Source organism: Entelurus aequoreus, linkage group LG05, assembly GCF_033978785.1.
Source record: "Entelurus aequoreus isolate RoL-2023_Sb linkage group LG05, RoL_Eaeq_v1.1, whole genome shotgun sequence".
Taxonomy (NCBI): domain Eukaryota; kingdom Metazoa; phylum Chordata; class Actinopteri; order Syngnathiformes; family Syngnathidae; genus Entelurus; species Entelurus aequoreus.
Genome location: NC_084735.1, coordinates 85,243,049 through 85,302,117, shown reverse-complemented (window position 1 = coordinate 85,302,117; position 59,069 = coordinate 85,243,049). Strand labels below are relative to the sequence as shown.

The 59,069-nt window shown below is 38.9% G+C and overlaps 3 protein-coding genes and 1 long non-coding RNA gene across 5 annotated transcripts; 2 read left to right on the top strand and 2 right to left on the bottom strand.

Annotated features, from left to right (window-relative positions):
* Positions 1-13,361: 13,361 nt before the first annotated feature.
* Positions 13,362-20,606, bottom strand: trarg1b (trafficking regulator of GLUT4 (SLC2A4) 1b). Its single transcript, XM_062046576.1, has 3 exons — positions 20,050-20,606; positions 19,839-19,965; positions 13,362-13,554 (listed from the first exon to the last, which is right to left on the bottom strand). Exons 1-3 carry the CDS (start codon positions 20,434-20,436, stop codon positions 13,541-13,543), a joined length of 528 nt encoding a protein of 175 aa, XP_061902560.1. The 5' UTR covers positions 20,437-20,606; the 3' UTR covers positions 13,362-13,540.
* A 10,996-nt stretch (positions 20,607-31,602) lies between these two features.
* liat1 (ligand of ATE1) lies at positions 31,603-39,908 on the top strand. 2 transcript variants are annotated; one of them, XR_009826386.1, is made up of 3 exons: positions 31,603-32,325; positions 35,143-35,594; positions 39,617-39,908. XR_009826386.1 is itself a non-coding variant. In XM_062049169.1 (2 exons), exons 1-2 carry the CDS (start codon positions 32,211-32,213, stop codon positions 35,508-35,510), a joined length of 483 nt encoding a protein of 160 aa, XP_061905153.1. In that variant the 5' UTR covers positions 31,604-32,210; the 3' UTR covers positions 35,511-38,058. The 2 variants fall into 2 exon arrangements, 1 of the variants encoding a protein (XP_061905153.1); XM_062049169.1 differs by lacking the exon at positions 39,617-39,908 and having other exon boundaries at positions 31,604-32,325; positions 35,143-38,058.
* Positions 39,681-57,546, bottom strand: aifm5 (apoptosis inducing factor mitochondria associated 5). The gene is made up of 18 exons (XM_062049168.1): positions 57,491-57,546; positions 57,312-57,421; positions 57,102-57,211; positions 55,958-56,002; positions 55,775-55,856; positions 51,579-51,691; positions 51,397-51,483; positions 51,220-51,311; positions 50,975-51,105; positions 42,201-42,316; positions 42,056-42,127; positions 41,916-41,979; positions 41,776-41,852; positions 41,578-41,695; positions 40,263-40,361; positions 40,003-40,078; positions 39,782-39,886; positions 39,681-39,714 (listed from the first exon to the last, which is right to left on the bottom strand). Exons 2-18 carry the CDS (start codon positions 57,418-57,420, stop codon positions 39,681-39,683), a joined length of 1,530 nt encoding a protein of 509 aa, XP_061905152.1. The 5' UTR covers position 57,421; positions 57,491-57,546.
* On the top strand, positions 45,620-58,423 carry LOC133651178 (uncharacterized). The gene is made up of 4 exons (XR_009826387.1): positions 45,620-46,624; positions 51,226-51,324; positions 57,505-57,578; positions 57,891-58,423. It is a non-coding gene; the product is annotated as an uncharacterized LOC133651178 (long non-coding RNA).
* The last annotated feature ends 646 nt before the right edge of the window (positions 58,424-59,069 follow it).

Here is a 59,069-nt window from a genome sequence, read left to right as displayed (position 1 = left end):
ATTTCTTTATTTTCTAAATAAATGGAAGGTAAAGTCATCAACATGTAAACACAAAGGTGTACTCTAAGCAGGGCCGGCCCGTGGCATAGGCCGTATAGGCAAATGCTAAGGGCGCCGTCCATCAGGGGGCGCCACGCCAGTGCCACAAATGTTGGAGAAAAAAAAAAAAAGTTGGTACTATTATTTCTAAATACAAAAAATAATCCCACGTTTATTTAAATGCAAAGTAAAGCCCAACCCCCCCACCCCCCCCCCCACCCCCCCCCTGCACGGTGCGCTTTTTGGACGTCACCACATCAAAAAATCAACACAAGATGTCAAAACGGCCAAAACTGTCAGGTGCCCAGGGAAGAAAAAAGAGAAAGGAAGAGGAGAAACGAGAAAAAGACAGAGGTAGCAGGTAGGTAACGTTAGCCTACATGAAATTATTTGTCTGTTACAGAATGTGATAGTAACCTGGCTTTTTAGCATTAAGCTGATGTCACATGATTCGGCAATTGCCAATCAATAAATAGCTAGTTCTGTTTTAACGTCGGGTTAATATTGTGGAGGGGGCTAAATTGTTATGGAAAATAATAATGTGACGTTAGGTAATTACAGTACTCCCACCTTACATTCCTCAGGGACATTTGTATTAGATCTTTTAAGCAGGTGTTTTTTGTTGACATTGTCATTGCCTTCTGGTTAGCTAATGTTTGCCCTGCAGGTAATAGTCACTTTTCCACCCCTTTATATATTAGGTATAGTTGTAAGCCTAGTTGTTAAAGAGCACATCATTAATGTTAATTAAGCAATATCACATGAGAGGGAAGGCTGTTTTTTAATTTGAGCACTGCTGTGATTCGGTTAAAGATAATCATAACATAACATTCTCATATAATATATCATACTGTTACTTTGCATTCTGCTATTCAGCATTTCACTGTAATGATGACAATAAATTGATTGTTAGATATTCATCTTTTATTTTTTGTATTCATTTATTTATTCATGTTTTTTTTTATCTTGTTAACTATTCTGATTGTTAATTTGCTTTCTTTAAGTAAAAAAAAAGGTCAAAGACAAAGCTATTCGGTTTTTTTGTGAGTATATACACTTCACTGCCGATGTGGGGGGGGGGGGCCCTCCTAAAATCTTGCCTAGGGCGCCAGATTGGTTAGGGCCGGGCCTGACTCTAAGTTTGTACGGTACTAGTACCGCAATACTAATGAATAAAAAAACGGTACTATCCTGCTTCTGAAAAATACCGGTACTATTTTGTCACGTCGTGACATTGCTGGAAAAAAAGAGCAGAGGCGCTTGTTAGGCGACGCATACGCACAAAGTACTTGCAAGCAGAAACAGTGTGGAGAGAGAAAAGGGGAAATGGACGCGTTTTGGCTTAAAAACTAACGATAAAGTTGAAGCTATAAACACTGAAACGCCGAGGTGCTTAGCTTTTGCTCTTGTTAGTTGTTTGCTAGCTCATGGCTAACGGCTAAGGTCCATCCGCAGTCTGCAGTGTTTTAGCTACTTCTAAATCACTAATCCTCGCCGCAATGGCGACAAAAAAGCTAAGTTTCTTACAAGTATCATCCGTGGAGGACCAGGAATAGCTAAACATGCTTCACTACACACCCTGGAAGGATACAGTAGCTAACCGCTAACAGCAAGCTAGCGCTTCTGAATGTAAACAAACCAAACCATTGGTGGATCTACACAGACATCGTCCAACACCAATTACAAGAGCCGTACATAGTCGATACTACAATGATTGTTTCGATATTTTTACTATCACAAAATCTTTTGTCTTTTTCATTGTTTATAAAGTCTGGGCAGTGTTTCCCATAAACTGCCAAGATACCTGTGGCGGTGGGGGCGTGGCTATGGGCGTGGTCACCATGACATCAAGTAATTTGGATAATTTACTACAATGATATGAATTTCTCTAAAAAGGTTCAAAAAATGTATACTTACTTATTAATAATAACAGTTTTGTTTTAAACGTCCATCCATCCATTTTACAATATAATTACAACACTTTATGTACATATTTATATACAGATTTGAACAATAAGTTATTCACTGAAATATATTTATTAATTGTGGTTCTTACATAAAATATATCTTATAAAAATATAAAAGCTAAAATGTCTCTTAAAGCTCTGCCCCTTTAATTAGTGCATACTAAATAATTTAACTTTAGCCTACTACTACAAGCATATTATTTACCAGCAACATAAAGTGAAACAGAGGCAGAGGTGTCCTGCCACAGTCAGTAACAAATAAACAGAAAACAGTAGTGGTCAAATACAAATAAGGCAACAAGAGAAGTATCCTACACTTCTCTTTTGTAAAGTAAACCTGAACAGCCGATACGGGCATCTACATCAACAATATGATTTGCCTGAGAAGCTGGACAGGACAAAAATTTTTTTTAAAACATTTAAAAAATCTATTTGTGGCAGCCTTAATTATTTTGTGGCGGGCTGCCACAAATAAATGAATGTGTGGGAAACACTGGAGTAGTAGATAATAGTTTTTGCTTTTGTTTTCCTCAAACAACTGGAACTAGTTAAACATTGTGTTAATATCGTTAAAAGGGAACTCCACTTGTTTGGAATGTTGCCTATCGTTCACAATCATTAGAGACAAGATCAGACTCCTTTTGAAATTTTTTAGGATTTTAAAGATGATAAAAAACGCTTGAAAGATGCGGTTAATTAGAGTCATTGTTGTAGCCTTCAAAGTCCTCTAAAACAGCTTCAAAACCTTACATCAACATTTTATATGCAGAGGCGAAAGCGACTTTGACGCTATAAATGTGGACTTTGGAGCCAAGCTATTTCGACATAAATGGAGCACTTACCCAAATAAACCGGGAAAAAAAACCGTCCCTGGCCAGGTGGACTAAATGCACAACGGTCCATCGAGTGAGCCAAACTTTAATATTAATCACGATACATGCACCACGTCATGCGTGTTAGTACAACTACAGTACGTACGCTGTCTGGCTAGCTGTGTACAAACAAAACATGAAATAATACTTTACAGATACTGTAATATGATTGCTCATGTTTTTCAGTCAGTACAGATTGGTGTCCTATCGCATTGTGTTGTGTATTACAAACCCAAACGCATTTCGTGCTGACGTAGAAGCTAGCTTATTTCTTGCTGTAGCTAGCTTTTATGGCTAACACCGCAACAACCCTAGAAAATAGTTCCTCAGTGTTCACTCTTTCAATAACTATGTCGCTACAGTTTGGTTATTACACAGGTTACGGAACATAAATTAGGTTTTGTTGACATTTTTTGAATGCATTTTTCAAATGATTTAGCGGTAGAATCGATTGCTCCCATTAGCTGCATCGCCGAAATTAGAAAAAATTTACGATTCTGGGAAGATCGGAATGTTAATTCCGTTTCCCATCAATGCTGTAGACTCCATGCTATAGAGTTTTTACTGTAATGAAATCAAACATTAACATTGTTTTTTGATGATAACATTTTGGCAATTTGGTTGTTTTTTTTAATTTAAAAAATGTGTACAGTTTTGTCATTTACATTAATGCACCATAAAGCATACAGTTAGCCATCTATCCATCCATTTCCTACCGCTTGTCCCTTTTAGGGTAAAAAACTGGCAATTTAGTTGCCAGAATTTTACCATAAAAAAGTAGTTTTATATTTACAGTAAAAGAAAATTTTAAAAACCCATAAATTGTACAGTAAAATTCTGGCAATTGACCTTTTTTAATGTAAAAAACTGCAGAACTGTTTTTTTTTTTATTTACAGTAATATCGTGTTAAAACTACCGTCAATTTTACGGTAAAATTATTGCGACAGAAAAAAATACATGCAATCGCATATTTTGTTTACGTAAATATTATTTAATAATGCATTGTACACTGTAAAAATGACAATAGATTTGACGGTAAAATTGTGAAATTTACTGTTCTTTTCACAGCATTTTACTGTAAATGAAAAAAAAACCAGTACTATTGTTTTTTTTGACGATAGAATTCTGGCAAAAAATATTTTTTTACTGTAAAAAACTGGTAGCGCTTTGCCATTTAGAGTAAGACACCGTAAAATCTACAGTATTTAGGGTAAGAAACTGGCAGCTCAGTTGCCAGAATTTTACTGTAAAAAAGCAGTCTTCTATGCAAGCGCATATTTTCAAACTGAAATATTATCTAATAATACAACAAAGATATTATTAAATTTTCAAGCCATTTTTTTTTTATTAAAATACTAATAAATACTTGCTTGACTACACTGTAAAAATGACAATACACTTTATAGTAAAATTGTGAAATTTACTGGGGGGTTTTCCAGCATCTTCCTGTAAAAAAAATAAACAGTACCATTGCTTTATGACGATAAAATTCTGGCAAAAATGTATTTTGTACTGTAAAAATATGTGGAATTGTTATGCCATTTAAAGTAATACACCATTTTTGGTATTCTTTACTGAAGCTCAGCTAAAACACACTTCCCACGGCTTCTCCTTTGTTATTTTATTCATCCCGGTGGGCTGACTGGGCATGGAAACCAGGAACCGAAAGTAGAAAAAATGTACGATTTTCACAAGATCGGAATGTCAATTCCGGTTCCCATCGATGCTGGAGACTTCATTCTATAGAGCTGGGTGATAGGGCGGAAAACTAAAATATAAGAGTTTTACATCGGTCGATATCGATGATTATTAGGGATGTCATTTATCGGATGGCCGATAAATGCGTTAAAATGTAATATCGGAAATTATTGGTATCGGTTTTTTATTATCGGTATAGTTTTTTTTTGTTTTTTGTTTTTTTTTAATTAAATCAACATAAAAAAACACAAGATACACTTACAATTAATGCACCAACCCAAAAAACCTCCCTCCTCTTTCACACAAAAGGGTTGTTTCTTTCTGTTATTAATATTCTGCTTCCTACATTATATATCAATATATATCAATACAGTCTGCAAGGGATACAGTCCGTAAGCACACATGATTGTGCGTGCTGCTGCTCCACTAATAGTACTAACCTTTAACAGTTAATGTTACTCATTTTCATTAATTACTAGTTTCTATGTAACTGTTTTTATATTGTTTTACTTTCTTTTTTATTCAAGAAAATGTTTTTAATTTATTTATCTTATTTTATTTTTATTTTATTTTTTTAAAGTACCTTATCTTCACCATACCTGGTTGTCCAAATTAGACATAATAATGTGTTAATTCCACGACTGTATATATCGGTTGATATCGGTATCGGTTGATATCGGTATCGGTAATTAAAGAGTTGGACAATATCGGATATCGGCAAAAAGCCATTATCGGACATCCCTAATGATTATTGACATATTTTATGATCTATGAAGAACAAGTACCAGGGAAAAAATACATGAAATGTAAACATTTTGATTTAAACTGCAACTTTCCTCTGATTATAATCATTTGTTAAGGCGGAAAGGAAAGGAAACGTCAACACAAGCATGGAAAACACTAAATGTAAACAAATTTGTAAAATCACGTTGAACACTTAATAATAAGATCTTAAAATGAAGGTGCAAAAATATGTAAGAAATGCTTCATAAAGTGGAAGAAAATTGCGCTAAGTGTGTAAATGTAAACAAAGAGAAAACTGAGAAGAACTATTTTCTGCAGGTTTAGTGCCAGGAAGTTACAGCTGTGCTCTAAAGGGTGAGCGCGGCTAAGGTGGTATGGTATTAGCGGTCTTGGTGGGGACTTGGAAAAAAAAACTGCCGTGCTGTCCACATGACTTTTCCTCTTTAATCCACAATTTCTTAATTTTTACTTTCTCTTCTCAAACTGTGCAAAGAATCAAGCGCCGGACAACCAAACTTGATAGATGATACTGTTACCTGATTGGCTGATCACTTCCTGCGTTGCTCGGTTACCTCAGAGCGAGTGCCTTTGTCCATGCAACCAGCCTTGCTTTTCAGCTTCCGGTTTCTTCTGACATTAAAGAAAAAGGAAAAAAAAAGTTCTATCGAACGCATTTTTCATTGATAATGAGTATGTGTCTATGGCAGGGGTCACCAACCTTTTTGAAAGCAAGAGCTACTTCTTGGGTAGTGATTAATGTGAAGGGCTACCAGTTTGATACACACTTAAATAAATTGACAGAAATAGCCAATTTGCTCAATTTACCTTTAACTCTATGTTATTATTAATAATTAATGATATTCACACTTAATTGAACGGTTTAAAAGAGGAGAAAACACGAAAAAAATGACAATTAAATTTTGAAGCATAGTTTATCTTCAATTTCGACTCTTTAAAATTCAAAATTCAACTGAAAAAAAGAAGAGAAAAACTAGCTAATTTTAATCTTTTTGAAAAAATTTAAAAAATAATTTATGGAACATCATTAGTAATTTTTCCTGATTAAGATTAATTTTAGAATTTTGATGACATGTTTTAAATAGGTTAAAATCCAATCTACACTTTGTTAGAATATATAACAAATTGGACCAAGCTATATTTCTAACAAAGACAAATCATTATTTCTTCTAGATTTTCCAGAACAAAAATTAAAAAAAAAAATTCAAAAGACTTTGAAATAAGATTTAAATTTGATTCTACAGATTTTCTAGATTTGCCAGAATAATTTCTTTTAATTTTAATCATAATAAGTTTGAAGAAATATTTCACAAATATTCTTTGTTGAAAAAACAGAAGCTAAAATGAAGAATTAATTAAAATGTATTTATTATTCTTTACAATGAAAAAAATAAATTTACTTGAACATTGATTTAAATTGTCAGGAAAGAAGAGGAAGGAATTTAAAAGGTAAAAAGGTATATGTGTTTAAAAATCCTAAAATCATTTTTAAGGTTGTATTTTTTCTCTAAAATTGTCTTTCTGAAAGTTATAAGAAGCAAAGTAAAAAAAATTCATGAATTTATTTAAACAAGTGAAGACCAAGTCTTTAAAATATTTTCTTGGATTTTCAAATTCTATTTGAGTTTTGTCTCTCTTAGAATTAAAAATGTCGGGCAAAGCGAGACCAGCTTGCTAGTAAATAAATACAATTTAAAAAATAGAGGCAGCTCACTGGTAAGTGCTGCTATTTGAGCTATTTTTAGAACAGGCCAGCGGGCTACTCATCTGGTCCTTACGGGCTACCTGGTGCCCGCGGGCACCGCGTTGGTGACCCCTGATCTATGGCCATCGTTTTATCACCCGGCCCTACTCTATGCCCGACTCCATTAAAGACCTTTGAGGAGAAGCTATCGCCTTACGGTCATTCTATGACTCGGCTACGTTGAGTGTGTGTGTGTGTGTGTGTGAGTGTGTGTGTGTGTGTGTTCTTGTATTTCTACCCTTCTTCTTCCATATGAGGAGGTGTGAACAAGTGATGACATAAATCATGGTCCCAGTACAGAAAAGCATTGCATCTAATAGAGAATGTCTCATTAGCACCCCTGGTGGTGAAATTGATCAAAATGAGGGTGGTCCCAAAAAGGAGGGATTTTTCAAATTGACTGTGTGTCAGTTTTAAAAGTGCTCCCCCTCTGGTCAACATATGACATAACAAGTGTGTGTGAAAATGTTAAGTGCTCCCCCTCTGGCCAACATATGTAATAACAAGTGTGTGTAAGAAATTGAAATGCGCCCCCTTTGCCCAAAATGAACAAAAACCATAAAATATGTATATAGAGACATACTGTAATAACAAAGTAAATAATCAATATTAAAAACCAAATACAAACAAAAAATTCAAAAAAGAAAAAATTAACTAAAAGCTTTCCTTTTTTATATTTGCATAATATGTATACATTATTAATGTTGTAAATACAAATCTTTATATATCTAGAAAGGGTGGTCCTAAAGAGTTAGGCATTTTTCAGAGGTCTCAAGAAGGTAACAAATACATGAATGTGTGTGTGGGGGGGTTTTTGTATGTCTACCCTTCTTGAGACATCAACAAGGAAAAGTAGCTTCCATATGAGGAGGTGTGAACAAGTTAGGACATAAATCATGGTCCCAATACAGAAAACCATTGCATCTAATAGAGAATGTCTCATAAGCACCCCTGGTGGTGAAATCTATCAAAATGAGGGATTTTTTAAATTGACTGTGTGTCTGTTTTAAAAGTGCTCCCTCTCTGGCCAACATATGAAATAACAAGTGTGTGTAAGAAATTGAAATGTGACCCCTTTGGCCAAAATTTATTAAAAAAAATTTTTTTAAATATGTATATAGAGACATCCTGTAATAACTTGCAGTAAATAATGATTAAAAACCAATTATAAAATTAAAAATAACCTAAAAGCCTACCTTTTTTTATATTTGCATAGTATGTATATATTATTAATGTTGTAAATACAAATCTTTATATATCTAGAAAGGGTGGTCCAAAAGAAGTAGGCATCATTCGGAGGTCTCAAGAAGGTAACAAATACAAGAATGTGTGTGTGTGTGTGTGTGTGTGTGTGTGTGTGTGTGTGTGTTTGTGTGTGTGTGTGTGTGTGTGTGTGTGTGTGTGTGTGTGTGTGTGTGTGTGTGTGTGTGTGTGTGTGTGTGTGTGTTTGTGTGTGTGTGCATGATTGCCCACTTCTTCCAACCGTTTCTTGTGCAGTAACAAAACGTGCAAGTCACCTGACACCCGACTCTTTGGTGTTGCAGAGTTAAAGTTGCGTCAAGTGGTCATGTGACACGGCGGACAAAGTCAGGCCGAGACAGTATCGCTAATATCGCCCGTGTGATGAAAGCGTTCCACTGGGACAAGGACGAGCGAGATGCTTCCTCGTGGAGGAGGAAGGGTGGCCGGAGAGAAGAAGGCCATGTTGGGAAGGAGGGAGGGGCGCAAGGATGGATGGAAGGAGGCAAGGAGGTAGGATGCGAGCGTAAAACATTATTGATTTTGAAGTCTTGTCTGGAAAGTGCTGCTCTCTTTTCTTCCTCGTTGACAAACAAGCTCGCTGGGATCATTTCATCGTGTTTGAGTCTTTTATTGGACTTATTTTATTCTGCTTCTGTCACATGTGGACTTGTTATGTAGCATGTCTATATTTTTAGTGTTACATCTATCTAATAAAACACAACAACGGTTCATTTCACAGGTGTCAAACTCAAGGCCACATCTTTTCAAGTGGCCAATAAAGTACTTGATCTTTTTCTACAAAATGTATTCCTTTATTCCGTTTTGATAGAAAAACAACATTTCCAATCGCATGTTTTTGAACTGAAATATTATCTAGTAATGCAACAGGAATATTTTATATATAATTATATATTATATTTTTTGACTGTAAAATTCTGGCAAAAAATATTTTTAAACTGTAAAAACGGGTAACGTTTTTGTCATTAACAGTAATACACCGTAAAAAAATGTTTTCTATTTACAGTTAAAAAATTACAGTCTACAGTAAAATTCTGGCAATTGACCCGCCAGTTTTTTCCATTTACAGTAATATGCTGTAAAAACCACAGTAAAATTTACAGTAAAATATTTTTTTTTAACTTTAGATTATCTAGTAATGCAACATAAATATTTGTGTGTATATATATATATATATATATATATATATATATATATATATATATATATATATATATATATATATATATATATATATATATATATATATATATATATATATATATATACAAATATTTATGTTGCATTACTAGATAATCTTGTTATATTTTTTTACTGTAAAATTCTGGCAAAAAATATTTTTTTTACTGTAAAAACGGGTTGCGTTTTTGTCATTACAGTAATACACCGCAAAAAAAATTATATTTAAAGAAAAAAAATAATTACGTTTTACAGTAAAATTCTGGCAATTGACCCGCCAGTTTTTTCCATTTACAGTAATATTTTGTGTGTGACAATCATTGGCACTTTAACTTTAACTTAAAAACCACCGTAAAATTTACAGTAAAATATTCTTTTTAACTTTAGATTATCTAGTAATGCAACAGAAATATTTGTATATATATTTATATATTATATTTTTTGACAGTAAAATTCCGGCAAAAAAATATTTTTTTACTGTAAAAATGGGTGGCATTTTTGTCATTAACATTAATACACCGTAAAAGATTTTCTATTTAAGGTAAAGAAAAGGAAAATACATTTTACAGTAAAATTCTGGCAATTGACACACAATTTTTTTCCATTAACAGTAATATGCTGTAAAAACCACCGTCAAATTTAGAGTAAAAATTATTTTTAACTTTAGATTATCTAGTAATGCAACATAAATATTTGTGTGGATATATATATATATATATATATATATATATATATATATATATATATATATATATATATATATATATATATATATATATATATATATATATATATATATATATATGTATATATTTTTTTTTTTCTACTTTTTGACTGTAAAATTCTGGCAAAAAATATTTTTTTTACTGTAAAAATGGGTAGCTTTTTTGTCATTAACAGTAATACACCGTAAAATATTTTTTTCTATTTAAAGTTTAAAATAATTACGTTTTACAGTAAAATTCTGGCAATTGACCCGCCAGTTTTTTCCATTTACAGTAATATGCTATGTGTGTGACAATAATTGCCACTTTAACTTTACCTTAAAAACCACCGTTTTGTCATTTAGAGTAGTACACCGTAAAATCTACAGTTGTTTTTAGGGTAATTTACTGTTTTTTACAGCATTTTAATGTAAATTTAATTAAACAGTACTATTGTTTTTTTGATGATAAAATTCTGTCAAATTTTTTACTGTAAAAACGGGTATAGTTTTGTCATTTACAGTAATACACCGTAAAGTCTACAGTTAGTCATTTATCCATCCATTTTCTACCGCTTGTCCCTTTTAGGGTAAAAAAAATGAATTTTACCAAAAGTAGTTTTCTATTTACAGTTAAAAAACAAAAACATACATTTTACAGTAAAATTCTGGCAATTGACCAATTCTGGCAATTTTATACCGTAAAAAACTGCACAACTGTTTTTTCATTTACAGTAATATAGTGTTAATACCACCGTACATTTTACGGTAAAATTATTGCGACAGAAAAAAATACATGCAATTGCATATTTTTTTTACTTAAATATTATTTAATAATGCATTGTACACTGTAAAAATGACAATACATTTTACGGTAAAATTGTGAAATTTACTGTGGTTTTTACACCGTTTTACAGTAAATGGAAAAAAAACAGTACCATTGTTTTTTTTTGTTTATAACATTCTGACAAAAAATGTTTTTTTACTGTAAAAAACTGGTAGCACTTTGCCATTTACAGTAATACACAGTAAAACCTACCTGCTCAGTTGCCTGAATTTTACCATAAAAATGCAGTCTTATATGCAATCGCATATTTTTAAACTTAAATATTATCTAATAATACAACAGATATATTATTAAACCTTAAAGCCATTTTTTATTGAAATATAAATAAATACTTGCTTGACGACACTGCAATGACATTTTATGGTAAAATTGTGACATTTACTGTGGTTTTTACAGCATCTTCCTGTAAAAAAACAAAACAGTACCATTGCTTTTTGACGATAACATTCTGGCAAAAATGTATTTTGTACTGTAAACATCTGTGGTAGTGTTATGCCATTTAAAGTAATATACCATACAATCTACAGTTGTTTTTAGGGTAAAAAAAACTGACAGCTCAGTTGCCAAATTCATTTTTGAATGTAAAGAACCGTGGTAGTGTTGTGCCATTTTCAAAAACGGGCAGCTCAGCTACCAGAATTTTACTGTGAAAAAGCTGTTTTCTATTTACAGTAAAAACAACAACAACAACATTCATTCTACATTAAAATGCTGGCAATTGAACTGCCAGTTTACCGTAAATAGAAAACTGCCGTATTGTTTTTCCGTGTATAGTAATATGCTGTAAAAACCATCATGCATTTTACGGTAAAATTATTACGAGAGAAGAAAATACATGAAATTGTATATTTTCTAAGCTTAAATAATTTTTAGTAATGCATCGCACACTGTAAAAATGACAATAGATTTGATGGTAAAATAGTAAAATATACTGTGGTTTTTACAGCATTTTATTGTAAATGGAAACAAACTGTACCATTGTTGGGGTTTTTTTTTATGATAAAATTCTGGCAAAAACAACATTTTTTACTGTAAAAATATGTGGTAGTGTTATGCCATTTACAATAATACACCGTAAAAGCTAGTTGTTTTAGGGTCAAAACTGAATTCTGGCAATTGAACTGCCAGTTTTTTACCGTAAATAAAAAACTGCAATACTGTTTTTCCATGTATATTAATATGCTGTAAAAACCATCATAAATTTTACGGTGAAATTATTGCGACAGAAGAAAGTACATGCAATTTTCTAAGCTTAAATATTATTTAGTAATGCATTGTACTCTGAAAATTTTTAGATTTTACGGTACAATTGTGAAATTGACTGTGTTTTTTTTTTTTTTTACAGCATTTTACTGTAAATGGAAAACGACAGTGGCATTGTTTTGTTTTTTTGGACGACAAAATTCTGGTAAAAAAGTATTTTTTTTACTATGAAAACTGTTTTAGTGTTTTGCCATTTACAGCAATACACCGTAAACGCTACAGTTGGTTGTACGGTAAATAAAAAAGTCCCCGGAATTTTAACGTAAAACAAGCATTTTTAAAAATATTTACAGTAAAAACAAAAAAACTTACATTACAGTAAAATTACAGTTGTTTTTTTACCGTAAAAAAATGCCGTACTGTTTTTCCATTTACACTAATATGCTATAAATTTTAAAAAAAACACTAAATTTTACAGTAAAATTATTATATCACCTTGAAATTGAAAGATTTAGGATTTTTTTTTACATTGTATACGTAAAAAAAGTCATCAAATGCATAAAGGAAACTGTAATAATATCGTTCACTGAGGTCAAAGATAACTGCGACGAAGACAAGTTTGACAGCCCTTATTCCCCGTCGCCATGGCAACAAGAGGCAGCATCCGTACCTGACATGTGACATAGTTTCGGGACAGACGTTGTCGAGATGAGGCTCATCATGCTCATTCAACTTTATTTGTCATGCGAACAGACGTATGGCACGGTCAACCAGTCATACAGTACAAACATAGAAAGGTCAAAGGGCATCATTGTCTCGCAGTACAGTTTCGGTAGCCGGGGGTACGGTTCCGTGCAGTCCGCACCAGAACCCGGCCAGTCTTTTTTGGCGGTCACAAAAAAAAAAAAAAAAAGTATAAATAAAGAAAATAACACAATTTCACGTTGCGGTCCGCGGCCATTTTTTTTTTTTTTTTTTTTTTTTTTGTCTTTTGGAGGGAAAGAAAAACTTGCAGGAAGTCCTCAAAAGAAGTCACACCTGTCAGAACCCAGCTGTCCTCGTGTGTGTGTGTGTGTGTGTGTGTGTGTGTGTGTGTGTGTGTGTGTGTGTGTGTGTGTGCATCATTGACATGAGTGAGTGCAGCCCCTAACCCCTCTGTTTCGGGTCCAGACAGAACCTCACCGACGTGTTTTTTTTCCCCACTTTGTGCTTTTCCGTGTCTTCCTCCTCGGCTTGTGCAATGTAGTCCACAGGCTGCTGTGACGTCACTGCTGGAGCTCTGCACACACACACACACACACACACACGCACACACACACACACACACACACACACACACACACACACACACACACACACACACACACACACACACACACAGACACATTCTTGTAATTGTTACCTTCTTGAGACCTCTGAAAAATGCCTACCTCTTTAGGACCACCCTTCTCTAGATATATAAAGATTTGTATTTTTCTTTTTTTTCCCCATTTATTTATTTATTTATTTCAGGCAATGACATAAAAAAAAAAGTAGGGATGTCCGATAAATACGTTAAAATGTAATATCGGAAATTATCGGTATCGGTTTTTTTATTACCTGTATCGGGTTTTTTTTAATTAAATTTTTATTAAATCAACATAAAAAACACAAGATACACTTACAATTAGTGCACCAACCCAAAAAAAAGTCCCTCCCCCCATTTCTTTCTGTTATCAATATTCTGGTTCCTACATTATATATCAATATTAGGGATGTCCAATAAGGGCTTTTTGCCGATATCCGATATTCCGATATTGTCCAACTCTTTAATTATCGATACCGATATCAACCGATACCGATATCAACCGATATATGCAGTCGTGGAATTAACACATTATTATGCCTAATTTGGACAACCATGTATGGTGAAGATAAGGTACTTTTTAAAAAAAATTATAAAATAACATAACTAAATTTAAAAAAATATTCTTGAATAAAAAAAGAAAGTAAAACAATATAAAAACAGTTACATAGAAACTAGTAATGAATGAAAATGAGTCAAATTAACTGTTAAAGGTTAGTACTATTAGTGGACCAGCAGCACGCACACTCATGTGTGCTTACGGACTGTATCCCTTGCAGACTGTATTGATATATATTGATATATAATGTAGGAACCAGAATATTGATAACAAAAAGAAATGGGGGGAGGGAGGTTTTTTGGGTTGGTGCACTAATTGTAATTGTATCTTGTGTTTTTTATGTTGATTTAATTTTAAAAAAAAAACAAACAAACAAAAAAACAACAACAACGATACAGATAATAAAAAAACGATACCGATAATTTCCAATATTACATTTTAACGCATCCCTAATCAATATATATCAATACAGTCTGCAAGGGATACAGTCCGTAAGCACACATGATTGTGCGTGCTGCTGCTCCACTAATAGTACTAACCTTTAACAGTTAATTTGACTCATTTTCATTCATTACTAGTTTCTATGTAACTGTTTTTATATTGTTTTACTTTCTTTTTTTATTCAAGAAAATGTTTTTAATTTAGTTATCTAATTTTTTTTTTATTTTTAAAAAGGACCTTATCTTCACCATACATGGTTGTCCAAATTAGGCATAATAATGTGTTAATTCCATGACTGCATATATCGGTTGATATCGGTATCGGTTGATATCGGTATCGGTAATTAAAGAGTTGGACAATATCGGAATATCGGATATCGGCAAAAAGCCATTATCGGACATCCCTAAAAAAAAGTACAAAGTTGACAACACATAATAATATAAATTAATATAGTGCAAAAGGTAATGTACAGTATGTAAGCATGATTGTCCAGTTTTGCCTGAAAGGGAGTGGTAAGAAGGTAATTGATTTAATCCAACCCCCAGTTCTCCATTCAGTGATTATTCCATTGAGTTTCACTGTTACTTTGTTTAAGGATTAGAATAAAAATGTTGTATTTACAACATTAATAATTAGGGATGTCCGATAATGGCTTTTTTGCTGATATCCGATATTGTCCAACTCTTAATTACCGATACCGATATCAACCGATACCGATATATACAGTCGTGGAACTAACACATTATTATGCCTAATTTGGACAACCAGGTATGGTGAAGATAAGGTCCTTTTTAAAAAAAATCATAAAATAAAATAACATAAATAAATTAAAAACATTTTCTTGAATAAAAAAGAAAGTAAAACAATATAAAAACAGTTACATAGAAACTAGTAATTAAAAAATCGAGTAAAATCAACTGTTAAAGGTTAGTACTATTAGTGGAGCAGCAGCACGCACAATCATGTGTGCTTACGGACTGTATCCCTTGCAGACTGTATTGATATATATTGATATATAATGTAGGAAGCAGAATATTAATAACAGAAAGAAACAACCCTTTTGTGTGAATGAGTGTAAATGGGGGAGGGAGGTTTTTTGGGTTGGTGCACTAATTGTAAGTGTATCTTGTGTTTTTTATGTTGATTTAATAAAAATAAAAAAAATTAATAAAAACGATACCGATAATAAAAAATCCGATACCGATAATTTCTGATATTACATTTTAAAGCATTTATCGGACTGCCGATATTATCGGACATCTCTATTAATAATACTATACTATATATATATATACACATACTATGCAAATATAAAAAAGGTAAGCTTTTTGTAAATTGTATTTACTTCTATTTTTTTTGTAATTGGTTTTTAATGTTCATTATTTACTTCAAGTTATTACAGTATGTCTCTTCAAACTTTTTTTTTTTTTTTTTTTTTGTAATTTTGGTCAAAGGGGGCGCATTTCAATTTCTTACACACACTTGTTATTTCATATGTTGACCAGAGGAGGAGCACTTTTAAAACCGACACACGGTCAATTTGAAAAATCCCTCCTTTTTGGGACCACCTTAATTTTGATGGATTCCACCACCAGGGGTGCAAATGGTTTTGCGAATTGGGACCATGATTTCGGTCCTAACTTGTTCACCCGTCCGTATACATACAATGCAAATATAAAAAAGGTAAGCTTTTTGTCTTTTTTTTTTTTTTGGTAATTGGTTTTTAATGTTCATTATTTACTCCAAGTTATTACAGTATGTCTCTTCATACTTTTTTTAAAATTAATTTTGGTCAAAAGGGGCGCATTTCAATTTCTTACACACACTTGTTATTTCATATGTTGACCAGAGGGGAAGCACTTCAATTTTTTACACCACTTGTTATTTCATATGTTGACCAGAGGAGGAGCACTTTTAAAACCGACACACGGTCAATGTGAAAAATCCCTCCTTTTTGGGACCACCCTAATTTTGATGGATTTCACCACCGAAGTGCAAATGGTTTTCCGAATTGGGACCATGATTTTGGTCTTAACTTGTTCACCCGTCCGTATACATAAAATGCAAATATAAAAAAGGTAAGCTTTTTGTAAAAAAAAAAATTTTGTAATTGGTTTTTAATGTTCATTATTTACTTCAAGTTATTACAGTATGTCTCTTCATACTTTTTTTTTTTTTTTTTTTTTGTAATTTTGTTCAAAGGGGGCGCATTTCAATTTCTTACACACACTTGTTATTTTATATGTTGGCCAGAGGGGAAGCACTTCAATTTTTTACACCACTTGTTGTTTCATATGTTGACCAGAGGGGGAGCCCTTTTAAAACCGACAAAGTCAATGTGAAAAATCCCTCCTTTTTGGGACCACCCTAATTTTGATGGATTTCACCACCAGGGGTGCAAGTGGTTTTCCGAATTGGGACCATGATTTCGGTCCTAACTTGTTCACCCGTCCGTATACATACTATGCAAATATGAAAAAGGTAAGCTTTTTGTAATTTTTTTTTTTTGGTAATTGGTTTTTAATGTTCATTATTTACTTCAAGTTATTACAGTATGTCTCTTCAGATTATTATTTTTTTTTTAAATTAATTTTGGTCAAAGGGGGCGCATTTCAATTTCTTACACACACTTGTTATTTCATATGTTGGCCAGAGGGGAAGCATTTCAAATTTTTACACCACTTGTTATTGCATATGTTGACCAGAGGGGGAGCCCTTTTAAAACCGACAAAGTCAATGTGAAAAATCCCTCCTTTTTGGGACCACCCTAATTTTGATGGATTTCACCACCAGGGGTGCAAGTGGTTTTCCGAATTGGGACCATGATTTTGGTCCTAACTTGTTCACCCGTCCGTATACATACAATGCAAATATAAAAAAGGTAAGCTTTTTGTAATTTTTTTTTTTTGGTAATTGGTTTTTAATGTTCATTATTTACTTCAAGTTATTACAGTATGTCTCTTCATATTATTTTATTTTTTTAAATTAATTTTGGTCAAAGGGGGCGCATTTCAATTTCTTACACACACTTGTTATTTCATATGTTGGCCAGAGGGGAAGCACTTCAATTTTTTACACCACTTGTTATTGCATATGTTGACCAGAGGGGGAGCCCTTTTAAAACTGACAAAGTCAATGTGAAAAATCCCTCCTTTTTGGGACCACCCTAATTTTGATGGATTTCACCACCAGGGGTGCAAGTGGTTTTCCGAATTGGGACCATGATTTCGGTCCTAACTTGTTCACCCGTCCGTATACATACTATGCAAATATGAAAAAGGTAAGCTTTTTGTAAATTTTTATTTTTTTGTAATTGGTTTTTAATGTTCATTATTTACTTCAAGTTATTTCAGTATGTCTCTTCATACTTTTTTTTTTTTTTTTTTTTGTAATTTTGGTCAAAGGGGGCGCATTTCAATTTCTTACACACACTTGTTATTTCATATGTTGGCCAGAGGGGAAGCACTTCAATTTTTTACACCACTTGTTATTGCATATGTTGACCAGAGGGGGAGCCCTTTTAAAACCGACAAAGTCAATGTGAAAAATCCCTCCTTTTTGGGACCCCCCTAATTTTGATGGATTTCACCACCAGGGGTGCAAGTGGTTTTCCGAATTGGGACCATGATTTCGGTCCTAACTTGTTCACCCGTCCGTATACATACTATGCAAATATAAAAAAGGTAAGCTTTTTGTAATTTTTTTTTGTTGGTAATTTGTTTTTAATCTTCATTATTTACTTCAAGTTATTACAGTATGTCTCTTCATATTATTATTTTTTTTTTTAATTAATTTTGGTGAAAGGGGGCGCATTTCAATTTCTTACACACACTTGTTATTTCATATGTTGGCCAGAGGGGAAGCACTTCAATTTTTTACACCACTTGTTATTTCATATGTTGACCAGAGGGGGAGCCCTTTTAAAACCGACAAAGTCAATGTGAAAAATCCCTCCTTTTTGGGACCACCCTAATTTTGATGGATTTCACCACCAAAGTGCAAATGGTTTTCCGAATTGGGACCATGATTTCGGTCCTAACTTGTTCACCCATCCGTATACATACTATGCAAATATAAAAAAGGTAAGATTTTTGTAAAAAAAAAAAATTTTTGGTAATTGGTTTTTAATGTTCATTATTTACTCCAAGTTATTACAGTATGTCTCTTTATACTTTTTTTTGTTATTTTTTTGTAATTTTGGTCAAAAGGGGCGCATTTCAATTTCTTACACACACTTGTTATTTCATATGTTGGCCAGAGGGGAAGCACTTCAAATTTTTACACCACTTGTTATTGCATATGTTGACCAGAGGGGGAACACTTTTAAAACCGACACAGTCAATGTAAAAAAATCCCTCCTTTTTGGGACCACCCTAATTTTGATGGATTTCACCACCAGGGGTGCAAGTGGTTTTCCGAATTGGGACCATGATTTCGGTCCTAACTTGTTCACCCGTCTCTTCATATTATTTTTTTTTTTTAAATTAATTTTGGTCAAAGGGGGCGCATTTCAATTTCGTACACACACTTGTTATTTCATATGTTGGCCAGAGGGGAAGCACTTCAATTTTTTACACCACTTGTTGTTTCATATGTTGACCAGAGGGGGAGCCCTTTTAAAACCGACAAAGTCAATGTGAAAAATCCCTCCTTTTTGGGACCCCCCTAATTTTGATGGATTTCACCACCAGGGGTGCAAGTGGTTTTCTGAATTGGGACCATGATTTCGGTCCTAACTTGTTCACCCGTCCGTATACATACAATGCAAATATAAAAAAGGTAAGCTTTTTGTAATTATTTTTTTTTTTGGTAATTGGTTTTTAATGTTCATTATTTACTTCAAGTTATTACAGTATGTCTCTTCATACTTTTTTTTGTTTGTTTTTGTTGTAATTTTGGTCAAAGGGGGCGCATTTCAATTTCTTACACACACTTGTTATTTCATATGTTGGTCAGAGGGGGAGCCCTTTTAAAACCGACAAAGTCAATGTGAAAAATCCCTCCTTTTTGGGACCACCCTCATTTTGATGGATTTCACCACCAGGGGTGCAAATGGTTTTCCGAATTGGGACCATGATTTCGGTCCTAACTTGTTCACCGGTCCTCATATGGAAGGTACTTTTCCTTGTTGATGTCTCAAGAAGGGTGGAAAATACAAGAACACACACACACACGCACACACAAGTTAGGTCAGCCGCCCCCCCACGCGAGTACCTACCTATGGTGAAGACGATGAAGGCGATGACGGCCACGCCCAGCAGCATGGCCAAGCAGCTGAGCAGCAGCGACACGCGTCCGTACTTCCGGGCCGCCTGCAGGTCGCCGTCCTTAAGCATCGATCTCGACTGGCGGCAAAAAAAACAAAAAAAAATAGGGCGAGAGCAGGCGTGAGTGCCCGGCGCGGAACGGGTAGAAAGGTGCGAACTCACCACGCTGGCGTACCACAGCGCGTACACGTTGAGCGGCACGCCGGGGCAGAGGCACGACAGCACGGCCAGCCACAGGTAGCTGGGCGGCACCGAGCCGGGCGGCAGGGGCGAGGCCAGGCTGAGGCGGGACAGGGACCTGGGCGCGGCCGCCAGATGGCCCACCGAGCCGGACTTGAGCGGGGACCGGTGGCCGTTCTGCTCCGCGTCCAGGGAGCGGACGCTGCCGCGCAGGTCGAGCGAGTCGGACGTCTTGACGTTGCTTTGGCCGCCCGGCTCGGCCGCACCGGCGCTCAGCAGCTTCTCCGTGTCCTGGAAGTCGCTCGGGTTGGACGCGTCCCTCTGGACCAGAGCGCCGCTGTCGAAGGAAGCGTCGGTGTTGATGGCCATGGTGGCTTAAAAAAAACAACAACAACAACTACAACAAAAAGTTGTGTTTTGGGGTGGACGCGATCGAGGTTGTTGGGTTCTGAGGAGGCTCCCTCAGAAGTTGTCCATCAGCGGGGGTGTCATCCAGGTCCAGGCGTCCTCCAGTCCAGACGTTCGAACGCGGAGTGAGCAATCAGCCCATCCCCGTGCGCGCGGCGGCGGCGGCGTGCACGCGGGCAGCGCGGTGCGTAAAAGCTTTCCATTTACGCCGCGCGGCTGCACGCGCGCACGCGCTCTGCTGACTCAGGCGTGCCCGCCCGAGTCCGAAAGTGCAGAGCTCAGTCGAACCAGAACCTCTTCCTAATGGCCTGGATGATTACCTCCGCCAAGGAAGACATTTATTGTTTCTCATTAGTCAGCTCCACTTTATTGTTTACTTTCAGGACAAGCGCGTCAACTTTTCGACCGTGACGTCATGTTTTCCACCAATATCAGCGATTGTTCGATAATTGCATCGATGCCAGTGGCAGGAACTACTCCCTTACCTGGCCAAACTGCATGCTCACCTGTGCGCAGGGGAGAAAACTAACTCACTTTGTAGGAAGTGTGGCGCCATCAAGTGGCCATTGTGAGTCGTTGCACCATGACCTTTGCTCCAGTGCTCAAACGTGTCCACTAAACCAGGGGTCCCCAACCTTTTTGTGCACCGAGGACCAGTTTAATGTAGGCGTTATTTTCAGGGACCGGCTTTCCACGTGTGGCGGATAAATACATGTATAGCAAATAAGTGCACGAAAAATGAATATCGTATTTTTCGGAGTATAAGTCGCACCGGCCGAAAATGCACAATAAAGAAGGGAAAAAACATACACTACCGTTCAAAAGTTTGGGGTCACATTGAAATGTCCTTATTTTTGAAGGAAAAGCACTGTACTTTTCAATGAAGATAACTTTAAACTAGTCTTAACTTGAAAGAAATACACTCTATACATTGCTAATGTGGTAAATGACCATTCTAGCTGCAAATGTCTGGTTTTTGCTGCAATATCTACATAGGTGTATAGAGGCCCATTTCCAGCAACTATCACTCCAGTGTTCTAATGGTACAATGTGTTTGCTCATTGGCTCAGAAGGCTAATTGATGATTAGAAAACCCTTGTGCAATCATGTTCACACATCTGAAAACAGTTTAGCTCGTTACAGAAGCTACAAAACTGGCCTTCCTTTGAGCAGATTGAGTTTCTGGAGCATCACATTTGTGGGGTCAATTAAACGCTCAAAATGGCCAGAAAAAGAGAACTTTCATCTGAAACTCGACAGTCTATTCTTGTTCTTAGAAATGAAGGCTATTCCACAAAATTGTTTGGGTGACCCCAAACTTTTGAACGGTAGTGTAGTTTCACTAATGTTAGCTTTTTTTGCTACAATTTTCCATGCGTAAATACATCTGTTATTGCTAACTACTTGTGTAATAAGAGTGTGTGCAATAATACCAGCACTTTAACTTACTAGGCCAAAGGAAGTGTGTATTTTCTTCCTTCAGCACAATTGTTATATGCAACAATTTAGCACTTCTCCATCTTTAACTACTGTGGTCACTTTGTTCCTGATCTGCCCTGATCTTAGGTCATCAACCTGCCGCGGACTGCAGATGGAACCTAGCTTTTTACTACAATTTGGCACCTTTACATTTTATATGTTTATGAATTTGCATTGTCCCATGGAAGAAAGATGTAAGAAATATAGTAAATGGCGACTTCCAATCAGGAGTTTTATAACACATCTATAAACAAGCTAATTGGTGGGACTGACGAAAGTTAAGTGGGAGAAAATGCGGTCGTTTATAAATTATTTAATGTCTCTGTGCGGCCTGGTAGCAAATGCGTCACGAACCGGTGCCGGTGGTTGGGGACCACTACACTGAACTACAACCGGTGTAAGGGACAACTATTCCTTTAAAACTGAAGAAGACAATGTGGACTTTAATAATAATAATAATGATAATAATATTAATACTCTCGGCAGGGTCCTTGAGGGTGCATGGGAGTTTGCCCAACCAGTCTACATGTGTTTTGTGGACTTGGAGAAGGCATTCGACCGTGTCCCTCGGGAAGTCCTGTGGGGAGTGCTCAGAGAGTATGGGGTATCGGACTGTCTGATTGAGGCGGTCCGTTCCCTGTACGATCAGTGCCAGAGTTTGGTCCGCATTGCCGGCAGGAAGTCGGACACGTTTCCAGTGAGGGTTGGACTCCGCCAAGGCTGCCCTTTGTCACAGATTCTGTTCATAACTTTTATGGACAGAATTTCTAGGCGCAGTCAAGGCGTTGAGGGGATCTGGTTTGGTGGCTGCAGGATTAGGTCTCTGCTTTTTACAGATGACGTGGTCCTGATGGCTTCATCTGGCCAGGATCTTCAGCTCTCGCTGGATCGGTTCGCAGCTGAGTGTGAAGCGACCGGGATGAGAATCAGCACCTCCAAGTCCGAGTCCATGGTTCTCTCCCGGAAAAGGGTGGAGTGCCATCTCCGGGTTGCGGAAGAGACCCTGCCCCAAGTGGAGGAGTTCAAGTACCTCGGAGTCTTGTTCACGAGTGAGGGAAGAGTGGATCGTGAGATCGACAGGCGGATCGGTGCGGCGTCTTCAGTAATGAGGACGCTGTATCGATCCGTTGTGGTGAAGAAGGAGCTGAGCCAGAAGGCAAAGCTCTCAATTTACCGGTCGATCTACGTTCCCATCCTCACCTATGGTCATGAGCTTTGGGTTATGACCGAAAGGACAAGATCACGGGTACAAGCGGCCGAAATGAGTTTCCTCCGCCGGGTGGTGGGGCTCTCCCTTAGAGATAGGGTGAGAAGCTCTACCATCCGGTAAAGCCGCTGCTCCTCCACATCGAGAGGAGCCAGATGAGGTGGTTCGGGCATCTGGTCAGGATGCCACCCGAACGCCTCCCTAGGGAGGTGTTTAGGGCACGTCCGACCGGTAGGAGGCCACGGGGAAGACCCAGGACACGTTGGGAAGACTATGTCTCCCGGCTGGCCTGGTAACGCCTCGGGATCCCCCGGGAGGAGCTGGACGAAGTGCCTGGGAGAGGGAAGTCTGGGCTTCCCTGCTTAAGCTGCTGCCCCCGCGACCCGACCTCCGATAAGCGAAAGAAGATGGATGGATGGATGGATGATAATAATATATTTTTTTAAAACAATGAAATTCCTTGACAGCTTCAGCATGCACACACACGCTTCTTACGTTCACAGCAAGAAAATTATGATTCATAATTTTTGCAGAAACGTGCAGCCCGACTTGGGAACTTACCCTTTATTTACCAAACTTTGAAGCTCCTCCCCCTTTAAACGTGACGTGAGTGGCTGCAACGTGACCCAGACAGAAGATTTAGCCACTACATTACTGTACTTAATAAACTTCTTAATTATTAATTATCTGCAGCCATAAAAACAGGAACAGAGAAAGACATCGACACAAAAATAAAAACAATACAGTTAGTCAGAGTGACGAACTTTAAAGAAACAGTTTAAGAAGCTTTTTAAAAGTGCAAAACGTTCTAATATTTATGGGTAGTCTGTTCCAAAAATGACTTCCTTGGACTAATTTGTCTAATGGATGTTTTCCCCTCTGGAGGGCGCTGTGGTGCCAAAACATCAGTCTGTCCTGAGATTAATGTATTTGGGGGTGAGGCAAGTCAATATATAACAGCTTTTTTTTTTTAATTAATAAAAATGTTGATTTCATATTTTACCAAAATAAAACAGAATAGAATAGAGCTTTATTGTCATGGCTCTTAAAAAATACAACATTTGTTTTTAATACAACCGTCCAAGAGCAGACATACGATATACAGTTCCAGGGGTATACTGAACAGGAACACTGATGGATCGCCACTGCCTTGTAAAAAAAAGGTAGGAAAGGTAAAAACATGGGTGGAGGAGGAGAAAAAATACAGCTCCCAAACTAAGCTCCTATTGGGGGGGGGGGCACTCAGTTTGAGACCAGGAACAGAATATCGAGGAAATAAGCGCATAAGAACACGTTACAGCACACAAAAACTCAAACTTGCAACTGGGGGGGATGCTGGGGACATCTGTAAACCATCATACTGCGAGGGGTTGAAGCAGCAAAGGTGTAGGGTGGGGGTATGTATGTGTGCGTAGGTGTATAGTAGTCCATGGGTGCGTGTTTTGTCTATAAGCTTGGAGGCAGCTCCGCTCTGCGTCCCATAAACAGAGTCAACATCCCAGGTGTCTTTGAAGAAGGGGGGAGGGATTTTGCAGAGTGTCCTTAGCTGCACTGGTCTCACTGGGCTGTTTACAGCATGACCCAGCCTAGGCCATTGCAGAGGGAGCCAAATTAGGATTGGTTTTGGTGAGGCGATCAAGCACATTCCAATGGGTTGTCAGCTCTAATTGTCCATTCTGGCTCTCAAATTGATCCTCATTTCGCCTTGCAGAGTGGAGAGCATCTCCGAGATGTTGTCCAATTTGAGATTCAATTCCGAGATCGCCGAAGTCTGAGTGCTCACAGCTTTGCCCTAAATGTTACCCTGGTGAAATGACAGAAGCTTGAGATCAAGGATTTTTTTAATAGATTTTTTTAATACAATTTTTGTGAGTTTTAATGTCGTCTTTCCAGGAGTTGTGGTGCCGTAATCTCCGGGGGGAAATTACATTGTGTGTAAAAACATCTTAGCAGACTTAATTGTCATGGTTGTCATTGTTTAAAATGATACAGATTGAACTTGACTCTTTTTGCTGTAAATACGTTTATAAAAGAAGTGTTGGGTCCAGAGTGAGCCAACCAGGCCTGGCCCTAACCAATCTGGCGCCCTAGGCAAGATTTTAGGTGGCGCCCCCCCACATCGGCAGTGAAGTGTATATACTCACAAGAAACCGAACAGCTTTGTCTTTGACCTTTTTTTTTACTTAAAGAAAGCAAATTAACATATCATATGAGAATGTTATGTTATGATTATCTTTAACCGAATCACAGCAGTGCTCAAATTAAAAAACAGCATTCCCTCTCATGTGATATTGCTTAATTAACATTAATGATGTGCACTTTAACAACTAGGCTTACAACTATACCTAATATATAAAGGGGTGGAAAAGTGACTATTACCTGCAGGGCAAACATTAGCTAACCAGAAGGCAATAACAATGTCAACAAAAAACACCTGCTTAAAAGATCTAATACAAATGTCTCTGAGGAATGTAAGGTGGGAGTACTGTAATTACCTAACGTTACATTATTATTTTCCATAACAATTTAGCCCCCTCCACAATATTAACCCGACGTTAAAACAGAACTAGCTATTTATTGATTGGCAATTGCCGAATCATGTAGCATTAGCTTAATGCTAAAAAGCCAGGTTACTATCACATTCTGTAACAGACAAATAATGTAATGTAGGCTAACGTTACCTACCTGCTACCTCTGTCTTTTTCTCGTTTCTCCTCTTCTTTTCTCTTTTTTCTTCCCTGGGTACCTGACAGTTTTGGCCGTTTTGACATCTTGTGTTGATTTTTTGACGTGGTGAGTCCAAAAAGAGTCATGATACGGGAAGGGAGGGGGCGCACCGTAATGTTGTAACAAATGATATTTCTATTAAATAGGCTTTACTTTGCATTTTAAATAACGTGGGATTATTTTTTGTATTTAGAAATAATAGTACCAACTTTTATTTATTTTTATTTTTTTCCTCCAACATTTGTGGCACTGGCGTGGCGCCCCCTGATGGACGGCGCCCTTAGCATTTGCCTATACGGCCTATGCCACGGGCCGGCCCTGGAGCCAAAGATATTTGAAGTCCGCTACAAGATCAAGTTTAACACACCGGACAGTTTTGAAATTGAAACGTTTTGTTTTACATTAAGCCTGAATTAAGAAGCCAGTTGTGGATACTTTTTAGGGCTTTCGGTGAGCGTAAAGATAACGGCATCATCAGGACACATTTGAAAGTTCCCTTTCATGCAGACATTTGCCAGGTCATTTATGGATCAAAAAAACAATACCGGTCCCAGAATAAAGCCTCATGGAACCCCTGCAGAGCTCTCAAGATAGGATGACTAAGTGCCACCCACCTTCACTTATTGACTGCTGTTGGACAAGTAGGATTGAAACAAGGCAAAAGTGAGTCAGTTTAGACGGGAGAGCTTGATGGTCTGCTGTATCGAAATCCTTCTTCAAGTCGAAAACGCGTCTGGAACACATCTGGTTTTACCCAGCAAATACTGTACTGTTTCCATAAAGACAGTTTGCCTATTTGGTGGCGGGGTACTGGTGAAACTCGAGTTGCAGGGTGAGGTAGGGGACGGTTTTTTTGATTGATCGATTGATTGAGACTTTTATTAGTAGGTTGCACAGTGAAGTACATATTCCGTACAATTGACCACTAAATGGTAACACCCCAATAAGTTTTTCAACTTGTTTAAGTCGGGGTCCATGGCTTAGATCAGTGTTTTTCAACCTTTTTTGAGCCAAGGCACATATTTTGCGTTGAAAAAATGCAGAGGCACACCAGACAGAGCCTGGCATTCTTCCTTGCTGGGAAAGGGAAAGATAAAATAGAAACCTACTTGTTTAATAGTCAGAATGTTTCCAAAATAAAACAATTTAGTTACGTGACATGACGCCAGCAGAGACAACTCGTGAGCAGAAAACCTCCTAAAACAGTTGACTAAAAAGCGATGTCATCCGGGAGGAGCTAAGAGTAAATGGATGTAGGGATCATTAGTTGTTATTTTTATAGATAAAGTGGTAGTTAAGTCCAACAGAGAGTTGTGGGGGTTGTGTATCTTCTTCTAGTCAGCTACGCAGAGATGTCTATAGCTGTGCATGGAAGCTGGGTCCGAAGAGTGGTCCATCTCGGGTCTCAAGTCGGGTCAGCTCGCACGTCCTCAAGACTGGTACCTCTCCAGAAATTAACCATTGCCACCTGGTATCAAAATAGTGTCAATCTCCCAGATATTCCCGAGCCATTTTGAGAGTTAATGAAAAAGCCAGTCATGTGATCCATGACGTAGCAGAGAAACCACAGATCCCTTCCCCATCAACAACAACGCCAATCAAGCAGACTTTGTGAGAGCCAACAACGATTACGTTGGGAAAATTTTTATTTTTGAACCCGAACACAAAGAGGATGAGAAAATAAGTTTTAGAAACAGAGCTAAACAGATGTCGCTTTGTTGAAACACGATAGCATTAGCATCATTACTAGGTGCAAACTAACCGTAATAAAACACTTAGTGTAATATTTCCACTCTCGCTGGGATGCCGACTGACGGGACGCACATATTATTCCGTTTAGATGAAGAATCAATCACACAATCCTCACGAAGGGTGAGGTTTATTTCGCCATCTCAGGGGACGTGAAAGTCCATGGCCACATTTGTCTACTAGCAGGTGAGAGACGCATGAATTATAATCTAGAATTTACTTATAGCAAGTTTGAGACCAAGCAGAAGCAGCCGTCGGCTCAGTGTGTCAACATTAGCAGCGTAAGCTAGCATTATCTCGCTGCTATCAATACACCGCTAAAATAGTCCGTCTGCGTTAGCGCTTATAATAACAATATCACACATATTTGCTTAATTTTCAGGTCACGACATGTAAATGGAGTATTGTATTGTAGTAGGATAACACGTTGAAGCTGGTGTGTCGGTCCGTCCCCCTGGAGTTCACACCTGACCAGAACAGTTCTTCAGCTGGCAGCTTTAGCATGTGTCTGGAACATAAAGCTCGCCAGTGAAGAACTGCTGTGTGTCAGCCATCTTGGGCGCCGCCTTTGGGGTAAAAGAGACTCCTGCAGAAAGAGAGAGAGAGGATACTTTTGAGCGTCCTTACTTCGAAACGCCACCATATGTCGGTATTTATGGAGGACTTAGTGATGACGAGTTGTGTCACAATAGCGCCGCGCGCCATCTCGGCGTCAAATATTTTGACACCTGTTAGCATGCTAGTTTTTCTTTTTAGTTAACTTGGTCAGTGTACACCTCAGTCATATTTTGGTCCTCAATGCATGCTAATTTTAGCATGCTAGCATTTTTTTTTTGTGAACATTTGTTTATTTGATGTTTACCTATTCAGTCCAGAAATACAATTAAACACATGTCAAATGTTTATTTTTATTATTATTTTAGCGTGTTAGTATTTTCTTAGCTAATTTTGTAGGTGTACAACTTTGTCATATTTTGGTACTTGATGCATGCTAACGTTAGCATACTAGCATTTTTTTTTTAACCTAATTTTGTAGGTGTACGCCATAGTCATATTTTGATTATTGATGCATGCTAATGTTAGCTTGATAGCTTTTTTTTTTTTAAGCTAACTTTGTAGGTGTACACCTAAGTAACATTTTGGTACTTGAAGCATGCTAATATCAGCATGCATTAAGTACCAAAATATTTTTCCAACATTTGTTTATTGGATTTTTGGTATATATAGTGCAGAAATACATTTTGAAACATGGCAAATGTTCTTTTTTTTCACATGCTAGCATTTTTTTTAGCTAATTTCATAGGTGTATTCCAAGTCATATTTTGGTACTTGATGCATGCTGATATTAGCATGCATCAAGTACCAAAATGTGACTTAGGTGTACACCTACAAAGTTGGCAAAAAAAAAAAAAGCTATCAAGCTAACATTAGCATGCATCGAGAATCAAAATAATGACTATGGCGTACACCTGCAAAATTAGGTTAAAAAATGCTAGTATGCTAATGTTAGCATGCATCAAGTACCAAAATATGACAAAGTTGTACACCTACAGAATTAGCTAAAAAAAAATGCTAACACGCTAAAATAATTATAAAAATAAAAATTTGACATGTGTTTAATTTACGTTAGCTTGCCAGCCTTTTTTTAGCTAATTTCGTAGACATACACCTTTGTCATGTGTTGGTATTTGATGCATACTAACATTAGCTTGCTAGCTTTTTTTTAAGCTAGTTTTGCAGGTGTACAGTGTACACTTTAGTCATATTTTGGTACTTTTCAAAACATTTGTTTATTGGATTTTTGGCATATATAGTCCATAAATATGTTAGCATGCATTTTTATTTTGTTTAGCTAATTTTTTGGTGTACACCTTAGTTGTATTTTGGTACTTAATGCATGCTAGCGTCAGCATCCTAGCATTTTTAGCCAATTTTGTAGATGTACACCTTAGTCAATTTGGCACTTAAGGCATGCAAATGTTAACTCAAAGAACTACTCACCCCCAAACTTACTTAAAGAAAGCAAATTAACATATCATATGAGAATGTTATGTTATGATTATCTTTAACCGAATCACAGCAGTGCTCAAATTAAAAAACAGCACTCCCTCTCATGTGATATTGCTTAATTAACATAAATGATGTGCACTTTAACAACTAGGCTTACAACTATACCTAATATATAAAGGGGTGGAAAAGTGACTATTACCTGCAGGGCAAACATTAGCTAACCAGAAGGCAATAACAATGTCAACAAAAAACACCTGCTTAAAAGATCTAATACAAATGTCCCTGAGGAATGTAAGGTGGGAGTACTGTAATTACCTAACGTTACATTATTATTTTCCATAACAATTTAGCCCCCTCCACAATATTAACCCGACGTTAAAACAGAACTAGCTATTTATTGATTAGCAATTGCCCAATCATGTAGCATTAGCTTAATGCTAAAAAGCCAGGTTACTATCACATTCTGTAACAGACAAATAATTTCATGTAGGCTAACGTTACCTACCTGCTACCTCTGTCTTTTTCTCGTTTCTCCTCTTCTTTTCTCTTTTTTCTTCCCTGGGTACCTGACAGTTTTGGCCGTTTTGACATCTTGTGTTGATTTTTTGACGTGGTGAGTCCAAAAAGAGTCATGACACGGGAAGGGAGGGGGCGCACCGTAATGTTGTAACAAATAATATTTCTATTAAATAGGCTTTACTTTGCATTTTAAATAACGTGGGATTATTTTTTGTATTTAGAAATAATAGTACCAACTTTTATTTATTTTTATTTTTTTTCTCCAACATTTGTGGCACTGGCGTGGCGCCCCCTGATGGACGGCGCCCTTAGCATTCGCCTATACGGCCTATGCCACGGGCCGGCCCTGCACTTACACACTGTAAAAAAAAATTCTTTAAAAAAACGGTCATCTACTAGCAGCTACGGCTGCCAAACAAAAAACATAAAATTAAAGTAAAACATTGTAAACCAAATAATGATCAAAAACATTATAATTACAGAAATGTTCATGAAACGTTTTACGGAAAAATATCGTAATATTACATGAATTTCAAAGTAATTTAAGAAAACAGAAAATGGTATGTATAATTAATTTGGTATTTTTCTGTACAAAAAATAGAAATATACATTGTTTGACATTACAGGCATATTACTTAAAATAACAGGCGGATTGTTTATTTACAGATATGTCTTCAATTCTACAGTTTTATAAACTGTTTAAAAAAAATAGAAAAAATACAGTAGAAATTTAGAGTAAATTAACCATAAAAATAGGATTTTTTTTTTTTTTTACAGTGCTGTAAAAACGACCGTAGATTCGCCGCACCGGACTCCAGTTATGTAACAACTGCAAGACTTCATGAGTCAGCCTACGTCATAATCAAGAACTCAACGATTAAGAATATTCCACATGTTGCTCATTTGCAGCCTGACGTCTTGCTTACGTCACGTTCGGACTTCCAGGCCCGGTTCTGAACCACATTAACCCCCCCAGGCCCCTCGAAGGAATTTGCACGACACACTACTGCGGTTCCGAGATCTGTAGCGGGGAACTGGACTTGGGGGGGGGGAGTCTAGGTCCATTTCTCAAATGTCCTCATCGAGGTTCGGGACAAATCGATCGATCCACAGCCACGCCAACACACTCGCCCCACCTCTGAGCAGCCAGCTGGCTGGTCCGCTTTGGTCCGGAAATACGACGCGACGGCCCCGGCACAGTCCGAAACCTTCACCCGGCTCGGTCGTCGTGCGCGTCAGGGATCCGACGTGCGGGGCTGCAGCCGCGAAGGAGGCAAAATGCCGGACTTCAGCCCCCTTTTTACACAACTCCTGACCGCCCGCACGCCCTGATCAGCCGGCTTCCCACGCCGGTCAGCTGGCTGCGTGATGACGCAAGCAGTCACGAGTCGGCCGACGTCGGCTGCACGGAAGTGACGTAGAAGACTTTGATGAGACAGCAGTTTGAGCCTGTGGCAATTTTAGTGACATTTATAGCCACAGAAACATTAAACACGGCTACAAAGTCCTAAAGAAGATACCAAATGAGAATTTGATATTTTGAAAAATCGGAACTAGCACACATTGACGCTTTTAATTGTTGTAACTTACTACTAACAACTAGTGAGGCAGTTTAATGTTATTACAAAGTTCCCGGTTGGTCATTTACTATCAAAATAGTTAAATAACGCTTTTCGAACATTTCCTTTATCCAATACGATTATTTCGGCTGCTTGGTGCATCAGCCATTACTGTCGTGTAGAAACTTGAACCTGAAAGTGAAGTTGTTCCGCCCACATTAGTTGCCATGGATACGAGTCCAGTAGCGCGAGATCGACAACGTCAAAGCTAGCTAAGGCGCCATGTAGCATAAACTCTCTTCTTCATTTCCATGAATACAAATTAACGGAAGAGTTAAAAAAATATATAATAATCTAGTCCGTATAATCCGGATCAAAAAGACCAAAACTACTTTTCCCCGCCGACTAACTCGTATGTTGTGTTGAGGGAGCGGGGAAGATTGAAGCTAACCGCTGTTGACTTGTTAGCCTGCGGGTGCGGCGCCATGTCGGAGGAGGACGTCCACAAGATGAAGATTTGTAGCAGCTCAGAAGACAAAAAGAAGAAAAGAAAGAAGAAAAAAGGCTTCGCTGCCTCACTAACGTCGACACAGCATTCAGGTAATCATCAGTGTCACGTATCTAGTTGCCTTACAGCTGCCCTCTACCGGCTGCTTTTATAACTGCAAATAAATGTATAGTCATCACATAATATTATTGTAATGTTTACGGTTTAAACCTTTATTGTGAAAGTCTGTATCCTTACTGCTGTAACAGGATGTATTGCGCTTCACTAACCGGAAGTGGGAGGAAATGCCGGCGTTCGACCAAGAGATAAAATAAATAAAGAGCTCCCGGGCTAAACTGAGATATAAGTGTTTTCTACGTCCAGTTATTATCCAGATTAGTCTATAATACTTCTTGTGTATCCCAACAATTATCACATCATGTTCCCTTTCATTTGATTGTGCCAACAAACTTTTGCAAAATTTTGTCAACATTGAGACACATTTAGCCAAAATGCCTGCATGTGTTGTTATGGAGGGATAAATCTGACAAATTAACATGGATAAGTACATCTTTAAATAGTTAACTTAAATGTGTCGTTATTTATTACAATTGGAATTAAATACATAGATTAGTTTTTCCATTTACAGTAGTACACTGCAAAAACAACTATATTTTACGGTACAAAAAACTGGTAGCACAGTCGCCAAAATAAAAATAAAAAAGGAGTACGGTTTTCAATTTACAGTAATATACTGTAAAAAAAAACAACGAAAAAAAACAATGTAGATTTTACGGTAAAAAACTGGCTGTTATGTTAAAATAACAGCAATACCGTTTTTACATTTACAGTTGCCGCAAAATCCGACTGTTTTACGGTAATAAAATAAACTGTCCGTTAAGGTTGCCAGAATCTCCCCTTAAAAATAACAGCGCCACTCTTTTTCAATTTACAGTCAAACACTGTCACACAAAAAAAGATCGTACATTCTACGGTGCAAAAACGGGCCGATTAAGTTGCCAGAATTTGAACGCAAAAACAACCTCAGTGCCGTTTTTACATTCACAGTAAAAACAATGACTATATTTAACGGTTTAAAAAACTGTCGATTTGAACCTAAAATAAGCTGTACCGTTTTTACCATTTACAGTCCATCCAGCCATCCATTTTCTACTGCTTGTCCCTTTCGGGGTGGCGGGGGGTGCTGGACAGTCATTTGCTGTAAAACGACTGTAGATTCGGCGCACCAGACTCCAGTTATGTAATCACTGCAAGACTTCATGAGTCAGCCTCCATCATAATCCATAACTCAGCAATTAAGAATATTCCACATGTTGCTCATTTGCAGCCTGATGTCCTGCTTGCGTCACGTTCGGACTTCCAGGCCCGGTTCTGGACCACATTAAGGGGTCATATTATATATATATTTTTTCTAAATGTAAAACACTTTTTTGTGGTTTACATAACATGTAATGGTGGTTCTTTGCTCAAAATGTTGCACAGATTATGTTTTACAGATCATCTTCAAGCCCCTTTCTGACAGTCGCTTCAGGATGTCGCTTCTTATTTACGTGGCTCACCTTCGGCGGCGTCTTCTCCCCGTCATCTTTGTTGTAGCGGTGTAGCGTGCAAGGACGGGAGTGGAAGAAGTGTCAAAAGATGGAGCTCACTGTTTTAATGACATTCAGACTTTACTTCAATCAAAAGCGGAGCAGCGGCATTTTGGTGTTGTTTACTTGAGTCATATTGCAGTCTACACGTATCTCTTATGTGTGACTGCCATCTACTGGTCACACTTATTATTACACCATGCACTAAATAAAATGGCTTCGAGGTCGGTAAGCACAACAAAAAATTATTCCGTACATTAGGCCAGTGGTCCCCAACCACCGGTCCGCGGACCGGTACCGGTCCGCGGACCGATTGGTACCGGTCCGCGGACCGATTGGTACCGGGCCGCACAAGAAATTAAAAAAAAAAAAAAAAAAAAAATGTTTTTTTAATGAAATCAACATAAAAATCACAATATATACATTATATATCAATATAGATTAATACAGTCTGCAGGGCTACAGTACGTAAGCACACATGATTGTATTTATTTATGTAAAAAAAAAAAAATTATTATTTTATTTTTTTTAAATACACCAGTCCCGATGTGTGTGAGAAATTTGGTGAGTTTTGAAGTATTTTAAGGGGGTCAAATTAGAGGTCAAAGACGTAAAAGCAGTGTTTTTACTAAATTTTTGTCTAAAATGGGAAATTGCCAACTTCCTGTTGGTTTTTGCCCGAGGATGTGAAATTATGAAAGGTAGGTCTAAGTGAGACCTACATAGAGGTTTTTTGTTTCATGTCTCTACGACATTCCTAGTGGGAGTTAGAGGCAGTTTACTTCCTAGGGGGCGCTAGAAAGCAGTTTTGATTTTTGGGGTTAGGTTTTTTTATTAAAGTGGGCTGTCACAGTTTTTCTATGTGTGTGTCAAATTTGGTGAGTTTTGAAGCATGTTAAGGGGGGCAAAGTAGTGCGCAACGGTGCGGAAGAAGAAAGAAAGAATAATAAAACCTTACAATAACAATAGGTTCCTTTGTAACCAGTACAAAGTACTCCCTGAGGGAGTCCTTTGTACTGGTTACAGGGCGGACCCTAAATATGGCAGTGCCATGTTGGCATTTTTTCCCATAACTTGAGTTGATTTATTTTGGAATACCTTGTTACATTATTTAATGCATCACAACAAAATTAGGCATAATAATGTGTTAATTCCACGACTGTATATATCGGTATCGGTAATTAAGAGTTGGACAATATCGGATATCGGCAAAAAAGCCATTATTGGACATCTCTAGTTTAAATGAACAGTTCTTAAAGTTCCTCAAGTCCATAATGGAGGCACGTCACTAATCACATTTTTCTCAACTGACGTCTGTAGCCAAGCCCCCTGAGGCCGTGCACCTGACCCTGACGCCAGCGTGCCCGAGGCCCCGAGGTCAAACATCCAAGCTGCGTGTGGCCTGCAAAAAGAGCAAGGACCGGCCCCCCGCAGACAAACCCGTCAAAGAGCTGTCGGCGAGCAGAAGAAGCGGCGCCACGAGGGCGTGCCGTGTGGCCGAGCTCAGCGCACAGGCGAGGGAGAGCCTGAGGTGGGAAGAGGCGGTGGAAGACCCCCAGGCGGAGGAGGAGAGGCTGGAGGTGTACCGGGTCAACAGGAGGCGGCGCTATGTCGCCCAGCAAGAGGTGCAGCAGGCGTCCACGCTCGCTGCAGGGACGTCGCCAATTTTGAGCCCAGACAGTCTGTGAGCAGGACTTGGCTCCTCTTGTGGATCACTTCATCAGCAGCATGAGGAGGAGTCACATGACCTGAGCACCCACAGGACGTTGATGGTAATCAAGCTTGTTTCATTGCAATATCAAACACTATTGTGGGGCTCTTCAAAATGCGGCCCGGAGGCCATTTTGGCTCACAGCTTGTTTGTATCATAATAATACAAATACAATTGTATCAATTATTAGATAAACGTGTTTTATTCCTTGCTGAGGCGCCAATGTTTTCGTCAAATAGCTTAGCATGTACAGCAGGGCCGGCCCGTGGCATAGGCCGTATAGGCAAATGCTAAGGGCGCCGTCCATCAGGGGGCGCCACACCAGTGCCACAAATGTTGGAGAAAAAAAAAAAAAAGTGTACTATTATTTCTAAATACAAAAAATAATCCCAAGTTAATTAAAATGCAAAGTAAAGCCTATTTAATAGAAATATTGTTTGTCACAACATTATGCCCCCCCCCCCCCCCCACCCTCCCCCCGCACGGTGCGCCCCCTCCCTTCCCCTATCATGACTCTTTTTTTGGACGTCACCACATCAAAAAAATCAACACTAGATGTCAAAACGGCCAAAACTGTCAGGTGCCCAGGGAAGAAAAAAGAAAAAAGAAGAGGAGGAGAAACGAGAAAAAGACAGAGGTAGCAGGTAGGTAACGTTATAGTCTACATTAAATTATTTTTCTGTTACAGAATGTGATAGTAACCTGGCTTTTTAGCATTAAGCTAATGTCACATGATTCGGCAATTGCTAATCAATAAATAGCTAGTTCTGTTTTAACGTCGGGTTAATATTGTGGAGGGGGCTAAATTGTTATGGAAAATAATAATGTAACGTTATGTAATTACAGTACTCCCACCTTACATTCCTTAGGGACATTTGTATTAGATCTTTTAAGCAGGTGTTTTTTGTTTACATTGTTATTGCCTTCTGGTTAGCTAATGTTTGCCCTGCAGGTAATAGTCACTTTTCCACCCCTTTATATATTAGGTATAGTTGTAAGCCTAGTTGTTAAAGTGCACATCATTAATGTTAAATAAGCAATATCACATGAGAGGGAATGCTGTTTTTTAATTTGAGCACTGCTGTGATTCGGTTAAAGATAATCATAACATAACATTCTCATATAATATGTTAATTTGCTTTCTTTAAGTAAAAAAAATGGTCAAAGACAAAGCTATTCGGTTTCTTGTGAGTAGATACACTTCACTGCCGATGTGGGGGGGCGCCACCTAAAATCTTGCCTAGGGCGCCAGATTGGTTAGGGCCAGGCCTGATGTACAGTACTCGCCTACAGCGCTTTGCTTTTAGAATCCTTCTAGAAAGAGTCCGGACAACATTTAATGTCCACCTTGACAGTACCACTGCTGCACGGTAGGGGACAGAAGAAGCAAATAAAGACACTGAAAAACAGTACTGATGTTTTATTGATAATTAAATACATCATTACCGTAATTTCCGGACTATAAGCCGCACCTGACTATAAGCCGCACGAGCTAAATTTAGGGGAAAATACTGATTGCTCCATATATAAGCCGCACCCGACTATAAGCCGCAGGGTTTTGATGTGTAATTACCGTAGTATATAGGGGTTCCTGCTACCACGGAGGGGATTGTCGGGACAGAGATGACTGTTTGGGAACGCAAAGCGTCCCATTTATTAACAATCAATCTTTCAATCATTCAATCAAACTTTCACATCTTTGACATGGCGAACAGCATTCGTGCAGAGTACAAATAATACAACGGTGCAAAGTAATACAAAGTGCTCGCCTGTACGTTATCAAAATAACCAGCCTACCGGTATATGAAAAGTCAGTCTTTAATCATTGTGTCATCGTCTTCCTCCTGCGTACTAAAACCACCAAAATCATCTTCGTCGGTGTCGGAGAAGAACAGGCCGTAAATAAGCCGCACCCTTGTATAAGCCGCAGGGACCAGAACGAGGGGGAAAAGTAGCGGCTTATAGTCCGGAAATTACGGTACTTTGATTGGGAACCATCAGGGAGTTTCATAGTCAACATTTTATTTTTAACAATCTTAAATATTCAGGAACATCTATTTTTATATGTCAGGGATTGTGAATGTAGCTAATTCAAACTCATCATATTTTTGAAACAATTGTTACTATACGAACCTAATAATACAGCGTCAACAGAAGTGATTTTGTAAAACTGGATTCAGTTAGGTCAGGGGTCGGCAACCTTTACCACTCAAAGAGCCATTTTGGCAAGTTTCACAAATTAAAGAAAATAATGGGAGCCACAAAAAAAAATTTAATTTTAAAATGAAAAACACCGCATACAAAGCTTAAATTGCTTTTGGCTATGTTAACCAGGGGTCTCTGACACACGCACCGGCACGCACTATAACATGGAAATTTGATGATAGTGCGGCCCGCGAGTTTTGAATGAATGGCGCTTGATAGCGTCATACTTGCCAACTCTCTCACTATTTCCGGGAGACTCCAGAACATCAGAGCGTGATGGCACTGCTTTTGGCGCCCTCTACAGTCTGCCCTAACAGTGTACCTGCTAGACCACATGTAGAATGCAGTTTCAGCTTGCTCACGTAAGTGACAGCAAGGCGTACTAGGTCAGCAGCCACACAGCTTACACTGACGGTAGCCGTACAAAAACAACTTTAACACTGTTACGTTACAAATAGGGCAGCACGGTGGAAGAGGGGTTAGTGCGTCTGCCTCACAATACGAAGGCCCTGAGTAGTCGTGAGTTCAATCCCGGGCTCGGGATCTTTCTGTGTGGAGTTTGCATGTTCTCTCCGTGACTGCGTGGGTTCCCTCCGGGTACTCCGGCTTCCTCCCACCTCCAAAGACATGCACCTGGGGATAGGCTGATTGGCAACACTAAATTGGCCCTAGTGTGTGAATGTGAGTGTGAATGTTGTCTGTCTATCTGTGTTGGCCCTGCGATGAGGTGGCGACTTATCCAGGGTGTACCCCGCCTTCCGCCCGATTGTAGCTGAGATAGGCTCCAGCGCCCACCGCGACCCCGAAGGGAATAAGCGGTAGAAAATGGATGGACGTTACAAATATGCGCCACACTTTGAACCCACACCAAAAAAGAATGACAAACACATTTCTGGAGAACATCTGCACTGTAACACAACATAAACACAACACAACAAATACCCAGAATCCCATGCAGCACTAACTCTTCCGCTCAACCGACGCACGGAGGGGGGGGGGTGTTTGATGTGTGTGGGGGGGTTTGGTGGTAGCGGGGGTGTATAATCTAGACCGGAAGAGTTAGGGCTGCATGGGATTCTGGGTATTGGTTGTGTTGTGTTATGTTGTGTTACGGTTTTTCATTCTTTTTTGGTGTGGGTTCACAGTGTGGCGCATATTTGTAACGTAACAGTGTTAAAGTTGTTTTATACGCTACGGCTACCGTCAGTGTAAGCTGTGTGGCTGATGACTAAGTATGCTTTGCTGTCTCCTACGTGCACAAGTAGAAGCTACAAACAACATGTGGCCGGGCTGGCACGCTGTTTGTAAATGCCATAGAGGATAATTACTGCAGTTCAATTAGGGCACGCCCTTAATTGAGTAATTAGAGTGAAAATAGGATTATATTTTCCCTGGGAGTTATGTAGGAGAGGCACTGAGATCCATAAATCTCCTGGGATAATCGGGGGGGTCGGCAAGTATGCAGCTGAGCCGCATCAGAGTGGTCAAAGAGCGGCATGCGGCTCCGGAGCCGCGGGTTGCCGACCCCTGAGTTAGGTGGTGCGTCCTAACAATTCAATAAAAAAAAAATGTTGCCTTTATTTTAGTCAGCATTAAAACTAATAATAATAATTGGACAATAAAGTGAAATGACTTGAGGACTGTCAATCATACCAAGAGTTGTCTTCTACACATCTCTGACCCCGCCCTCCTAAAGAGCACCTGAGTGTTGGGGGCGGGGCGTGCAGTTAAAAAGTGTGTTAGGTGTAAAAAAGAGGACTAACTCGGAGACAAAAGTGACGACCTCCGTCCCTGAAGTGGAACGTTCCACAAAGATGTGCGACCACAAAGTTGTACAAAGGTGAGGTATGTGTTGTTTGCGCGCTTATGTCTTTTCAGTCTTCATCCAGTCCGTGCGGAACCTGAGTCCACCTGGCGAAGAAGACCTGGTGGGGCGCCTCCGTCAGGACAACTGCAGCCAGCTCAGGTCGTCAGATCTGACACAGACAAGTGTGTTTGTCCACATGTGTGTGTGTCCGTGTTGTAATGTGTGTGTTGTCTCACAGAGCTTCGTCCCTGGTAATGACTCGTCCTGAAACCAGTCTCTCGGCCACTGCAGACACCGCCGGGTCATAGTTCAAGCTGGCCGCCGCTATGACCTCATCGTCCCTGCACGAGGAAACACTTCACGGTAAAAAGTGTGTGTGTGTGTGTGTGTGTGTGTGTGTGTGTGTGTGTGTGTGTGTGTGTGTGTGTGTGTGTGTGTGTGTGTGTTGAGCACTCACTTTATGTACAACGCGAGGAACTTCCTGTCCTCAAAGTTTCCTTTCATGACTATTTCAGTGTATCCTTCCCCGTAGCCTGCACTCACAACACAGCTAGTGACAGTCTTGACAAGCATGGAACTACACCTTTCATACACTCCCTGGCGCTAGGGGGCGCTCAACCGTGCTGCTGTCAACCACAAAGGGCCGTCATGGAGAGTTGTCACTTCCTTTCTCTCAAGTTATTATGCCATCATGATGAGAAGATGAAGATGTCCAACCTGCGTAGCGGATAGTCTTTCCCAGCACCACGGTCCAGTAGAACGGGACAGAGTTGACAGGAGAGTCTTGCTTCAGCATGTTGAGAGCAGCTGTCCTCCCTGAACAACGCATCATCGTTGTCATTATCATCATCATCATCATCATCGTCATTATTATCATCATCTGCTATCTTCCCTAAACGACACATCATCATCATTGTCATCACCATCTGCTATCCTCCCTGAACAACACATCATCGTTTTCATTTTAATGATCATCATCATCATCATCATCTGCTATCCTACCTGAACAACCCATCATCATCATCATCATCATCTGCTATCCTCCCGAAACAACACATTATCATCATCATCATCATCTGCTATCCTCCCTAAACAACACATTGTCATCATCATCATCATCATTGTCATTATCATCATCATCATCATCATCATCTGCTATCTCCCAAAACAACACATTATCATCATCATCATCATCTGCTATCTCCCGGAAAAAACACATTATCATCATCATCATCATCTGTTATCCTCCCTAAACAACACATCATCATCATCATCACACTCATCATCATCACTCATCCACATCATACTATCCTCATCCTCATCATACCATCATCTCAGTCATCATCATCACACTCATCATCATCACACTCATCATCATCACACTCATCACCATCATCACACTCATCATCCTCCTCATACCATCATCACACTCATCATCATCACACTCATCACCATCATCTCACTCATCATCATCACACTCATCACCATCATCACACTCATCACCATCATCTCACTCATCATCATCACACTCATCACCATCATCACACTCATCACCATCATCACACTCATCACCATCATCACACTCATCATCCTCCTCATACCATCATCACACTCATCATCATCACACTCATCACCATCATCTCACTCATCATCATCACACTCATCACCATCATCACACTCATCATCATCACACTCATCACCATCATCACACTCATCATCATCACACTCATCACCATCATCACACTCATCATCATCACACTCATCATCATCACACTCATCACCATCATCACACTCATCATCATCACACTCATCACCATCATCACACTCATCATCATCACACTCATCACCATCATCACACTCATCATCATCACACTCATCATCATCACACTCATCACCATCATCACACTCATCATCATCACACTCATCACCATCATCTCACTCATCATCCTCCTCATACCATCATCACACTCATCATCATCATCATCATCATCCTCATCATCAGGACGTCAAACACGCGCACGTTGCTCATCACCGTGCGCCTGCGCCATCTGCCAGTGTCCGATGTTGATGCGTCGGTCCTTCGCCATAGTCAGGGGGAAGGTGGCCACGTCGCCCCCGCAGAACACGCCGTCCACGTTGGTACGCATGTGCTGTGGGAGGGAAGGTTTTTCAGCTGAGGGAAGATCATCATCATCGTCATCATCATCATCATCAGGGACCTGAGGCTGACCTTGTCCACATGTACGAACCACCTGGAGTCCAACTTGATGGGACTTCCTCGCAGGAACTCTGAGTTCGGGACGACGCCTGCTGGCACAGAAGAGGAAGTCCGCGATGGCGGTCCCGAAGCGTGAATTGAAATCAACGTACCGATAGCCACGATCAGAATGTCCACCCGGACGACCTTTCCGCTCCTCAGCACCACCTGGTTGACCTTCAGGGAGCAGGCACACAGGTGACCCGCGGCCCCTACAGGGGGACCCCTGCAGCTAAGGTGAGCAACGACGTACCTTTCCGTGCACGCCCCGGACCTCGCTGATGTTGTCGTTCATGTGGAAGCTCACGTTCTTCTCGGCCAACATCTGCCGGATCCACACAGCCTCGCTCACGCTTTGCTCTGATGTCACGTGACGCATCGTGCTGAGTCGTGCTCACCGCCATGGTGACTCGGCCGATCTCGGGTCCCAGCGTGTTCTGGTAGGGCAGCTCGCTGCTGCCGATCACCGTGATGCTGGAAGCCTTGTCCACCAAATAGGACGCCACCTCCATGCCTGTGGTGCACATGGAAACGTCTCAAGTGGGACCCTTCTCCAAGTACCACAAGTACACTAATTACTGTGTACTTAGTTCCCGAGGGTGCACACTTTAATTGTGTAGTGCTGTCCCAAATCCATTATTGTCACTGCATTGCAATATATATATATATATATATATATATATATATATATATATATATATATATATATATATATATATATATATATATATATATATATATATATATATATATATATATATACAGTATATATGTACTCTACCGTTCAAAAGTTTGGGGTCACATGTAAATGTCCTTATTTTTGAAGGAAAAGCACTGTACTTTTCAATGAAGATAACTTTAAACTAGTCTTAACTTGAAAGAAATACACTCTATACATTGCTAATGTGGTAAATGACTATTCTAGCCGCAAATGTCTGGTTTTTGGTGCAATATCTACATAGGTGTATAGAGGCCCATTTCCAGCAACTATCACTCCAGTGTTCTAATGGTACAATGCAGGGCCGGCCCGTGGCATAGGCCGTATAGGCAAATGCTAAGGGCGCCGTCCACCAGGGGGCGCCAAGCCAGTGCCACAAATGTTGGAGGGAAAAAAAAAAAAAAAAGTTGGTACAATTATTTCTAAATACAAAAAATAATCCCACGTTAATTAAAATGCAAAGTAAAGCCTATTTAATAGAAATATTATTTGTTACAACATTACGCACCCCCCATCCCTCCGCACGGTGCGCCCCCTCCCTTCCCGTATCATGACTCTTACCACATCAAAAAATCAACACAAGATGTCAAAACGGCCAAAACTGTCAGGTGCCCTGCAGGTAATAGTCACTTTTCCATCCCTTTATATATTAGGTGTAGTTGTAAGCGTAGTTGTTAAAGTGCACATCATTAATGTTAATTAAGCAATATCACATGAGAGGGAATGCTGTTTTTTAATTTGAGCACTGCTGTGATTCGGTTAAAGATAATCATAACATAACATTCTCATATAATATGTTCATTTGCTTTCTTTAAGTAAAAAAAAAGGTCAAAGACAAAGCTATTCGGTTTCTTGTGAGTATATACACTTCACTGCCGATGTGGGGGGGGGGGGGGGGGGGGGGGGGGCACCTAAAATCTTGCCTAGGGCGCCAGATTGGTTAGGGCCAGGCCTGGTACAATGTGTTTGCTCATTGGCTCAGAAGGCTAATTGATGATTAGAAAACCCTTGTGCAATCATGTTCACACATCTGAAAACAGTTTAGCTCGTTGCAGAAGCTACAAAACTGACCTTCCTTTGAGCATATTGAGTTTCTGGAGCATCACATTTGTGGGGTCAATTAAACGCTCAAAATGGCCAGAAAAAGAGAACTTTCATCTGAAACTCGACAGTCTATTCTTGTTCTTAGAATTGAAAGCTATTCCACAAAATTGTTTGGGTGACCCCAAACTTTTGAACGGTAGTGTATATACAGTATATAAATATATTTACCCACTTCTTCTTCTCTTCTTTTTAACACTGAATCTCGCCACCCGCTATAGAGCCAAAATGGCGACTTCCGAGGCTGGTAAGTGTCTACCCCTTTGCACTCAACATTGTGTACATTTTGAGTGCACTCCATTTTGCAAAGTACAGCGGAACTTGATTCACAAATCCCTCTGTTTGCAAAATTTGCCATTTACAAACTTTTAGAGCAGTGGTTCTTAACCTTGTTGGAGGTACCGAACCCCACCAGTTTCATATGCGCATTCACCAAACCTTTCTTTAGTGAAAAATAAAATGTTGGGGGTTTTTTTCAAATTCAAGACAAAGTTATATTTTTTTGGTAACACTTTAGTATGGGGAACATATTCTAAGTAATAAATACTTAATTTAGAGTTCTTTGGACACTAGGGGAACATATTCTAAGTAACAAAGACTTAATTTAGAGTTATTTGGTTAGGGTTAGAGGTAGGGATGTCCGATAATGGCTTTTTGCCGATATCCGATATGCCGATATTGTCCAACTCTTTAATTACCGATACCGATATCAACCGATATATACAGTCGTGGAATTAACATATTATTATGCCTAATTTGGACAACCAGGTATGGTGAAGATAAGGTACTTTTTAAAAAAATGAATCAAATAAAATAAGATAAATAAATTAAAAACATTTTCTTGAATAAAAAAGAAAGTAAAACAATATAAAAACAGTTACATAGAAGCTAGTAATTAATGAAAATTAGTAAAATTAACTGTTGAAGGTTAGTACTATTAGTGGACCAGCAGCACGCACAATCATGTGTGCTTACAGACTGTATCCCTTGCAGACTGTATTGATATATATTGATATATAATGTAGGAACCAGAATATTAATAACAGAAAGAAACAACCCTTTTGTGTGAATGAGTGTGAATGAGTGTAAATGGGGGAGGGAGGTTTTATGGGTTGGTGCACTAATTGTAAGTGTATCTTGTGTTTTTTATGTGGATTTAATAAAAAATAAAAAAATAAAAAAACGATACTGATAATTTAAAAAACGATACCGATAATTTCCGATATTACATTTTAACGCATTTATCGGCCGATAATATCGGCAGACCGATATTATCGGACATCTCTAGTTAGAGGGTTAGGGTTATATTAAGGCCATGCCGAATAAGGCATTAATAAGTATTTAATAATGACTAGTTAAGAGCCAATATGTTACTAATTTGCATGTTAATAAGCAACTAATTAATGGTCAATATGTTCCCCATACTAAAGTGTTACCATGTTTGTTTTTTTAAATGAACCGTGCATGAACTTCACCTTGTTCAAACAACAAAACCAACACAGTGCATAAACTCACAACAAATTACACACCTGCAAATCAGTCTGCTGTTTCCGTATCCGTAATACGCCGATAGGGAGAAGTTTGTATTTACACGATGAGTCGGGTGTGTTTTGACCTCCGCCGAACCCCTGAGGCCGACTCACCCAACCCATAGTGTTCTTAAACCCAGGTTTAAGAACCACTGTTTTAGAGGTAGCCAAATATACCTTTGTGTGGAAACTGTGTCTCCGTGTACGACAACTTCATTCACTCAGTCATTTTGTGTCGCACCGTCACCATGCTTGACGGTAGACATGGTGTTCCTGGGATTAAAGGCCTCACCTTTTCTCCTCCAAACATTTTGTTGGGTATTGTGGCCATACAGCTCAATTTTTGTTTCATATCACATCACATGGACAAAAATAAGACCTTCTGGAGGAAAGTTCTGTGGTCAGATGAAACAAAAGTTGAGCTGTTTGGCCACAATACCCAGCAATATGTTTGGAGGAGAAAAGGTGAGGCCTTTAATCCCAGGAACACCATCCCTACCATGAAGCATGGTGATGGTAGTATTATGCTCTGGACCTGTTTTGCTGCCAATGGAACTGGTGCTTTACAGAGAGTAAATGGGACAATGAAAAAGGAGGATTACCTCCAAATTCTTCAGGACAACCTAAAATCATCAGCCCCAAGGTTGGGTCTTGGGCGCAGTTGGGTGTTCCAACAGGACAATGACCCCAAACACACGTCAAAAGTGGTAAAGGAATGGCTAAATCAGGCTAGAATTAAGGTTTTAGAATGGACAAACGTGTGGACAATGCTGAAGAAACAAGTCCATGTCAGAAAACCAACCAATTTAGCTGAACTGCACCAATTTTGTCAAGAGGAGTGGTCAATAATTCAACCAGAAGCTTGTGGATGGCTACCAAAAGCGCCTTATTGCAGTGAAACTTGCCAAGGGACATGTAAGCAAATATTAACATTGCTGTATGTATACTTTTGACCCAGCACATTTGCTCACATTTCCAGTAGACCCATAATAAATTCATAAAAGTACCAAACTCCATGAATTGTTGCGTAGGCGGAGCCTCCCACATCACTTGCTGCCCAGTACATGACTGACTAGTCCGGGGGTCGGCAACCCGCGGCTCTAGAGCCGCATGCGGCTCTTTAGCGCCGCCCTAGTGGCTCTCTGGAGATTTTTCAAAAATGTATGAAGAATGGAAAAAGATGAGGGGAAAAAAATCTATTTTTTTGTTTTAGTATGGTTTCTGTAGGAGGACAAACATGACACAAACCTCTCTAATTGTTATAAATCACACTGTTTATATTAAACATGCTTCACTGATTCGAGTATTTGGCGAGCGCCGTTTTGTCCTACTTATTTTGGCGGTCCTTGAACTCACCGTATAGTTTGTTTACTTGTATAACTTTCTCCGACTTTCTAGGACGTGTTTTATGCCACTTCTTTTTCTGTCTCATTTTGTCCACCACCCTTTTAACGTTGTGCGTGAGTGCACAAAGGTGAGTTTTGTTGATGTTATTGACTTGTGTGGAGTGCTAATCAGACATATTTGGTCACTGCATGACTGCAAGCTAATCGATGCTAACATGCTATTTAGGCTAGCTCAGGGGTCGGCAACCCGCGGCTCTAGAGCCGCATGCGGCTCTTTAGCGCCGCCCTAGTGGCTCTCTGAAGCTTTTTCAAAAATGTATGAAAAATGGAAAAAGATGAGGGGGAAAAAATATATTTTTTGTTTTAATATGGTTTCTGTATGACAAACATGACACAAACCTCCCTAATTGTTATAAATCACACTGTTTATATTAAACATGCTTCACTGATTCAAGTATTTGGCAAGCGCCGTTTTGTCCTACTAATTTTGGCGGTCCTTGAACTCACCTTAGTTTGTTTAAATGTATAAGTTTCTCCGACTTTCTAGGACGTGTTTTATGCCACTTCTTTTTCTGTCTCATTTTGTCCACCACACTTTTAACGTTGTGCATGAATGCACAAAGGTGAGTTTTGTTGATGTTATTGACTCGTGTGGAGTGCTAATCAGACATATTTGGTCACTGCATGACTGCAAGCTAATCGATGCTAACATGCTATTTAGGCTAGCTATATGTACATATTGCATCATTATGCCTCATTTGTAGCTATATTTGAGCTCATTTAGTTTCATTTAAGTCCTCTTAATTCAATTTATATCTCATGACACACTATCTGTATGTAATATGGCTTTTAATTTGTTGCGGCTCCAGACAGATTTGTTTTTGTATTTTTGGTCCAATATGGCTCTTTCAACATTTTGGGTTGCCGACCCCTGGGCTAGCTATATGTACATATTGCATCATTATGCCTCATTTGTAGCTATATTTGAGCTCATTTAGTTTCCTTTAAGTCCTCTTAATTACATCTATATCTCATGACACATGTAATATGGCTTTTAATTTTTTGCGGCTCCAGATAGACTTGTTTTTGTATTTTTGGTCCAATATGGCTCTTTCAACATTTTGGGTTGCCGACCCCTGGACTAGTCACTTCTCAGTGCTTCAGCGTGTGTGCCTTTTCTCTATTTTTTGGGCCTTTTGACAAGCTTTGTCCATTTTGCTAACTCAATATTTGTCCCAACGAGAAAACAGACCAGAAGAATGGGGGGAATCGCTGTGGAGTTAAAAAGAAAAAAACTGATTTCGAAAAGTACATTAAAGGCCTACTGAAATGAATTTTTTTTATTTAAACGGGGATAGCAGATCTATTCTATGTGTCATACTTGATCATTTCGCGATATTGCCATATTTTTGCTGAAAGGATTTAGTATAGAACAACGACGATAAAGATTGCAACTTTTGGTATCTGATAAAAAAAAGGCTTGCACCTACCGGAAGTAGCGTGACGTAGTCAGTTGAACATATACGCAAAGTTCCCTATTGTTTACAATGATGGCCGCATGAAGTGAGAGAGATTCGGACCGAGAAAGCGACAATTTCCCCATTAATTTGAGCGAGGATGAAAGATTTGTGGATGAGTAAAGTGCAAGTGAAGGACTAGTGGGGAGTTGAAGCTATTCAGATAGGGAAGATGCTGTGAGAGCCGAGGGTGACCTGATATTCAGCTGGGAATGACTACAACAGTAAATAAACACAAGACATATATATACTCTATTAGCCACAACACAACCAGGCTTATATTTAATATGCCACAAATTAATCCTGCATAAAAACACCTGCGTGTTTGTTATGCTAGCTCCTAGCTCCTCTGCTAGCTCCTAGCTCCATAGAACACGCCAATACAATTCAAACACCTGATCAACACACACAATCACTCAGCCCAAAAGACAGTTTACCTAACCCAAGGTTCATAAAGCTTATATATTTTTAAAAAGTTACGTACGTGACGCGCACATACGGTCAAGTTATCGAATGTTTAGCAGCCAAGGCTGCATACTCACGGTACCTGATATTCAGCTGGGAATGACTACAACAGTAAATAAACACAAGACATATATATACTCTATTAGCCACAACACAACCAGGCTTATATTTAATATGCCACAAATTAATCCTGCATAATAACACCTGCGTGTTTGTTATGCTAGCTCCTAGCTCCTCTGCTAGCTCCTAGCTCCATAGAACACGCCAATACAATTCAAACACATGATCAACACACACAATCACTCAGCCCAAAAGACCGTTCACCTAACCCAAGGTTCATAAAGCTTATATATTTTAAAAAAGTTACGTACATACGCAAAAAAAAGCCAAAGCTGCATACTCACAGTAGCACGTCTGCGTCTTTGTCATCCAAATCAAAGTAATCCTGGTAAGAGTCTGTGTTGTCCCAGTTCTCTACAGGCGTCTGTGTATCCAAATCAAAAGTCCTCCTGGTTAGAGTCTCTGTTATCCGAGTTCTTCCATCTTGACTGCATCTTTCGGGAATGTAAACAAAGAAGCGCCGGCTGTGTACTGTTGTGGCTGACTACGTTCGAAAAATACGTCCATTTCGCACCGACAACTTTCTTCTTTGCTTGCTTGGCTTCCTTCTCCATAATGCAATGAACATGATTGAAACAGATTCACGAACACAGATGTCCAGAATACTGTGGAATTATGAAATGAAAACAGAGCTTTTTCGTATCGGCTTCAATGTGGAAGGCATACCCGTGTTCGCCGGGCTACGTCACGCGCATACGTCATCCGCAGAGGCGTTTCGAACCGGAAGTTTAGCGGCAAATTTAAAATGTCACTTTATAAGTTAACCCGGCCGTATTGGCATGTGTTATAATGTTAAGATTTCATCATTGATATATAAACTATCAGACTGCGTGGTCGGTAGTAGTGGGTTTCAGTAGGCCTTTAATGGCGCTCACAAATACAAGTTTTATTTGTGATGAGATCAGACTTTTCTGGAAAAACATGCCAGAGCAGACTTATTGTGTCTTTCAAGGTTTTTGCGTGTACCACTCCGTCCCTTCTCCCTCTGTCGGTCTCCTTGCCAATGTCAATGTGGGTGGATTTGACTTTTTTAAACGTTTACTATTGGAGCAAGACGATTGTGAAGGACTTTTGTGATTTCTGATCATTTATGAGGGCACCAAAGGGAGTTCTGTGTGTGTGTGTGTGTGCATGTCGACAGAGCAGCGCACACAGCACACTTTAGCATGTTTTGGCCTGTTGACAAATGGAAGTGATCCATCACCGCTGGAAATGTTTGTTTGACGTACAGTACTGTATAGCAGTGGTCCCCAACCACCGGTACCGGTCCGTGGCCGCACAAGAAAAAAAAGAAGAAAAAAAAAATATATATATATATACATATATATATATATATATATATATATATATATATATATATATATATATATATATATATATATATATATATATATATATATATATATATATACATATATATATATATATATATATATTTTTTTTTTTTAATTTTATTTTTTTAAATCAACATAAAAAACACAACATACACTTACAATTACATAACATTATATATCAATATAGATCAATACAGTCTGCAGGGATACAGTCCGTAAGCACACATGATTGTATTTTTTAATGACAAAAAAATGAATAAAAATAAATAAATCACCCCCTCCCACCCCCCCACCCGGTCCGTGGGACTAATTTTAAAGCGTTGACCGGTCCGCAGTTACAAAAAGGTTGGGGACCATTGCTGTCTAGCATTTTATATTGTGTTCAAAGTCTACAAATCTTCACTAAAATATGGGCTTTTGTCGAGGCTGGAACCAAATATTAACATTGTTCCTTATGGAGAAATTTGCTTCAATGTACAAACTTTTTTATTTACAAACCTGTTGAACAACCAATCGTAAATCGAGGTTCCACTGAACTGAGGCGCTTCGATTGAAACTCATAGCGGTGAGACTTTCTTCCCACAATGCACCACACCACGTTCTTGTTTTCACACACGGTTTTGTCGAGGCTGGAACCAATTATTGACATTGTTTCTTATGGAGGAATGTGCTTCAATGTACAAACTTTTTGATTTACGAACCCATTCAACAGCCAATTGTGTTTGTAAATCGAGGTTCCAATGAACTGAAGCGCTTCGATTGAAACCCATAGCGTGAGACTTTCTTCCCACAATGCACCACACCACGTTGTTGTTCTCACACACGGTTTTGTTGAGGCTGGAATCAATTATTGACATTGTTTCTTATGGAGAAATGTGCTTCTATGTACAAACTTTTTGATTTACGAACCCATTCAACAGCCAATTGTGTTTGTAAATCGAGGTTCCAAGGAACGGAAGCGCTTCGATTGAAACCCATAGCGGTGAGACTTTTTTCCCACAATGCACCACACCTTGTTCTTGTTTTCACACACGGCTCTTACCAACAAAGGAGGTCCCCACGACGACCACGTCACAACCCAGACAGGAGGTGTGGATCTGACGCGCGTCCTCTGGCGTCTCCAACTTCTTGATGTTGTCCAACTCCATGCCGGAGACATCCAGACCTTTAGCTCTGCGCGACACACACACTCGCGCTGACTCACGTGCACCACACACACACACACACACACACACAAACACACACACATGCACTCTATCACACTAACCGTCGTGTGTTTGTTGTCACCTGCAGCCCGTGGCGATGAGCAGCTGATCGTAACGCTGCACAGAGCCGTCGTCAAACGTCACCGTCTTCTTGTCCGTGTCCACAGACACCGCCTGCACAGCCAGAGTGAGTGTCCATGTGACGTGCACTACACACACACACACACACATAAACACACACAACATGGAGTAGACTCACTTCTTTCCTAAGCTGGACTTCGATGTCGTATTTGTGGTAAAAGTCCATCCTCCTCAACAAGATGCTCTCACTGTCCACGTTCATCACCTGGAGTGTGTGTGTGTGTGTGTGTGTATGTGTGTGTGGGGGGGGGGGGTCACTTATGTACCTGCAGTTGTGTTGTTGTTGTGTCACACTCCCACCTTGCTGAGTCGCGTCTTGTCATAAGGCAGAAGCTCGTCTCTGGTTACCATGACGATTCTTCCCCCAAAGTTCTCCTGGCGTAATGTCTCCGCGCAGATCAGCGACGCCACACCTGTGTGAAGTGAATTATGTTTATATAGCGCTTTTCTCTAGTGACTCGAAGCGCTTTACGTAGTGAAAAAGTTAAATTTTTAAACCACTGTGGGTGGCACTGGGAGCAAGTGGGCGAAGTGTCTTGCCCAAGGACACAACAGCTGTGACTAGGATGGCAGAAGCTGGGATCGAACCTGGAACTCTCAGGTTGCTGGCACGGCCGCTCTACCAACCGAGCTACGCTGTGTGTGTGTTTGTGTGTGTGTGTGTGTGTGTTCTTGTATTTGTACCCTTCTTGAGACATCAACAAGGAAAAGTACCTTCCTTATGAGGACCGTTGAACAAGTTAGGACCAAAATCATGGTCCCAATACGGAAAACCATTGCATCTAATAGAGCAGGGGTCACCAACGCGGTGCCCGCGTGCACCAGGTAACCCGTAAGGACCAGATGAGTAGCCCGCTGGCCTGTTCTAAAAATAGCTCAAATAGCAGCACTTACCAGTGAGCTGCCTCTATTTTTTAAATTGTATTTATTTACTAGCAAGCTGGTCTCGCTTTGCCCGACATTTTTAATTCTAAGAGAGACAAAACTCAAATAAAATTTGAAAATCCAAGAAAATATTTTAAAGACCTGGTCTTCACTTGTTTAAATAAATTCATTAATTTTTTTACTTTGCTTCTTATAACTTTCAGAAAGACAATTTTAGAGAAAAAATACAACCTTAAAAATGATTTTAGGATTTTTAAACACATATACCTTTTTATCTTTTAAATTCCTTCCTCTTCTTTCCTGACAATTTAAATCAATGTAGTAAATTTATTTTTTTAATTGTAAAGAATAAAAAATAAATTTTAATTGAATTCTTCATTTTAGCTTCTGTTTTTTCGACGAAGAATATTTGTGAAATATTTCTTCAAACTTATTATGATTAAAATTCAAAGAAATTATTCCGGCAAATCTAGAAAATCTGTAGAATAAATTTAAATCTTATTTCAAAGTCTTTTGAATTTCTTTTAAAAATTTTTGTTCTGGAAAATCTAGAAGAAATAATGATTTGTCTTTGTTAGAAATATAGCTTGGTCCAATTTGTTATATATTCTAACAAAGTCCAGATTGGATTTTAACCTATTTAAAACATGTCATCAAAATTCTAAAATTAATCTTAATCAGGAAAAATTACTAATGATGTTCCATAAATTATTTTTTTAATTTTTTCAAAAAGATTCGAATTAGCTAGTTTTTCCTCTTCTTTTTTTCGGTTGAATTTTGAATTTTAAAGAGTCGAAATTGAAGATAAACTATGTTTCAAAATTTAATTGTCTTTTTTTTCGTGTTTTCTCCTCTTTTAAACAGTTCAGTTAAGTGTAAATATCATTAATTATTAATAATAACATAGAGTTAAAGGTAAATTGAGCAAATTGGCTATTTCTGGCAATTTATTTAAGTGTGTATCAAACTGGTAGCCCTTCGCATTAATCACTACCCAAGAAGTAGCTCTTGGTTTCAAAAAGGTTGGTGACCCCTATAATAGAGAGTCAAATACTAGAGTCCGTGAACATTGCTCCAAAGTCAGGATTTTTGGTTGATATACCGTATTTTTCGGACTATAAGTCGCTCCTGAGTATAAGTCGCACCGACCGGAAATGCATGATAAAGAAGGGAAAAAACATATATAAGTCGCACTGGAGTATAAGTCGCATTTTTTGGGGACATTTATTTGATAAAAGCCAACACCAAGAATAGACATTTGAAAGGCAATAGAACATAAATAAAGAATAGTGAACAACAGGCTGAATAAGTGTACGTTATATCAGTGGTCCCCAACCTTTTTGTAGCTGCGGATCGGTCAACGCTTGAAAAACCGGGGAGGGCTGGGGGGGGGTTTCATAAAGAAATACAATCATGTGTGCTTACGGACTGTATCCCTGCAGACTGTATTGATCTATATTGATATATGAGTGTTTTTTATGTTGATTTAAAAAAAATAAAAATAATTATTATTATTTTTTTAATTTCTTGTGCGACCCGGTACCAAACGGTCCTGGCCGCGGCCCTGTGGTTGGGGACCACTGCGTTATATGAGGCATAAATAACCAACTGAGAACGTGCCTGGTATGTTAATGTAACATATTATGGTAAGAGTCATTCAAATAACTATAACATATAGAACATGCTATACGTTTACCAAACAATCTGTCACTCCTAATCGCTAAATCCCATGAAATATTATACGTCTAGTCTCTTACGTGAATGAGCTGAATAATATTATTTGATATTTTACGGTAATGTGTTAATAATTTCACACATAAGTCGCTCCTGAGTGTAAGTCGCACCCCCGGCCAAACTATGAACAAAACTGCGACTTATAGTCCGAAAAATACGGTAATGTTCATACAAAAGTAAACATTGACGGGTGCAAAGTTAAAGTTAAAGTACCAATGATTGTCACACACACACACTAGATGTGGTGAAATTTGTCCTCTGCATTTGACCCATCCCCTTGTTCACCCCTGGGAGGTGAGGGGAGCAGTGGGCAGCAGCGGTGCCGCGCCCGGGAATCTTTTTTGGTGATTTAACCCCCAATTCCAACCCTTGATGCTGAGTGCCAAGCAGGGAGGTAATGGCTCCCATCTGTGGTCCGTGACTTGTTTGTCATCGGCCTTAATTAAGCACATTACAAAAAATAGAGATCTCATTTGCACCCCCGGTGGTGAAATCTATCAAAATTAGGGTGGTCCCAAAAAGGAGGGATTTTTCAAATTGACTGTGTTTCGGTTTTAAAAGTGCTCCCCCTCTGGTCAACATATGAAATATCAAGTGCGTTTAAGAAATTGAAATGCGACACCCTTTGGCCAAAATTTTTTATAAAAATAAATAAATAAATATGTATATAGAGACATACTGTAATAACTTGAAGTAAATAACGAAGATTAAAAAACACTTACAAACAAAACCAAAAAAAATTACCAAAAGCTTACCTTTTTTATATTTGCATAGTATGTACATACTTGCCAACCCTCCCGTTTTTAGCGGGAGAATCCCGGTATTCAGCGCCTCTCCCGACAACCTCCCGGCAGAGATTTTCTCCCGACAAACTCCCGGTATTCAGCCGGAGCTGGAGGCCACGCCCCCTCCAGCTCAATGCGGACCTGAGACTGAGCGGGGACAGCCTGTTCTCACGTCCGCTTTCCCGCAATATAAACAGCTTGCCTGCCCAATGACGTCATAACATCTAGGGCTTTTAGAGCGTAGAGTGCACAACTGCGCACACAACAAGGAGACGAAGCAGAAGAACGAGGAAATTGCAGACACGGCGACGCCGTCGACGAGCAAGATGAAGAAATACGCTTGCAAGTTCCAAAACGAATGGAAACAAGAATTTCAGTTCATCCAGGACAGTTCGAAGGGGAAGGTGTATGTTGCCTGTAAATATGTAGAACAGACTTCTCCATTGAACACGGTGGCCGAAATGATATACTCATCATGAACGGAGAAGTTAAACAGGACAATACTGCCATCTAATGGATAGCCACCGGAACACTGAAATTCAAGTATTTCTTTTATATATATGTAAATAAAATAAATATATATATATATATATATATATATATATATATATATATATATATATATATATATATATATATATATATATATATATATATATATATATATATATATATATATATATATATATATATATATATATATATATATATAGCTAGAATTCACTGAAAGTCAAGTATTTCATACATATATATATATATATATATATATATATATATGAAATATATATGAAATACTCGAGTTGGTGAATTCTAGCTGTAAATAACCACGCCCCAACCACGCCCCCCGCCCCCAACCAACCTCCCCCCCACCCCCCACCCCCGACCAAGCCCCACCCCCACCCCCTACCCCCCACCTTCCGATATTGGAGGTCTCAAGGTTGGCAAGTATGAGTATGTATATAATAAATAATGTTGTAAATACACATCTTTATATATCTAGAAAGGGTGGTCCTAAAGAGGCAGGCATTTTTCCGAGGGTCTCAAGAAGGCAACAAATCCAAGAATGTGTGTGTGTTTGTGTGTGTGTTTCACCTCCCCCGAGCAGCAGCATGGTGTGAGTGACCCCTGACACCGCAGCCCCCATCTTTTTCATTCTTCTCTGCTGCTCTAATGTCTACACCAGCATCACACACAGACACACACACACACACACACACACACACACTTGTCAGCACGTATGTACACGCACACAAAGAAGTTGTGGGAGCAGTTCACCTTTTTGTTGACTGACACGTAAACTTTGTTGTTGTGGATCATCACCTTCAAGATACAAAAATATGTTAAAAGTGTGTGTGTGTGTGTGTGTGTGTGTGTGCACTTGTCTCACCATCCTTGTGTGGACATACACTTGATAAACCACACCCTTTCTGTGAGGATCTTTTGACTTGTGAGGACATTTGCCTGGTCCTCACAACTACAAAAGTAAACTTTTTTTTTACTTTGTGTGTTTTGCATTCTGAAGTGAGGTTGCAACTAGGGATGTCCGATAAATGCTTTAAAATGTAATATCGGAAATTATCGGTATCGTTTTTTTAATTATCGGTATTGTTTTTTGTTGTTGTTGTTGTTTTGTTTTTTTTTGTTTTTATTAAATCAACATAAAAACACAAGATACACATACAATTAGTGCACCAACCCAAAAAACCTCCCTTCCCCATTTACACTGATTCACACAAAAGGGTTGTTTCTTTTTTGTTATTAATATTCTGGTTCCTACATTATATATCAATATATATCAATACAGTCTGCAAGGGATACAGTCCGTAAGCACACATGATTGTGCGTGCTGCTGGTCCACTAATAGTACTAACCTTTAACAGTTAATTTTACTCATTTTCATTAATTACTAGTTTCTATGTAACTGTTTTTATATTGTTTTACTTTCTTTTTTATTCAAGAAAATGTTTTTAATTTATTTATCTTATTTTATTATTTTTTTTAAAAAGTACCTTATCTTCACCATACCTGGTTGTCCAAATTAGGCATAATAATGTGTTAATTCCACGACTGCATATATCGGTTGATATCGGTATCGGTTGATATCGGTATCGGTAATTAAAGAGTTGGACAATATCGGAATATTGGATATCGGCAAAAAGCCATTATCTGACATCCCTAGTTGCAACTCTCTACTCCCATCTAGGGCTAGATGTATATTTTTTCATCATTCTAGCTATAGTGGAAAGGGGGGCCCTCACAACCCACTAACCAAACGTGGGTCCACACAAAGTAGGCAAGACATGTATGTGTGTGTGTGTGTGTGTGTGTGTGTGTGTGTGTGTGTGTGTGTGTGTGTGTGTGTGTGTGTGTGTGTGTGTGTGTGTGTGTGTGTGTGTGTGTGTGTGTGAGACACGTGCACCTTGTGGCAGGGTAAACCGTCCATTCCGGGAAACTCCTCCACATCTCCAGTGTGCACATTAAAGCAGGTGCCATGCCACGGGCAGCGCACACGGTGCCCCGAAATCACGCCTAAACACACACACACACACACACACACACACACACACACACACACACAATCATACTGTATATATTTACACATAAAAAATGTGTGTTCAGCTGCACTCACCTTTGCTAAGAGGAGCGCCGTAGTGTGTGCACTGGTTACCGATGGCGCTGTACTGACCCTCGGTGCGGGTCAGCAGAACACTGTGGTGACCCACCTCCACCTCCAGCATCCTGACACAAAACACACACGCGCACACACTTCTAGTACACACAGAATCTTCAGGTCCGTCTGACACTCACTGTCCGTCCTGCAGGTCCGATTCAAGACACACGGCCTGGACCAGCTCCCCTGACAAGTCTTCTTGATCAGAGTCTACAAAGTCCTGAGGTTCTAAACACACACACACGCACACAACTAGTATCAACTAAGTGACAGTCTCTAAAAGTTCTGACCCGATTGACTCACGTGGTTGGTTGGCAGCCATGTTTGTCGCTGACACGGTCTCACTGTCACACTTCATCAGCCTATGACGGGATGCCATTCTGTGTCCATGGCAACATCTTCATGTCGAACCTTCACCCGCCTCCAAGAGTGGACTGTGGGACGTCTGTTTTGTCAAAAAAAAAGAGAAAAAAAAGTGTCTTCTGATGCAATGGCGTTGATGTCCGCGTTCACAGTGCGACCGTGTTGTTGTTCCAGGCGGAGGCGCCCGGCTTTGTGTGCAAAACGCTGAGCAGGCAGGCGTCACTCTGAATGGAGACGAACAAAGACCGACCTGCACGCTTTGGTACCGACCTCGTTTCAAGATGCTCACCACCTGCATTAAGGTGGACCACGTGACAACGGATGCAGCAACACGTCAGTGAAGGCAAGAAAAATAACATCTGCATCCTCTGAATCGAATCGTTAACCCCAAAAATCGAATTGAATCGAGTCGGGTGGTGCCCAAAGATTCACAGCTAATTAGAGATGTCCGATAATATCGGCCTGCCGATATTATCAGCCGATATATGCGTTAAAATGTAATATCGGAAATTATCGGTATCGGTTTTTTTATTATCGATATCGGGTTGGTTTTTTTTGGGGTTTTTTGGGGTTTTTTTTTTTTATTAAATCAACATAAAAAACACAAGATACACTTACAATTAGTGCACCAACCCAAAAAACCTCCCTCCCCCATTTACACTCATTCACACAAAAGGGTTGTTTCTTTCTGTTATTAATATTCTGCTTCCTACATTATATATCAATATATATCAATACAGTCTGCAAGGGATACAATCCATAAGCACACATGATTGTGCGTGCTGCTGCTCCACTAATAGTACTAACCTTTAACAGTTAATTTTACTCATTTTCATTCATTACTAGTTTCTATGTAACTGTTTTTATATTGTTGTACTTTCTTTTTTATTCAAGACATTTTTTTAAATTTATTTATCTTATTTTACTAATTTTTTTAAAAAGTACCTTATCTTCACCATACCTGGTTGTCCAAATTAGGCATAATAATGTGTTAAATCCACGACTGCATATATCGGTATCGGTTGATATCGGTATCGGTAATTAAAGAGTTAGACAATATCGGAATATCGGATATCGGCAAAAAGCCATTATCGGACATCCCTAGTGCCAAATAGACTTAGACTTAGACAAACTTTAACGATCCACAAAGGAAATTGTTCCACACAGTAGCTCAGTTACAAGGGATGGAAAGGATAATGCACACAAAGGGCACAAAAAGAGGGCGAAAACCAAATGATAGACTAAAAATGTACCATAGTAGCAATATAAAATATAACATATATGTAATATTGACATATTATATATACAGTATATAAAATATACTGATATATTATATTATTATATTATATAAAA

What these genes read in the sequence shown, in the direction of transcription:
- liat1 (XM_062049169.1), top strand. Translation starts at nt 32,211, where the DNA reads ATGTCGGAGGAGGACGTCCACAAGATGAAGATTTGTAGCAGCTCAGAA. An exon ending in AACGTCGACACAGCATTCAG is followed by an intron (nt 32,326 to 35,142) that starts GTAATCATCAGT and finishes TGACGTCTGTAG; the next exon opens with CCAAGCCCCCTGAGGCCGTG.
- trarg1b (XM_062046576.1), bottom strand. Translation starts at nt 20,436, where the DNA reads ATGGCCATCAACACCGACGCTTCCTTCGACAGCGGCGCTCTGGTCCAG. An exon ending in CGCTGTGGTACGCCAGCGTG is followed by an intron (nt 19,966 to 20,049) that starts GTGAGTTCGCAC and finishes TTTTGCCGCCAG; the next exon opens with TCGAGATCGATGCTTAAGGA.
- aifm5 (XM_062049168.1), bottom strand. Translation starts at nt 57,420, where the DNA reads ATGCTGGAGGTGGAGGTGGGTCACCACAGTGTTCTGCTGACCCGCACC. An exon ending in CGTGGGGACCTCCTTTGTTG is followed by an intron (nt 42,317 to 50,974) that starts GTAAGAGCCGTG and finishes TGTGCACCACAG; the next exon opens with GCATGGAGGTGGCGTCCTAT. An exon ending in TCGGCCGAGTCACCATGGCG is followed by an intron (nt 42,128 to 42,200) that starts GTGAGCACGACT and finishes TGGATCCGGCAG; the next exon opens with ATGTTGGCCGAGAAGAACGT.